Genomic DNA, 70,665 nt, shown 5'->3' with positions numbered 1-70,665 from the left:
AGGTTCAGCTCCTTCTCTGGGCTATTCTCTTTCTCTCTCCTGTTGATGGGCCCTGGGAAACAAATGGTCCCTCTTAAACTTTGTGATGTAGATTCCTGTTTGCCTACCCCAATGTCCATTCTCTCTCTCTTCCTCAGTAAAAAGGTCCTTGGTTTTACGCAGGGTGGCAATGTTACTGTGATTTTACTCAGGCCGAGTGAAGAGGTCTAAAGTCCAGTGCAGCTGAATAGAATGATGTAACTAAGATCTGGCCTATGGGCTGTAAATGGAAGTGTTGTGAGGTACTTCCAGAAAGGGTGGGCCCTTCTCCTCTTTCCCCTTATTCATTTTTGAGAGTAGTGAGCAAGAGAGTGAGTAGGGGAGGGGCAGAGAGAGAAGGAGATAGAGAATCCCAAGCAGGCTCCGCGTGGTCAGCGCAGAGTCCTATGTGGGACTTGAACTCACTACTGTGAGATCACGACCTGAGCCGAAATCAAGAATCGGACGCTTAACTGACTGAGCCACCCAGGCGCCCCCTTCCCCCTTCCTCTTTTGTAGTGGCTCGTAGGTGGATGTGATGGGTAACATTAAGAATGAAGGAGGAGTGGGGCACCTGGGTGGCTCAGTCGGTTGGGCGTCCGACTTTGGCTCAGGTCATGATCTCACGGTTCGTGGGTTCGAGCCCCGCATCGGGCTCTGTGCTGACAGCTCGGAGCCTGGAGCCTGCTTCAGATTCTGTGCCTCCCTCTCTCTCTGCCCCAACCCACTCGCATTCTGTCTCTGTCTCTCTCAAAAATAAATAAACATTAAAAAAATTAAAAAAAAAAAAAGATACGGATAATACAGTATGATAAGGACTGGGATAGAGATACTCCCAGGGTGCTATGGTTCCGCCTTTGGGAAGAGAGGGGAGATCGTAAAAAAGTGGAGACTGACACAGGCCTAATGAGAGGTTCTGATCAAAAGAATGACTCCTGGGAAGACAACTTACTTTGGTTGGGTTGGCAATGGCCCGTTTGCCCTTCTCTTCTAGCAGGGGTCCCAGTTCAGCCAGCTCCACTGTGTCCGTTTCCCTGTTACTGGCAGGAGCCCCATTGCCCTGTGCCACCACAGATCCTTTGTGAGAAGACATCTGGCTGGTACCTCAATCCCCTGCAGCTTCAGCTTGGGGATAGGTTGGGGTCTCTCAGCCCCAGGGGGCAGAGATCTCCCTGTGGTGGTAAACACTAAAAGCAAACACAAACATGAAGGGTATTGAGAATTGATTCCTCTTACAGTTTCATATCCGCGAGTCGACACTGAGTAAGACACAGCTAATCAACGCACATCCTGTCTCCAATTCTGAAGGCCAGTTAACTGCTAAATTCAAATCCATTCCTTGTTCTCCCTCTTTAATATTAGTCTTTACTCAGAACTTCACTAATCTGACAGATAAGGTTGAAAATGTAACATCTGGTTGCTTGTCTTCAAAGGATCTGTGGTTATGGTACCAAACTGTCACCAGGAAAATCAGCTACTCACCTGCAACCCCCTCTCACAAGTGTGGAGCCCATTTAGTGAGGAGAGTCTAGCCTACCATTCCCAAAGCAATTCTGCCCAAGAAACACTTGGTTCTGAGAATGAGGAGCAAAAATATGAAGCCAGCCCCTTGAACAACACGGGTTTGAACTGCATGGGTCCACTTATATGCAGATTTTCCTCAGTACATATATGTACAGTAATGTGAATGTAAATATATTTTCTCTTCCTCATGATTGTCTTAATATCATTTTCTTTTTTCCGGCTTACTATATTGCAAGAATACAGCATATACTACATATAACATACAAAATATGTGTTAATCAACTGTTTATATTATTGGTAAGACTTCTGGTCAACAGTAGGCTATTAGTAGTTAACTTCTGGGGAAGTCAAAAGTTATTATGTGGATTTTCAACTGTGCAGGGGTCAGTGCCCCTAACCTCTGTGTTGTTCAAGGGTCATCTATACTTCAAGACCACCCGAGCCGTAGAAATAAATTAAATGCCAACTGAACTCAGTTGGGCTTTATCTACAAATGCTCTGACAAATGTGCCTTGCATGCAGAAGGAACTTGGTTGAGAGCTAGATGCCCGGGGGTTAATTTCTCTGCGATGTCTAATTCCATTGTAGGATTATAGCCTGGGTTCAACATTTGTATAACAAGGTTTCATCACAATCTCTCCTTAAAGCAAGCAATAACTTACCTGGAAGCAGGAAGTTGAAGACAAGGAGGCAGCCCCAGCCTTGCCCTTTGCCACACACATACCAAACAACCGGCTCAGCAAGAGCTTGTCCCCACCACCACTGCTCATCATCTAAGCGCCACTCAAATTAGTCTTTCAGAAACTAGAGACAGGCACACAAATCCTTAACCAGAGAAACCTAGAACTCAGTTTTCTAGGAAAAACTTCAAACACTTGAGGTTCTCCTGAGTTGGACTTCAGGGAGTAGTCTTTCAATCAGGCCTCAGGGAGATGAAAATATGAAAATGATATCGAAAAAGAGAGGAAAAGTGCCCAAAGATGTCCGTCATCTTGTAAATTACTAGTCGAACCCCTCCCCCCACAACAAAGGAGTTTATTACTCCTAGCAATAGTAATGACCAGCATATTCGCATTTTTATGCACTGGTTATCCAAACCCAATAACCACAGGGCCAAACAATACCTGCACAGGGAGTGGGCTGCACTACCAGAGAGGAAATTTAAGCTTAGGGAATCCAACCCTTTTATAGTAGGCAGTAATCACCACTGCTTGTGAGAGACATTGTATCTATCTCCCACCACTGTTCACTATATAAACATCTTTGATATCTTTTTTTGTTTCAAGTTTTTATTTAAATCCCGTGTGTGTGTGTGTGTGTGTGTGTGTGTGTGTGTGTGTGGTGTGTGTTTTTAAACATCTTTGATATCTGTACCAGTTCTCTTTTCATCCAAGACCGATTACAGTTCCTTCTCGGGGATTACAATTGGATATATGTAGTCAGATGAGGGCAGTCCTCAGGTTTCAAAAGTCATGCTATGCTCAACTCACAAGCACAGCTGACAGCAACAGGCAAATCGAGTTCAAGAGAGCAAACAGTAACTCACTGTACAGCAGACCTTTATATGGTGTCAACACATAGACAGTTTTTCTTCCATGAAATGCGCAAGATTCTGACAAGACAGACGCCAGCCCGCAGCCATAGCGAACAACTGAGCCCAAGGTGAACAGGAAACTGAAGGCCCCTGAAAACCTCAGGAAATAGGCAATCCACATAAGAAACACTGGGAAATCTTTTTCAATAGGTTGACCGCAAAACATATTTCGTCAGAGTGAATAAACAGCTTTCCTCAGAAATAATTTATGCAAGAGGAAAAAAAAAAGTTTTGGGCCCTTTGGAGAGGTCTGAATAGGGGAATACACTTAGCTTAAAACACTGCTGCCAGCACTTTAGAGACAGGCCACAAGGCGAAAGAAAGAAAGAAAGAAAGAAAGAAAGAAAGAAAGAAAGAAAGAAAGAAAGAAAGAAAGAAAAAGAAAGAAAGAAAGAAAGAAAGAAAGAAAGAAAGAAAGAAAGAAAGAAAGAAAGAAAATACTCAGGTTCTGTGATATGTACCCTTGATTTTGGTCAGACCCTATACAGTATTTCAAAATGAATGAATGAATAGGGCAGCATTCTGGTCGGCAAGCATATGACTTATTAGCTTCTTGTCATTAGCTAAGGGTTTATGTACTTTTTCTTGTGCTTGTGGGGCTTTCTCCTTTTCCTCAGAGTAAGCCAATACATTCACTGAATATTTAACAAATATATTTAGCACTAGCACCCTAACGTATTCTAAGGTACTGTGCAAAATACCCAGTTGAACAAGTGTCTTCAAAGAGCCTTTAACCAGATGGCACAAGGTCATTTGTGACATGTACAAAATCAGCGATACAATTTCACTGTTCCAGGAGGGCAGTGGAGGGAGAGAACACATAACCTAGGATGGCCACACACTAAATTCAGTTATTTCAAATGCTGTGTAACTATTTCACTTGAGGCAATGAGAATAATATAGGCAAAGGTTTAAGTTGCGCAGGTAGGGTGAGAGACCCAATGCAGAATCCAGCTTGATACTCATTTCCTCATTTGATCTGCAAAGTTTTTATACCCTCAAGTCTAATGTTCTCCTAGGATGATCTCTGTCTCTTGGCCATCATTAGTCTTCTCGCTTTCAGCCCAAATCACTCTCTGTTAATTCTTCTGATTTCCCTCTAGCTCCTCTATCACTAGCTCCTACACCTCCCCTCAGCGTGGTCTTCTAGGCCCAGAGTCACTAAACGTAACAGACATCCTAGTTAACTCACAAACCATCCTAGTTAACTCACAAACCGGCAACTCATCACACAAGATACGGCATCATGCATCATGTAAAGTACATACAATGGAGGTCAATGGAGATCACATCATCATAGTGAGCAAAGTCCATTGTCCGGTTTGGTCTTCTAAACTGTAGCAACACAGAGACAGGAAAGGGAGAGATAGGGATCGGAGGTCTGGCAAGAGAGGAGAGCAAATAACACGAGGACCTGGAAATACAACTTCTGATAGGGTGACCACTCATGAACAAGCGGGGATGGTTACAAGCAAGTGTTTTTGTCTCTATTGTATAAAACCAGCATAAACCCTTAAGGTCTTAGGACTGATTCTGAGAACACTCATGTGCATCAAATATACTTCAGCTTTCTGCCAGCTTTCTACATCCTTATGTATTTTAGAGGAAATACATTTCCCCTCAAACTCGCCACACCCAATATAGCAAATTATAACTGGGCCTAACTCCACTGAGTGCATTTTTGATGGGATTTCTTCAATTCAAGCTAATAAAATCTTTACCACTAAGCTTTCCAACTGGATAAACCTATGATATTAGAGAATAAAGCTGTGGAGGCAGGGAGGTGTTTGTGCTCCTATAAATAAGATAATCCTGTGCCACACTTGGGAAAGAACTGATTCTTAATCACCGGCCAGTTCTAGCTACAGTTTGTGTCCCTCACAGTTTCTGGAGACATTTATTCTGTGAGCCAGTTCTGTGAACCAGTTTCCCTCCTTCCCTGGAGTCAAAGGCATAAAGCTTCTTCTGGAAATTTTTAATCTAGAGTCCCCGGACCCTTAGAAATTCTGTGGCTAGGCATGGGTAGGCTCTATCTACGTCTGCCCGACTCTACTGTTCTAAAGCAAGATTACTCTAGCAGTAAAGTCAAAGAACACAGCCATCTTCTCGATGCACGCCTCTGTTAGAGGTGGTTTCACAACCGTTGGGGGAAAAGTGAGTCAAGGCCAAGGCCTATGTTTGAAAATCACCAGATTGCAGTAATGGTGCCGTGGCTTTCTCACGGGAGGCTAAGTGTCACTGACTTAGAGTCTGAAGTGGAACATCACAATCTAACTTCCTTTGTAGCTGTTCTCCAGCTAGCCCAACAGAAGGAGTCTTTTTGATCCCAAACAGAGACAGAGAACCTTTTTCAAATGCCACGACAAAAAAAAAAAAAAAAAAAAAAAAAAGCACACAGGCTTATGGAGTTGTATGCCAGTCCCTGTTTTTAATACCTGGCTTTTAGATACATGGTCGATACAGTTATACATCACAGCAGTCACTTTACAAGGTGTATCTCGGAAGCCCCAACCTAGATGCATGCCTAAAAGTCAATCAGTCGGAACTGGTTTGCCTACAGGGCACGTTCAAGGATCCTTTCAATCTAAGATAACTACAAACTTTACAAACATTAATCATGCCAACGTTTCTGAACAGGAGAAGGGGATTAACTCTGAGCACAGTGAGAGGAGCAAAATCCGGTGGGCAACATTAGAGATGAACGGACATTAAGGGAAAAATGTAATGACTCTGATGAGTATCCGTACTAGGAAAAAAACAAACAAACAAAAACAAACACCATAATTAATAAAGCTTCTGGGTTTAAGGGTGACTGTTTAGTTCACCAGTGTGATTACAGGTAGATGGGACAGGATAATATAGCAAGAGTGTTAAAGAGTTTCAGTGTGGCTTTATAGCATAGGAGTCAAAGGAAATTTCCTAGGCAAACAGAGAACGAACTTAACTGGCCTAGAAAGAAGCACAAACTCTATCCTTTCTCCATCTGACAATATCTATTGATTATTTACAATGTACATGGCACTGTGGCTACAGAGATAAGGCAAAGGAGCATTAGAGGCCTAGCATGGTTGCTGACCTCTATTTTAAGAGGGGGCAATAATTTTTGTTTTCTACCAACATCCCTACAAGGCCAAACGTCAGTAAATGCTGGAGGAGAAGTTCAGAAGAAAAGTTCAAATTTAGTTGGAACGATCAGGAAAGGTTTTGTGGAAGATTTTAAGGAAGTATCTTGATAGGTAAAGATGGGACTAGTGGCCATTCCAGAAGCACACCTGGTATGAACCAAAGCAGGCTCGAAAGAACATAGTGCCCAGGGCAGTGAATAATCCATTTTTCTATAAGGGAATCTTCCAAAGGCAAAATGAGGCCAGACTGAAAAAACTGAAGATAGCCTAAAAGCCTACTTAAGGTGGTGCACTTTACCCATTCGCAATGGTGAGCCTAGTGATCCTTTCCTACTTGTAGGCAGAGTGGTCATTTATTTTTTAAATCCCTTCAGAATCATGTAAATTTTTTGGCCACTGAGAACAGAAGGCTTTCAGATTCTACTCTGCAAGTAGGTATATTCTGTGGAGGTCTACCTTAAAACCAAAGCTTTGAAGACCTAAAATCTCAAACATGAGATGGCATACATCGATGTGAGATTTCTGAGGTAATAAAATTCCGTTTTCCCCCAGTTTGGATTTTGCTCACATTTCAGCTTTTAGGATTACCTTAAATAAAGGTAAATTGTCCACTAATCTCCCTTTCTCTCCCAAGTCGAGGTGGGGACACTGTTACGGTTCGATCTGCCAAGGACTTGTGGTCGAGGACCCTGGGGGCTGCCCCTGCCACCAAAGGCTGAGAGAGGTGGTTCTGCGACCCGAGCCCGCACCCCCCACTCCCCACTTGCCTGGCGCAGCGGCCTTGGGAGCCGGCTTAGCTCTGGCCTGGCCCGTCTCGATACAGGGCCGGAATCCAGACGTCTCGACCTCCCACCGGGGCTGGGAAGACTCGGCACTCACCGGGACTGTGGCAGTCGGGAGAAAGTCGGAGGACGAGCAGCCCACCCGCCCTTAAATTGTAGTGGAGGCCGCCTCGGAGGCGGCGCGAAGTGGGAGGGGCCGGAAATGTTTACAACCCCGACCGCAGAGTAGCCGGGAGGCGCGGCCGGCTCCTGGGTGGGGGTCTCGAGACCCTTGGGGCGTCTGGGCAAGTCAGTCCCAAGGGCTGTCCCAGCCTCAGGCCTGCGCCGAGGCTCCCGGGGGTTCCTGAGCTGCGGCCGGTCCCCGCACACCCGCTCGCCGCAGCAGCCGGGGGGAACTTACGGCCGGCAGGCGGGCTCTGCTGGGGGCCGCGATCCCCGGCGCTACATCCCGCGGCGCTGGAGGCGGCCTGCGGCCGAGCGGCCCCGGATCTTCAGCGCCTTCCCAGCGCCGGAAGGGGCGCGCGACCACTCGGCGTCACCTCCGTGGCCGCGTCACCTCCTCTCGGGTGCTCCCTCCTCCTCCTGACAGGCATTCCTCCCGCTTTTCCAATCACAGGCCCGGTCCCCTCGGCCACGCCTCCCGCCCGCGGGGTGCCGCCCCATCCGACCTGGCCCCGCCCCCTACGCGGCAGGCCCCACCTGCGAGGCCCTGTTTCCCGCGGCAGGCCCCGCCCCCTCGCTCCGCTCCAATCATGAACTCCTCCTCTAAAAGGACCACACCTCCAAGTCACTAACTGGAGCACGTGATAGAGAAGGAATTTCAGGGAATTAGACCGAGCCCTGCGAAGGAATGCCAAATTCCCTACCGTGCACCTTGTTCACTAAATTGGGAAAGTCCCTCCATTTCATCTGTTACCGATGCCAGTCATTTTATCTCCGAAAACACTTAATTCCTTCTTCAATCTCATGGTCCCTCCCTCCAATCCACAAATATTTATTGAAGCGCTTATCATGTGCTAGCACTGGGCTAGACTTAATTTTGGTTAGTTATTTCTGTTTGGAAACAGCGGAATTGTTTCTAAATAGTCTTGCTTGACGGCTCCCTGCTCCAGCTCCGTGTTCTCATATCGCAGCCAGAGTGGTGGCGCCAGAATGCATGTCGGGAGACTATTGGATGGTGCAGCCCTCATCTGAATCACAGAACGCAGAAACTTTGACGAGCTGTAAGTCAGTTCTTTCAATTCTCCCAAGGATAGTACATAGCTGGTGCTATTCTAGATGCTAAGAGAGAAGGTAATTTATTATAACCTTACATGGATGCCTAAAGCCAGTGGGATGAAATCTTTCGGTGCTGGTAAAAGCATGGGCTCAGGAGTCGGATAGAACCAAGTTTCGGGCCCTGACCAGCTTATGATCTTTAGAATGTTACTGAACCCCTCCAAATAAGAATGATCTCATCTGGAAAATGGCAATAAAATAGTGCTATTTCAGGGGCGCCTGGCTGGCTCAGTCAGTGGAGCACACAACTCTTGATCTCTGGGTTGTGAGTTCAAGCCCCACATTGGCTGTAGAGATTACTTAAAAAAAAAAAAAAATCTTAAAAACATAGTGCTATGTCACTGGCTCTTGGATAGGATTAAACAAGATAATTTATGGAGGCTCTTAGTGTGATTCCTGGCAAAAGGTGAATGCTTCATAAATGTTAGCTATGTGTTGCCCACTGTATGATACCTCAGAAACTTCCATTGTTCACAGGATTTTTTTAAGTTTATTTATTTTTGAGGGAGAGAGAATCCAAAGCAGGCTCCATGCTCTCAGCGCAGAGTCTGACAAGGGGCTTGATACCACCAATCATGAGACCAGGACCTGAGCTGAAGTCCAGAGCCAGCCGCCCCCACAGCATTGAGTTTTAAATCTCTTCCTGGTAGTGTTACAAAGGCCTTTCTCAGCTGGCTCTCACCTACTCTCAGAACTCTTCCTCCTCTATTTTCCTTCTGGCATTTAGGCCTCAAAGAACTTCTCCTAGTTCTCCAAATGTGAACTTCTCTTTCATTCCTCCAGCCTTTTTCAAATGCTGATCCTTCTGCTAGATTGCCCTTCCCCCCATTCTCTGCTGCAAGATCCAAGCAATTTACAATGCTCAGTTCTGGGTTTGGCTTTGGACTGAGACAATCCTAGGTTCACATTCTGGCTCTGCCAGCCACTGACCGACTTCATGACTTTTGGCAAATCCTTAATCTTAGACTCACAGGATTATCATAAGGATTAAATTATATAGACAAGTACTTTGCACAGTATCTGTTACATGGCTAACTCAAAAATGTCTCTCTTTCTTCTCTGAATCTTTTCCAAAACCTTCCCATCTGCACCTTGTATCTCTACTATGCTATTAATCACACTGCACACAGTGTTATAATTGTTTATCACTTGCCTATCTTACTCTAGACTGAGTTCTTTGGGGATCGAAGACCAGTGTTGGTCATAATTGTGTCCTCAGGAACAAGCACAGTGCTTAGAAGGTGGCAGGTCCTTAGAATACATCCTGTTTGTATGTCGAGTGAATGAGGCGGAAACCCACGTAAGACAAGAAATGGTGAGCTTCTGTGTGGGAAATGCTCTTTGCTGGACTGCTTCACTATTTGAGCCTAACAATCCCTGTGCAAGATCTTTCTTTTTGGAAGTGAGGTGGCCAGGTGTATCCCACAGAGAACAGTGGCATACACATACGAGTTGATCGAGAAATGTTTGATGGAATACTCGTAACAATTTATTGACAACTCTGCTATATGGAGGGGTGAATTCTGGGGGTCCCACAAGCCTTTCTTTTGGGGCCCCAGGGAAAGCAACACATAGTTCCATGCAGAGAAACAGTGCTGACCTTCCTCTTGAGGCCATTTCATTGTTCTATCCCAATGGGACTAACAAAGAAGATCTGAAGAAGCTGCCCTAGTCTAAACCTGGGAGAAGTGGGTGGATTGTCAGAGCAGAGGAGAAGGGCAGTTAGGACAGATGGGCCTGGGGGTGGCCAAGCCTATCCAGGCACCAACAAGTCTGGCTGGGGCTGGTGATATCAGGTTACTTTTTAAAGGGGAAAAGCTTCTCGTCCAAACAGAAAGACAATACTTTCATTTGTTTGCCAGGTACCCTGAAGGGTAAGTTTGGCGAAGGGAGGGCCAAGAGAAGGAAGGGAAAGAGTGGCCAAACCAAGGGACCACTGTGATCGTACCTGGGCTCAAAAAGCATCCCCTCTAACTTTGGTTCTCCTCCCTTAGAAGCCTCCCTTAGAAGCCTCCAGGGAGAAGTTGAGCTCCTGCCTCTGCTGAGACAGCTGTTAAGTGATCACTGAGTTTGTGGCCAGGTCAAATTTCAGCACATGGTACCACTGCTCAAAGGTTCTCTGGAAGACCTGGGAGGAATTCTGTGCTGGGAAATCCTTCCTCCCCAGATTCTCAGACATGAAAAGCCTTAGGAACAAGGACCCCAGACACAACAACCCCATAGGTTTAACACGGGGGCCTTAGCCCCATTTATTTGCATAGCCAGAGGTCTCTGCCACAAGCAGCAGTCTTAGACTGTGGGTAGCCATTTCCTTCCAGCCTGGGCAGGGGCTGGGAAAGACAGACACACAAATACATATTTCAGATTCCCTTCTCTGATGTCTGAAGAAATCATTTTCTCCTTTCCTGCAATCTTGAGGAGACCACCTCTGTGAGGCTGCTCAACTTGCGCTCACTAACACACACACAGAATCTGCTGTGGGTTAAGCACCGAATATTAAGTAAAACCCATTACATAGATTGTTCCTTTCATCACAGACACAGAGTGTGATGCTATCAAGGAACTAGTCAGTACAAGCAGCGAAGGTACATGCTTCCTTCTTTCTGACCCATGGAAGAGATGTCTCCACGGGCCTGACCTGGGCCTTCTATCACAGGGAGATTTGGGGGGCCCTTTCAGGGAACGACTCAGCTTTAGCCCTCTTCCATGGCTACAAGGATGTCATTCCTGCAGGTATCCTCCAGATTTCAGCTCCGGAGTAAGACAAAAAGGCTGACAGTGCCAGGAAAGGAATCTAGGGCTTATAGCACTTGAGTACTGGCTGAGGACAGTTGCAAGGAACAGGACCAGGGACACAGGCCCACGGAGCAGGAAGCTCAGTAGGTAAATCGCATCTTTTGTGAGTAGCCCAGTTTGTCCAAGTTGGGATGGCAGGCCAGCTGAACCATGGGGGGTGGCCCGCAGAGCAGCAGCAGCACGCCATCCCCTGGGGCGGGCAGGTGTTCCCGGATCATGTCAGCAGTCACAAACCCCTTGCTGTAGGCCCAATCTGCAGTACAGAGGAGAAGAGAGAGCAGACATTCCAGACCAGACCTGAGCTGACAAGGGGCGGAGTACCATGAGGCAGGGAGGAGGGGGGGCCCCGGAGAGCCTCCAGAGAAGGTCTCAAGTTGTAGCAGCAGCTAGACGCGGAGACTCAGCCTGCTTCAGCTTCACAGCCATGCCTGCCACCCACCCGGAAAACAGGAACCAGAAGGAAAGGGCCCAGGAGATCACCATGTCTGTTGCACTCACACTTGGGAGAGTGGCAGTACCAGGGAGGGTTTGTTTCATTGAAATCAGAACCCCCAGTGCAGGAAGGCCCTGATTTGGGGGTGTCCAGGAACGGGGAGGGTACCTTCTGGGGGGTGATCCAGAGTGAACCAGAGCTTAAAGCGACTGGGATATCGGGCCTGCAGTTCCTCCAGCTCCTCCCGCAAGATTATGTCCTTTTCAGTCTGAAATGAACAGGGAAGCAAAGGTTCTAGGAACCTCATGAGGCCCACGTACAAAAAGTTCGCCGCTCTGACAACTTTCCAACCGGGACAAAATTAGAGAGCCAAAGTTCTAGGGAATAATCAGGGCTTTTAGAGAGTTAACGTGAGGGGAAAGAGAGGCGAACAGCCTTTATTTACACAGTATGGAGGAATAAAGATGAAATATTTCACAAAGGAAACCCAAGGAGCAACTTTTTACGCTTAGGACTTGGTTCCTTAAATGTGTCCTTTTCATGTTTCCTTGGGGGCCAGGGAAGGAATTTGGCCCCATGCTCTGTCCTCCTTGCGGTAGTAGAGGGTCCTCTACCTTGCAGGGGGGACCTTGGACAAAGGCTACAACAGGCTCTGGACTAGCTCTGCCTGCCGGTGCCACATCTCTCAGGCTGCCTGCACAATAGCTTTAAAGACCCAGGCGTGAGAAAAGTAAACCAACCTGGTTGGCAAAAAGCAGAGAGCACTGGGTCGGATCTTCAGGGTCCTTCAGGATGGCCCGAATCAGCTGCAGCATTGGGGTGATTCCTGCAAAAAGGCAGCCCACCATGAGACAGGATGGCCGCAGACCCTCCCCTGTCCCAGCTCCTGAGCTGACCAACCTCTCATCTTAATTCTTTCTACCCATTTACCACGCCGCTCCATTTTTCCTTTAGTATCCCGATCCTCGAATCCTCTCCTGTGTCCTGGAGCACTGACATTCCTAGACAGAGATGCCCTTGACCCCATCCTCAACATCAAGTCTGGTAGGTGCACTGTGGTCATGCTCCATATTCGCATAAGATCATACAGTCAACAAATGGAGGGTTGATGGGGGGTGGGAGGGAGGGGAGAGTAGGTGATGGGCATTGAAGAGGGCATCTTTTGGGATGAGCACTGGGTGTTGTATGGAAACCAATTTGACAATAAATTTCATATATTAAAAAAAAAGATCATACGGTTGAAATCCTTCTAAGGAACCAATCTAAGACCCTTCCTCTGAAAGTCTGTTGGAGGCTTGGACTCAAATGTCACAGATAACTGTAAGTGCCTACTGATTCAGTGATGAGGGTTCTGGAACACTGGACTTGAGGGTTAAGTGCATGTGCTTTGGAAGTGGACAGAGTTAGAAACTAACCTTACCTCTGATCATTACTGTTTACCCTGTGGAAACCCTTCAACTTCTCGCAACCTCCGTTTTTTCCTCTGTAAAAGGGGAAGACTAATATCTACTTCATAGATACACACATAAAGTGACTAGCATAGTGTCTAATATTTAGAAATGTTCACTGTTTGTTCATTTTCTTCCTTCTTGCCTATCCTATTTCTAGCTGCTTCTCCATTCTCACCTAAAAATTATTAGATTCATTCTATTTGAGGTCTTAGGAGAACCCACATGATTTATTTCTCTCATTCTATTAGTTAAAAAAAAAAAATTCCTTATTTATTTATTTTTTTTGGTTTCTACTTGATTATGATTTTGTTTTTCAGATATCAGGGAGTTCTAAGCATCACCAGGAATCCCCCGACTAACAGCTTGGCTATGATTACCAAACCTTCTGAGGGTCACTTGGGCGTTTTCATGGCAACAACCAATAATGGTGGGAGAGAATGGCCCCTCAAGTGATATACACCTGTTCCGCCGGCAATCATTCCCAGTTTCTTCGCCACTTGGGGTTCTGGCGGAGATTTTTTGTTGGGCTGAATGCTAAAATTCCCTGAAAAGTCAAGTTAAGAGAGGGGTGGAAGAAAAAAGTCAATATGGGGGACTAAGAAAACAAATACAGAACTGAATATGTGTCCCAGGCCGGTTTAGCAGCTGCAGTGAAATCTGATCCTGGAGCTTGGGTGGAGGTTTGAGTTGAGCCAGCCTTGACAATGATACACTTGAGGGACAATGGGGCCAGGACTATCCGTCCCATATTATTAAGTACCAGTCAGTTTAGGGCCACACAATGAGTCATTAGCTGCCTCTGGCAGACCGTCACTCCCTGGTGAGGGAGACAGGCATGGGGCCAGGTGTGAATCTATTTTCCCAAGTGGCACAGAGCAGCTCCAGAGGCTTGCTAATGCACACAGCTGTTCCCATGGGCAGGGATGAAAGCTGTGTCTGGCTGTCTAAACTGCTCAACTTGAGAAGCGTTCGGGGGAGGGAAAGAGAGACCTAGGTTTGCTTTAGGCATCTTCACAGCAGTCATGGCTGGTGAGCTCCAGTGGGTAGGGAGCTGATCCCTGTGGCAAACGGAACTGAGAAATATGCCTTTCCAAAATAGCAGCGCTATGTTTAAAGGGCAGGTCTGGCCCTTACCCACATACTCACATGCATGCACACGCACGGCCACAGTGTGCCAAGTGGACTACGCGTACTGGAGAAGTGGGAGACAGGCTCAGGGAGAAGAGGGGCCCTTACCTTTCCCAGTGTAAGTGAGCAAACCACTTGGCCCTCGAAATTCCACCACATCCCCAATCTTCAGGCTGTTTAGGTACTGAGACATCTTCCCTCCCTCAGGAAATTTGGGGTGCACACCTTTCAGGTACACCTGGTAAGACAGAATGGAAAACACTTTATCTGGAATGTCACTGGCTTCTGAGCTGAAGCTAGCGCAGGAACTACGCATGTGCTATCGTCCCCAGTCCACATACTTTCTTCATATGCCCTAAGGACACATGTCTCCTGCTATCAAACAAATCTTGGAAGTTTACAAATTCCAGAAAGAGAGGGATAAGGAGCTCCTGGGGTTCCTTCCTACCCACTTACCTTGATGACAAGATCCACGTAGCCTTGGTCCTCGTCACTGGTGACAGGAGTATATGGCCTGATGACCAGGCTGCCATCGATCCGGGCAGAGAGGTAGACATGTTTGCCTGGGGACCATGTGTAGAGCTACATAAGGGCTGCTGGTGGACGTGTAGCCTTCCTGTCACCTTTCAAAATACTCAAGGAGTTTTGAGAACAAGGATGTCTTGCTTCCTAGAGTGGTTCCAATGAGATAGCAGGCAGGGAGGGCCCCTTAGGGCCCTCAGAAGCCCCCCATTGGAGAAACTCTTGTCAACCACTGCCAGGACCTTAGCAGTAGCAGGAGAATTGAGGGTCTGGGCAATGAGGAAAAAATAAATGTTTGCTCAGGGGGAAATACAAACAAATCCTGCAGGGAGGAGGAAGAACTAGTGAGTGTCAACGATGTCTGGGGGCACAGAAGCCACACCCTGGAGGGGCCCAGTGGTCAGTGATACCTCACCAATCCAAGCTGGGTAGGGAAGGGGAATCACCCTCTTAGGATACCAGGGAAAGGAGCCCACTCCACACTTTCCTTACCCACAGGCAGCCCCAGAACGTGGTGGGCGGTGGGCAGGGCAAAGCGGAACCTCTTGGTGTTGTGGCTCACAGTCTGGAGGATGGACGACACACACGTTTCACCAGGCAGGTCTGGTGCTGCAAAGTGCTTGGGGGCATCCCAACCACAGTGGATGGTCCCTCCTCTACCCGGGCTTTCCTCTACAACTTACCGTCTTGTCTAGCAGTCGCAGCAGGTACTTCTCATTGGGGTCCAGGAGAGTGACCTTTGGCCGGCGGGACTTTCGAACCAAGTACGAGCCCAGAGCCAGGCCAAGCACAGTCAGCAGCCCCACCCCCAGGGAGGCCAGCAGGACTGGGCTCTGTGGGTAGAGAAGGCAGCGTGACCATCATGCTGGGGAAGAACCCGGGGAGTGGGTGGTGACTGTCCCATACAACCAGCCGCCCCAGGGATGGCTTTCCCGAGCTCCAGCGCGAGAGCCTTTCACGGCCAGAAAGGTAACCGGGGAAGGGTCCCAAGTACTGTGCGGTACCGGGACCCCGGATTCCAGGGCAGGTGTAGAGCCCTGCGGAGCGGGGTGGGCGGCGAGAGCCCCAGGTCCGGAGCTGAGTGCCCAGAACGAGATGGGGCGGAGTCCCCTGGTGCAGGACGCGGAGCAAGGGTCTCACCGGTTGGAAGCCCATGACCGAGCACCTCGTCCTCCACCGCCAGGCCCGCGGACGGATCCCACAATGCGCCGCGGGGCGGGCAGGAGGCGGGGCGGGCAGGAGGCGGGGCGGGCAGGAGGCGGGGCGGGCAGGAGGCGGGGCGGGCAGGAGGCGGGGCGGGCAGGAGGCGGGGCGGGCAGGAGGCGGGGCCTGGCGAGGGTGGGGCTGGCGGGCTGAGTGGCTCTGCGCCCCACCCCTTTGCTCTCAGACTTGGTGGCTAAGGGCCCCAGGAACCTCCGGACTGATCCAAGATCCTTGAAGACCGCAGCTCCAGGCCTCCTTCCCGTCCCCAGCCTCCTATTCCCGCCACTTCGATCCGCTTACCCCGAACAAGAGGGGAGTCCTGTCAAATGTAGAACCACACCAAGTTGGGGGACTAGAAATCTGAGTCTGGAATACGAAACAGAAGGCTGTCTGACATTGAGCCAGTTGAGCAGGAAAGGCTGAAATTAATCATTTTAGAGTCACCTTAGTTTTTCAACAGGCTGAACTGCAACAGCATTGAACAGTCTGGCGGGGTCTTCTTTAGGAATGAGGAGTGTGGCATGGCAACTTCATTTCCCGGTCCCATTTGGTTTTGCATACAGCACCAGGTCTTCGGTACCACTCAGTAGCTTCCTATGGGTCCAAATCAAGCTTCTTGTCCTGATCTGGGTTCTCCTACCCTCAGGGTCAAAGACCTGGGCTTTGGAGGCAGACTGTACAGAATAAGAATCTCGCCTCCAGCACTTACTGGCTCTGTGACCTTAACTTTTCTGCAATTCCTCATCTATAAATGGATATATATTATCTTGTGTCTAGTCCATAGGGGTGTTGTGAGGCTTAAATGATATGTGTAATGTGCCTAGTGTACTGTCTGTCAGAGCAAAATACTCAATAGATGTCAGCGACTAAAATGGCTCAGAAGATAGCGCCAACAGTTAGGGTTTTAGAACTGAGCTCTGTTGGCAGCAAAATGGGACAAAGGGAGTCAGAAATAGACACTGACAGCCATTGAGGCTACACATTTGCCAAGATGGCTGTTCTTTCTCATACACAGCTTCCCAGCCAGATTGACATTTGTGTTTGATTTCTTCTGAGGTCTCTTGCCTTTGCTTACAGACATCTTTTTATATTTTTACATGGTCTTATACATCTGTGTGTTTGTGCCCTAATCTCCTTATAAATTCACTAGTCATATTGGACTAGGGACCACCCTAATGACCTCTTTAAAATTTTTTTTTTCAACGTTTTTTATTTATTTTTGGGACAGAGAGAGACAGAGCATGAACAGGGGAGGGGCAGAGAGAGAGGGAGACACAGAATCGGAAACAGGCTCCAGGCTCCGAGCCATCAGCCCAGAGCCTGACGCGGGGCTCGAACTCATGGACCGCGAGATCGTGACCTGGCTGAAGTCGGACGCTTAACCGACTGCGCCACCCAGGCGCCCCTCTAATGACCTCTTTAAAGACTCTGTCTCCAAGGGAGCCTGGGTGGCTCATTCAGTTGAATGTCCAACTCTTGATTTTGGTTCAGGTCATGATCCCAGGGTCATAGGATTGAGCCCCATGTTGGGATCCACGCTGAGCATGGAGCCTGCTTAAGATTCTCTCTCTCTCTCTCTCTCTCTCCCCCCTCCTTCTTCTCCTCCCTCTGCCCCTCTCCCCTGCTCACACTCTTTCTCTCTCTCTCAAAAAAAAAAAAAAAAAAAAAAGAGTTAAAGACTAACTCCAAATACAGTTACATTCTGAGGCTACGGGCTAGGATTTCAGTATATGAATTTGAGGGGGGAGATGTGACACAATTCAGGCCATAATGGAGGGGTGCTATTTTAAATGCTATTGTTCTTAAAGTTTTGATTTCTACTTGTACTTTATTATACAGCAATAGGTTGATTTCTCTATGTTGACCTTGTATTCTGTGATCTTGCTAAACTCATTCACTAGTTCTAAGAGGTTTATTTTGTTTGTTTTTGGTAGATTTCTTGGAATTTTCTATACAGACAATCATGTCATCTGTGAATAGGAATAGTTTTTTTCCTTTCCAGTCCATATGCCTTTTCTTTGACTTGCCTTATTGCACAAGCTAGTACTTCCAGTACGAGTACTGCCTCATTCCCATCTAAGGGAGAAAGCATTCAGTTTTTCACCAGGAAGTGTGATGTTAGCTATAAGTGTGTGTTTTGTAGCTGCCCTTTATCGGGTTGAGGAAGTTCCCTTCTATTCCTAGGTTTCTCAGAGTTTTTATGTTGCATGGATACTGAAGTCTATCAAATGTTTTATTCTGCATCAATTGTTATGATCTTCTTTACACTATAATATAGTGGATTATGTTTGTTGTTGTTGTTGTTGTTGTTGTTGTTAATACTGAGCCAGTGTTGCTTTCCTGGGAATAAGCCCCACTTGGTTCTGGTGTATCATTATTTTTACATATTACTGTATTTGATTAATATTTTGTTGATAGTTTTCACAACCATATTCTTGAGAGATAGTGCTCTATAGCTTTCTACTTTCTGTACTGTCTTTGTCTGGTTTACATTGTAAATGCATTGTTTGAATCAGGATCCAAATAAAGTCCGTCCATCGAGATTTGTTTGTCTCTTAGGTGTTTTTAAAGTATAGATTTCCCCTCCATCTCTCTCTTGCCTTTTTTTCTCCCTTACAAATTTTATTTACTGAAAAATTGAGAAGGCTGCACTCCTAACCACTACAATAAGCTGCTTGTAGAAATTATTTGGGGCCCAGTGTCCAAAGGGCACAGCAATTTATGTTTATAGATAGTCCTGGGTGAAGTAATTCCTAGGGGTCCTACTGATAAGTAGGAGTGTGGGTAGTTGTTATCAGGGAGTTCTGATTCTCCTCCTGAGATGGGGGGCTCTGTCTGGGTGGAAAACTATAGTTCAGGATGGTAGAGGGAGCATCTCTTACTTTTAGAGTGTAGATCAAAGAAGGATATATGAGCATTCAGTGTGGGTATTGAAGTCAGGAGGTCAGGCAATGGATTTCAACAGGGGTACTAACAAAAGTTTCTGAGGCAGGCAGGAGCAGCTGGATTATGAAATGAGGGGGAATCCAAGAAATAGAAAGTGGGAAAAACGATCACAGAACACATTTGCTGAGTGCTTATAATGTTTCAGGCACTATTTCAGGCACTGGGGATATAGAATTCAACAAGACACAGACCAGCTTTAGGGGAATTAATAATCTGGGCCTCCAATCCATTAAAAAAACCCAAAAACCCCATTCTTAGCTCCCCATTGTTCTTAGAATAAACATCAGACATAGCCTCCAGACTCCCTAAAAGTGGTCCCTCTCTAGCTTTTCTTCCTCACATGACGACAGACTCCATTTGCTTTCTTCCCTTCAGTGACCCTCTTTTCCATTTTCTTGAACAATCATGTTATTAGGGTCTTCGTAGTCTTTGCAAGTTCCAGTCCTTTTGCCTGGAACATTCGTCTCCCATCCTTCCACCCACCTTTCACCTAGGTTTTTCTAACTTATTCGGAGATTGTTATAGGCACAGTTCTAAGATGGCTCCCAAGATTATCCCTGATAACCCAATCTCATTAGACATCCTGACTCTGCACTGTTTTTTGTTAGCACTTATCACAATGGTTATGTCTGAACCATCTTGTAGTCAGTTATTTTCTGTTTCCTGCCTAAAATTTCAGCTCCGTGGGGTAGGGACCGACATATTTCCAGCACCTTACAAAGTGTTGTCATACATTAGGGGTTCAATAAATATTTGGGGATTATACACTGTTCTGATATTACAGACAGCACAAGAAAGGAAAATTGTTTACTCTGTATGAACATAAATATAAAATTCATGAATAAAATATTAGCAAATGATATCCAACAATTAATTAAAAAAATAAGCCACAATCATGTTGGGTTTACCTCAGGGATGGAAAGAGAGGAAATCTCTATATAAAATTCTTTGCATTAATGGATTCATGGAAAATGATCACATGATCATATCATTAGTTGCCAAAAAACATTTAATAAAGCTCAACCCCATAAGTTTTTTAAAATTATTTTTAAGGCTTTTGAAAACGTTTTACTTATTTATTTTGAGAGAGAGAGAATGAGAGAGAGGGAATGCGTGCATGAGTGCGTGTGGAGGAGCAGAGAGAAAGGGACAGAGAGAATCTCGAGCAGGCTGTGTGCTGCTTGTTTGGTCCCATGAACCGTGAGATCATGACCTTAGCCGAAATCAAGAGTTGGGCGCCCAACCAACTGAGTCACACAGGAACCCCCAAACCCATAATTCTTAGGAAGCTAGGAATAGATGAGAACTTTCTTAATTTGATAAAGATCATATACCAATAGTCTACTTCAAATATCATACTTTAGATACATTTCCTTTAGTCAGGAACAAAGCTAGAATATCTGTCATCAATGCTATTATTTAACGTGGTATTGGAAATCCTTGCCCAGCAGTTGGCAAACTTTTTCTGCTTGGGTTGAATAATAACTATTTTAGGACATACAGTCTGTGTTGCAATTATTCTACTGTGCTGTTGTAGCATGAAAGCAGTCATAGGTAATACATGAATGAATGAAAGTGACTATGTTCCATTAAAACTTTATTTATAAAAACTGGCTGGGGTGCCTGGGTGGTTCAGTCAGTTAAGTGTCTGACTCTTGATTTCAGCCCAGGTCGTGATCCCAGGGTCGTGGGATTGAGCCTTGTGTCGGGCTTTGTGCTGACTGAACGTGAAGCCTGCTTAAGAGTCTCTCTCTCTCTCTCTCTCTCTCTCTCTCTCTCTCTCTTTCTCCCTCTGCCCTTCTCCCCCCAGCTTGAGCACTCTCTCTCTCTCTCTCTCTCTCTCTCTCCCTAAATAACAAATAAATAAACAAAACAAAAAGAAAAACTTTATTTACAGAAACAGGTAATAGGAAATATTTGGCATGTAGGCCATAGTTTGCCAATCTCTGTTCCAGCCAGTGACAAGGTAAGAAGAATAAGTGAGGAATAAGAACTGAAAGTGACAAAATAGTCATTACTGGCATATAGTGCACGAGAGTTCAAGAGAATCAATGAGCTCACTATTATAAATAACAAGAAAATTCAAGATGATTTCTGGATACAAGATCAAACTAAAATATTAAATTGTCCACTACATTACAATTGATGAATATAAAATAAAATATTATAGTAATAGTTTAATATATTAATATCATTATAATATGTAATATATAATATTATATATTATATATAATATGTATATATGCATTATATTACATATAATAATATATATGTTATATAATATAGTATATATAACATATATAAAATATAATATATTATATAATATATCAATTATAATATATTATATTATATATTATATAATACTATAATATACTACATAGTATATATGTTATATATATTATATTATATATATTATATATATAATATATAACATATAATATATATTAATGATATATATATCATGATATATATAATATATAACATATAATATATATTAATGATATATATATCATGATATATATAATATATAACATATAATATATATTAATGATATATAATATTAAACATAATTATTATATTATTATAGTAATTATATTATAATACAATAATAGTAATATTATTATAATATTATAACAATATAATAATATACCATAATATATATTATATTATATATAATACCATTAATATATAACATATACTATATTAATATAACATTAATATATTAATATCAACAGAAAATATGGACTATGTAGGAATAAATGTAACGAAGGAGGTGCAAGGCCCTGATGAGAAAATTACCAAACTTCCTAAAAAGGCATATAAAAAATTCTTTCCCATTTCAGTGGAGGGCAGCTCCATCTTTCCAGTCATTTGGTCAAACACTTTGGAGTTATTCTTACTGTTTTCTCAAACCCTAAAACCAATCATTCAGGAAATTCTCTTGGATCAATTTTCAAAATACAGTAAAAACTTGGTTTGTGAGCATAATTCGTCCAGGAAACACGCTCCTAATCCAAAGCACTTGTGCATCAAAGTGAATTTTAAGAACCATTGGCTCAGTTGTGATCATGTGACCTTTGGCATCACGTACTACTCGTATGGCAAGGCATCGCTCAGTTTATTAAGTTAAAATTTATTAGAAATGTTTGCTCATCTTGCGGAACACTCGCAGAACAAGTCACTCGCAGTCCAAGGTTTTACTGTGCGTTAAAAATATGACCACTTCCACTGCCACCACTCTGGTCTAAACCATCTTGTGCCTGCAGAAGCATCCTAATGAACCCAGTCTCCACCCTTGTTTCTCTATAATCTATTTGCTACATAGCAGCCAGAGTAATTCTTTTACAACTTTGGTCAGATCATGTCACTCTTGTACTCAAACCCCCGCAATCTCTTCTGCCTCACACTTATTTATTCTGTTCATTGCCTCTCCCACTTTAGTATATGTGCCCCAAGGCGGGAGCCATCTTGGTCTGCTTACCGATGCATCCTGAGTGCCTACAACAGTGCAAGTAATACAAGAGATGACCGCTAGCTCCAGGGAAAACTTACACATGAAAGAAAATATAATCACGGATCGCTACGGTAAAATCAAGCCATCAAGCAATCCCTGAGCACAGTGTAGCTGCTAGGCTGTCTTGCCACACTTCCATAAATCCAGTTGCTAAGGAAACAAAGACGCCGTTATTACCCATGACACAGCAGGTTGCCTGGACTTCATGCTGCGATAATTCCCTTTGCTCCCTGCCCCCAGTTCTTCTTGGGAAGAACAGTGGATCTGTGTCACACCTGAGAAATGCTAATCTTAGGAAACTCTCAATCTTATAAGGGGACGCTAGCAAACCCGACCAAACTTTGCTTCTCAGGGAGAGGTTATCTTTATTATCCTGCTGAGGAAACATCTTCTCGGAGGACAGAAGGTCTCTGCAGTGTCTCTGGAGTACTACATCTCTAAATCTCTCCAGAGAGAGAGAGAGAGAGAGAGAGAGAGTTACTGTCTTTTAAAACAAATCTGCCCTCTGCGGTGGTGGAAGACACTAGCTCTAGGTTCTAAGCCTGTTTGCTGTACAAACATCCTTGAAAAGAGAGCCAGAGTTGTGTAGAAATGCCTTGGACAATTGCCTGCCACCGACTTGTTCAGCAGTGAATACTTGACAAAAGCATGAGAATGTGATCGTCAAGAAAACTCTATTGGAAGAATGGGGGAAGGAGAAGGGCCTATTTGTGGAGTAGCATAAAAGGGCTAATCCCTTGGCTATTATGGCAAGGAATTGTATACAAAACTAATCAAAGAATGGTAGTGTAAGTATATGGTGATATGGACTCAAACGAACACCCGAAGAACACTTAAGAGAGCTGAAAGTAGTTATGTCATGTTGCACTCGCTTGGTTTCCCTCCTACCTCTATAGCGACCCTTTCCCACTGACCCTTGGTGCCTCCCCTTCATCGACTCCATGTCTTCGTGTTGAAATGATCCAGGGCTCCGTCCTTGGAAACCTCGTGGCTTCATATGCTGACAGATTTCAAAATTTGCAACGAGGAGGTCATTAGCAATCTTGACAAAGAGCACTTTTGGTTGGGTGTAGGCACAAAATCCTGACTGGAGAGGGTTTGAGAAATTCATAAAGAATGGATATCCTCCCTTTGAGGATTCAGATCATCTTTCTATTACAAATCCCAAGTAAAACCTGATATTTAACAAAAGACACACAGTTCAAATGTAAAGAATCGTAAAAAGTTACAAGAAATCCTAGCAGAAATTCCTTAAAACTTCACACTCATAAATTTTGTTTTTTATAGACATTTTTCTAGATAGATTTTATGCATGCCGTGACTTACTTACTGAACTAGTGGTTTTGCCTTTCGTGGATAAAACATTTTTTGTTTGCTCCTTCTGCTATGTGATAATTCTATTTTCTCCTTACGTGATTTGGACAATTTCATCCAAAAATTTTGAAAAATTATTTAAAAGTTGTGACATCCTGTCATGTATGCTGCTGCTGATTCATTGAAAAGCTGGTTTCTCAACATCGGCACTATTGACATTTTGGGTGGGGTATGTCTGAGTGGTCGGGGCTGTTCTGTCTGTTGCAGTTTGTTTAGCAGCATCCTCGGCCTCTTTGTATGAGATGTCAGTCGCGTCCCCCGTTGTGACAACCGGAAATATCTCCAGACATTGCCAAATGTCCCCCCTTGGGGGGGGGTGAGGCCAAATCCCTCCAGGTGGAGGACCACTGTTGTAGAGAGGGTCAGAGAACAATGGAATTCAGGGAGGCTGGGAAGAAGGTACATATACAGTGAGGGTAGAGACAGATTGCAAGTGAAAAGATGGGGAAAAAAAAACTAAAAAAAAAAAAAAAGTTAGATGCTCAACTGACTGAGCCACCCAGGCACCCCTCTAGTGTAATTTTTTTAATGTCTATTTTTATTTTTGAGAGAGAGGGAGGGTGCAGGGCAGAGAGAGAGAGAGAGGAGGACAGAGGATCCGAAGTGGGTGCCGTGCTGACAGCAGAGAGCCTGGCACAGGGTCAAACTCATGAACTGAACCGTGAGATCATGACGTGAACCGAAGTTTGACACTTAACCAACTGAGCCACTCAGGCACCAACCCCCCTGCCCCCCGCCCCGCTGCCGTTCTAGTGTAATTTTTTTTTTTTTTTTTTTATTTATTTTTGGGACAGAGAGAGACAGAGCATGAACGGGGGAGGGGCAGAGAGAGAGGGAGACACAGAATCGGAAACAGGCTCCAGGCTCCGAGCCATCAGCCCAGAGCCTGACGCGGGGCTCGAACTCACAGACCGCGAGATCGTGACCTGGCTGAAGTCGGACGCTTAACCGACTGCGCCACCCAGGCGCCCCATCTAGTGTAATTTTTAATAGTATTTCCTTTCATTCTCAAAAGTGTCCCAGTTTGGATAATAAATTACATGCTCATCCTACTCTGAAGGAGCAGGCCTTGATCAATTTCGGCTTTATTTCTGGTTGGCCATGTTGATTCCATTCCCAAACCCCACCTTTCCAGAATTCCCACTGTAATAACTCTCCTCTTCCTCATGCTGAGTCCAGACTTTGATCTGCCTGATCAGGAGCCAAGACTCTTGAGAGGCTAGCACAAGCAGTCGTATACAACTCAACTCCTCCACAGAATCTTCTTCATAAAATACCCTCTGGTCTAAATTTCCTTCCACCAGTGGACCTAGAAGGGTATAGCGGGTGCAGCCTCTGGAATTCTCCAAGGGATCATAGCCCAGCTCCACTTGGCCCTGCTGTAGCCAATACAGCCCTTTTTTGTCAAAACCTGTCAGGACCTCTATCCGGATGACTTTTTGTGGCTTCTCCAAAATCACTGTCAGGTAGTTGCCTCTTACAGGATTGAGAGTAGAGTAGCACTCTTTGTTCAGAGTATAAGCATATTGTGGAATACCATTCATTTCTGCCATCATGTCAGTGAGGACGCTGGCAACGGGGTTGTCTGGTTCACCAAACACCTTCTCCTTCTCCACAGGAAAGCATGTGTCCTCAAACACAGGATACTTGCCTATGTGGAAGAAGACTGAGGGACTGAAACGAATTGGAACATTCTGGGCCAAGAGAAGGCAGAATTCAGAGAGAAACAAGTAAATGGGAATATCCTTATGGAAAAGGAGAAAGAGAGAGGCCAGGCGGGAGAGGTCACTGGTGTGGAAAACTTTCCCAGAGAGGCTTAGGCTGGAGAACTCCAGGATCGCCCAAGGTAGTTCTTTCCAGGCTGATAATGCCCAATAGATGGTAGAAATAAATTTGGAAGTGCAGTAAACATAATCTTCCATCATCAGAAAGTATTCAGAGAGGTTGATAGCAAAGTTCATGAGGAGGGCATAATGGACTTTCTGCCTGGAATAATGCGCTTCACAGCGTGAGGTACGACTAACATTATTCCGATCTCCTGGGAGAGGAGAGTCACCGAGACGACCGTGGATCACGAGCAGCTTCTGGGCCTCAATATGTGGCTTGAAGAGGTCTGAAATATTGGCAACTGTTCGTCTGAGCCATTCGGGGTCGGGATCTGACAGGTGGACCAGCACCACAATACAATTCAGCTCGTGTTCTGAGGAAGCTTGGAACAGGGACCGCAGAGTGTCCAAGAGGTAGCTCCCGTTAGGGTGTTGCTCTGAGGAAATCCCTATGGTCAGCAGTTCTAGGGGTGGAGGGAGACAAGGGAGACTTTAGCTCTTCAAGATGGGGGAAAGGTTCCTAGGACTTCCTCTCAGGTCTCCCCTTAATGCCACACCTGTGACAAATTCATATTTCCTTTCCTTGGGAGAGTGTGGTCCAGAGGTGAGGATAATCTCTGGTTAGAAGTTGCCAAGTGGTTTTATTTGATCACAACTTTAAAAGGCTATCGGTGGAAACTTTATGAAAAACAAGCTTCTCTCTGATGGGGGAGGCTGCCATGTACCAAAGGTAAACTTGCTGGCTTGGCCAGTTGGCCAGGCCTTGACCTCAGAGTTATCACAGCTACCTTGAATCAACCAGACCCCGATTGGAGGATCTCCAGGGACTCATGTAAACCCAAGGGTTCTGGCACCCTAGTGCGCAGCTAGTCAACATTCACCCTCCCCTTTCTCCCTCTGCTCAGTGCTTTTGACCATAGCTCCCTCCGGGTCCTCTCTCATCATGTCTTCCCCTCCCTGGGGAGCTATGAATGAGCTTCGCTATGGGGTGGCTCCTTAACGGGTCACTATGGACTTCTCAACTTGTTAGTCATTCAAGGGGGTGGCCAGTGGGAAGAAAGTACACTCAGAATTATGATCTACAGCACATTTCAGAGCTTGGTCCTCCCTCAGAGCAACCTGCTTTTCCATCAGACACGAGCTCACGTTCCCTTTTTACCCACCTTCCTTTTTCTTTTCTTTTCTCTTTTTTTTTTTAAAGTTTATTTATTTTGAGAGACAGACAGACAGATAGGGAGAGAGGGAGAGAGAGAGGCAGAGAGAGACAGAGAGACAGAGAGCATCCCAAGCAGGCTCTGCACTGTCAGTGCAGAGCCTGATGCAGGACTCAATCCCATGAACCGTGAGATCATGACCTGAGCCGAAATCAAGAGTTGGAAGCGCAACTGACTAAGCCACCCAGGTGCCCCTCCTCTCCCCTGCCCCCCCCGCCCCCCGCAATCTTCCTTTTTCTTATTGGAATACCTTGTCTGACTTTCTCCTAGTCTGACCACTCCCTCCCCTATACTCACTCTTCTCCTGGGGAGGGGATCCAGCCAGCAATTTGTACTTGGCCTGTTGGAGTAAAGGGGAGGCTTTCTGCATGTCCTTGAAGTTCTCTAGATGGTTTCTGCTCTCAGAGGTCATTTGGTCCTGCCTGAGCTGCCACAGTATTTTCTTCTTTTCCTCCTGCTGAGGATAAGATGAGCATCAGCCCTGATATTCATCCTTAGACTCCTGGAGACAAATAAGGGGCAGATCCCCCTTTTAGGACAGGCGGGGCAAGCCCCAGGATCTGGTCACCGGGAGCCCAAGTGTTAGGACTCAGCTGACTGTTATCCCCACCTCGCCATGAGAACACACAGGACTTTCCAGAAGGAGTGGTGGGCCCTGGAGTCAGATAGGAAGTAAGAATGCTTATAGGAAGATCATAGGCTTATGCAGAGTAAGGACTTGCCTGCCCTACCCTGCCCCACATCTAACTTCTCCTACCGTTATCAGGCTGGCAAAAAGTCCTCTAACTCGGCTTAGACTGTGGCAGGTGCTGAAGACCAATGCCTGGTCCTGTCCTTCACGAAGTTATCCACAGTGCCTCAATTCTAAAACTCTTTCTTTTACTCCACTCTGACCATGCACACATTTCTGAACCATTTCCCCACATCACTTATGTTTTCCTCTAGATGGTTTGAGGCATTAAGGAAAAATGTAGACTTCCAAAACCTGAGCATTTGGTTTTCTCTGCTTGCAGCTGTTGTACACGTGGGAGAAGTTATTTTAGGGCTTTGTGTCTCAATTGCTTCGTAAGAGAAATGGGACGAATAACATCTCTCACTCGAGACTCTGGTGAGGAAAGTGCCCAGCACCCAGGCAGTCCTCATCACATGCAGGTCCTGCCAGTCAGCCTGGTTTTCTAGAAGTATCTGTGCATTGCTCTCTCTGCACTTAAACTGCCCTCTCTTCCTCCTTGCCTTTATTCAAGTCTTCTCCATCTTTCAAGGCTGGCTCAATATTTATCTTTTCTCTGACACTCTCCTGATTCTTCAAGTGCCCTCTTCTTAGAACTTCTATGATGATAACTAGAGTATTTGGATAATTGGAAACCCATCCCCTCCTACTGAAGGATTGACAAACAGTCCAGTCTCAGCCTCTGGTTCTTACCAATGATAAGTTATATGTAAGATGCTCTTCATTATTCTCTTGGAGGAAGAAGCTCAGGAAGATTAAGGACACAACAACTATGATATATTTCCATAGGCAATGACGCATGGTGCTGGGGCCTGGAGGAGCTCTGCAAAGAAACGTGAGCGGGATATGACTCTTAAGTGCTTCCAGCTTACAGAAGCATAAGGATGTCCTCCTCCTACCAGGAAGCCTCCCACATCCTTTCCCCCTTCCCTCCGCCTGGACACCACTGCCGAATTATTTCCATAGTCTTTTCTCCACGCACTTCAACCCTCCCTCCTACTTGTAGCCATCTATGGAGAGACAAAGGTCAAGGAGTTTGATTCTCTTCCACTTCTACCATCTTCACCTCCTGTCTGGGTTTCCAGGTAAAATTGGAGTAGCTTCTTTTGTTTATCCACTCTTGGAGCAGAGACCCAACCACAGCGGACGTGTTGCCAAGAAGAGGAAATCAAGGGTTAGGCATTAATCATATTTTTCCCTAAACTCTGAATTCAAGTCAAAGACTCTACTTGGATGTTATTGATCAATAAATAACTGTTTATTATTGTCTTGTCTGTTAGCTCCCTGTTTACTTTTGTGCCTGATCATTTCCAGGATTACGTTAGGCAGATTATGATGTTTTGAATCAACTCAGAGGGACCAAGAGAAACTCTTGTTGGTATATCTCCCCCCCCCAACCTGGACTGGTAAGTAGGTTGCAAACTAAAAGTGACCAGAAATTTCTAATCACGTGAAAGTCTTTACCATGTTTGGAGTGCTATGTCCTTCGGAGTCTTTTTGTTTAACAGAAGATGAGGGCTGGCATTTCTCTGAAATCAAAGAGAAAAAACTTTAATATTTTTATGCATGCAGGATAGGGTCCCAGAGTGGCTCTTCTGAGGTAGCAGAAACTAGTCACCCCTCCCAGGAAACCCTGCTTGACAACCATTGTCCACCCTGAATGGGGGGGCTGGTTACCACTCCAGCCTCACATCGAGCACCTGTTTCTGGATAAGGTGAGGCTGAAGTTAAAAAAAATTTTTTTTAACATTTATTCATTTCAGAGAGACAGAGAGAGAGACAGAGCATGAGCAGGGGAGGGGCAGAGAGAGGGAGAGGGAGACACAGAATCAGAAGCAGGCTCCAGGCTCCGAGCTCTCAGCCCAGGGCCCAACGCGGGGCTTGAACTCATGAACCATGAGATCATGAACTGAGCCAAAGTCAGACACTTAGCCGACAGCCACCCAGGTGCCCCAAAATGCAACTGATTTTTGTGTGTTGACTTTGTATCCTGCTTTTTAACTGAAATAGTTTATTAGTTCCGACAGATTTTATTTGTGAGGAATCTTTAGTATTTTCTACCTGTAAGAAATATCACCTGCAAACAGAAAATTTTACTTCTCCCTTTCCAATTTTGGATGTCTTTTATTTCTTTCTCTTGCCTAAGTGCTCTTGCTAGAACTTCCAATAGTACGTTGAGTAGAAGTGATGAGGTGTAAGCATTTTTAGCTATAAACTTTCCCCTTAGAGTCACTTTCAATGTGTCCCATAAATTTTGGTATATTGTTTTTTTTAATTTTCATTCATTTAAATATTTTCTAATTTCCTTTGTGATTTCTTTTTTGATCCATTGATTAAAAGTGTGTTATTTAGGGGACCCTGGATGGCTCAGTCGGTTAAGCATGTGACTCTTGATTTCAGCTCAGGTCATGGTCTCGTGGTTCTTGGGATCAACCCCCTTGTTGGCCTTGTGCTGACAGCGCAGAGCCTGCTTGGGATTCTCTCTCTCCTTCTCTCTCTCTTTTTTTAAAAAAATTTTTTTCAATGTTTGTTTATTTTTGAGAGACAGACAGAGTGTGAGCGGGGGAGGGGCAGAGAGAGAAGGAGACACAGAATCCGAAGCAGGACCCAGGCTCTGAGCTGTCAGCACAGAGACAGATGTGGGGCTTGAACTCATGAACCATAAGATCATGACCTAAGCCGAGGTCGGACACTTAACTGACTGAGCCACCCAGGCACCCCTCTCTCTCCTCTCTTTGCCTTTCTCCCTCCTCACATGTGCTCTCTCTCAAAAAAAAAAAAAGTTTTTTTAAGTGTGTTATTTAATTCCCCCAATTTTGTGAAATGTCCAGTTTTCCTTTTATTATTGATTGCTAACTTTATCCTATTTTGGTAAAAGAACATACTTTGAATGATATCTATTTTTTTTTACAAAATGCATTGAAGCTTAATCTGTGGCCTGACATATGGTATATCCTGGAAAATGCCCCATGCACTTGAGAAGAATGTGTATTCTCTTGTTGGGTAAAGTGCTCTGAAATGCCTGCTAAATCTAGTTGGTTTATTGTGCAGTTTAAGTCCTCTATTTCCTTATTTATTTTATGTTTGGTTGTCCTGTTCATCATTGTCAGTAGGGTACTGAATTGTTTAAATATTATTGTATTTCTCCCTTTAATTCCATCAGTTTTTGCTGCTTATATTTTGAAGACTTGCTATTAGGTATGTAAATGTTCATAACTGTTGTATTTCTTTGCTGTGTTGAACACTTATTAACGAACACTTATAATGTCCTTCTTTGTCCCTTGTAAACTTTTTTGATTTAATGTCTATTTTGTTTGTTATTAGTTCAGCTACCCCTTCTCTTTTGCTTACTATATGCACGGAATTTTTTCCCCATCTTTTCACTTGCAATCTGTTAGTTTCTTTGGATTTAAAGTGAATCTCTCATAGATAGCACATAGTTGGATCTGATTTATAAGTCAATTCTGCCAATCTCTGGATTGGAGAGTTTAATCAGTTTGCATTTAAAGTAATTACTCCTAAGGAGACTCTTACTTCTGACATTTTACTGTGTGTTTTTCATAGTATTTTTGTCCCTTATTTCCTGTATTACCATCTACTTTTGTATCTAGTTGGATTTTTTTAAAGCAAAATGTTTTAATTATCTTCTCATTTCCTTTTGTGTATATTTGATACACAAATATCAAATATTGTGGTTGCCATGGGGGATTATACTTAACACCCTAAACTTATAACTCTTTAATTTGAATTTATACTCATTTAACTTCAGTAACACAGAAACTGCTCCTTTACAGTTCCACTCTCCCCGCTTTTGGTTGTTTTTGTCACAAAATTACATCTTTATACATTGTGTGCCGTGAACTAAGACTTTAAAAAAAATTTTTTTTTTTAATGTTTATTTATTTTTGAGACAGAGAGAGACACAGCATGAGCAGGGAAGGGGCAGAGAGAGCGAGGGAGACACAGAATGTGAAGCAGGCTCCAGGCTCTGAGCTGTCGGCACAGAGCCCGACGCGGGGCTCGAACTCACGAACCGTGAGATCATGACCTGAGCCGAAGTCGGCCGCTTAACCGACGGAGCCACCCAGGCGCCCCGAATACTTCTTTTTAGATGCGCTACTCTCTAATAGAAGTTAGCTACTTCTAGTTACCTACCAGTTATCTAGAAGATAAGATTTAGAGCTACAAACCAAAGTTAAAGTCATACTAGCTTTTACACCAATAGTTTTTCTTTAAATATATTAGTCTCTTAAGTCATGTAGAAGACAAAAAGTATAATCAAAAACCATTGTTACAATAATACTAGCTTTCATCATTGCCGGTATATTTACCTTTATTGAGATCTTTATTTCTCCATATGGCTTTGAGTTACTGTCTCATGTTCTTTCATTTCAGGCTCAATGCTTCCTTGAGCCTGAATTTTTCAATGCTTCAATTTCCTGTGGAGCAGGTCCACTGGTTATAGATTCCTTTGGCTTTTATCTAGTAATATCTTAATTCCTCCCTCCTTTTTGGACAGTTTTGCTGGATAATGGATTCTTCATTGACAATTGTTTTCCTTTTAGTACTTTGAACATGTTGGCCCACTGTCTTCTTGCCCCCAAAAGATTCTGATTAGAAAGGTGTTAATAATTTTATGGAGGATTGCATGTATGTGATGATTTGCTTCTCTCTTGCTGCTTTCAAGATTCTCTCTCTGGTTTCGACTTTTGAAAGTTTGATTATAATGTGTTTTGGTGTGAGTCTTTTTGAGTTCATCTTACTTGGAGTTTTGAACTTCTTGGATGTTTATAGCCATCAAACTTGAGATGATTTCAGCTATTATTTCTTCAAATATCCTCTCTGCTCTTTTCTGTCTCTTCTCCTTCTGAGTCTCCCACAGTGCTTATGTTGGTCTGCTTTCTGAGCTGAGATATCCATTTTCTGCCCTCAGACATCGACATGCCTGGTTCTCAGGCCTTTGGACTCAGACTGTGATTACATCATCAACTACTCTGGTTCCTGGGCCTTCGAGTTTGGACTGGAACCACACCACTAGCTTTCCTGACCCTCCAGTTTGTAGACAGCAAGTTGTTGAATTCTCAACCTCCACTCCATAACTGTGTGAGCTAATCTCTCATAATAATCTCTTTCTCTCTCTCTTCTCTCTCTCTCCCTCTCTCTCTCCCTCTCTCTCTATCATCTCCTATTGACTTTGTTTCTCTGGAGAACCCAGACTAACACAGGCACTTATTATGGATCTAAGGTTATTAATGTAATCAAGTCAGATCCAGGAGATAAACTCCCTTTCTGACTTGAGACTTCCATTCCCTCAAGGCTTTTGACAACACATACACACATTTTCATATATATAAAAGTTTCAACCACAACACGTGAAAGTCCTCACCTTTACTGGAGGTGTAGTTCTGAGGCTTTTTTGGGGGGGGGGGGTGGTGCAGAAGAACTCAGCTTCACAACTCCTGAGGCTTCAAGGTTTTCTCCAAAGTCAAGAAGAAAATACAATATTTGTGGGAGCTAGATGAGGCCAGAATGTGCATCCTCTAAGGCAAGGCAAAGTTGGTCACTGCTTCCAGGTGACACTCCACCTACAACTATTGTCCTCTCTGAATGGGACCTGTTTACCTCTCCAACTTCACACGAAACACCAGCTCCTTGGTAAGGGTTGCAGGGAAATGGTGAGGAAGTTTTGACATCAGTGTCCTGGGATTCTGACCTAGATCCAGGACTGTGGACTGGGCCACATTTTTCTCCAAATAGGAATCGTTTTATTGATATTGTCTCCAAATTCAAATCAATATATGTTTAATGTAAAACATTGGATCAATTACGAAAAAAAAGAATAAAAATTACTCAAAATCCCAATGGCAGGAGATAATCTTTGGCTAGCACCTGGTGAACATCTGTAATCAAAATGAGAAGAGCAGATTGGAATCTGGCTTTATGGCAACAGAGGTCAAGTCACTCGGAAGCTCCCCAAGAAAGTCTGTTGGGCAACATGACTTACCAAGTGTGGCAATCTCGTAGAGAGTTTAGGGAAGAAGTAAATCTATCTCCACAAATTTACCAATTTCAGTTTCCTTGGGTGATTTTCAATTCCCACTTATTCCAGACATGCTGTCTCTTTCCCTGAAAATCTCCTTCCACTTTATCTTGTCATCTTCCTTGTCATCATTAATAATTAATGTCCTAAGTCTGTCTTTCCAACCTCCAGCTCCCTCGCCCACCTCCCCCATTTTTGGACTGCTCTGAATAAAACATACACTTAGTCACTATCTAAGAAAAATTAATGGCAATAGAATACTATCACTTTTATAAGTCCAGGATTACAGTGTCCTCTTTTAAGAATATCTCTCCAAAAGAACTAGGTCTGCATTAAGAACCAGCTTTTATTTTGTGATAATGTTGCTTTGATAAAGCCATTTGCTTAAAAATGGGATTCCCTCTTTCCTTCCCCTCTTCTTTTTGATTCAGCATCCCCATTCTTCCTTCCTCTCTTCTTCTTTTTGATTCAGCATCCCCATTCTCTTGGGTTCTTAATCTATGTTATCCCCTTTATATTCTTTTGTTTCTTCTCCCTGTAGCCAAAGACCATTTTAAAGGAATGATGTTGAGGGGCACCTGGCTGGCTCAGTCTATACAGCATGCAACTCTTGATCTCAGGGTCATGTGCTTGAGCCACATGCTGGGTATATAGACTACTTAAAGAAAAAAAAAAGAAATAAAAGATTATGTTAAGAATAATGGGCATAAAGAGCCACAGGCAGAGTGTAATCTCAGCAGGAGGAGGCTGTGGCCAAGGCCTGCTGTGTAGGTACAGACTGGGCATGGCTGTGGCCTGGGCCCACAATGCAGGCTCATGGGTGGCACCCCTGGAAGCCTCTTCAACATGCCCTCAATGCTGGTGGGGCTTTATGGGGCCTAGCAAGGGCTCAGGCCAAGGGCAAGGTAGGAGACTGGTGGGTACCACTGTCTTCCTTAGAAGAAGCAAAACACATCTATCTGCTCTGTTGCAGGACTGATGCTGTGGTTGGATATTTAGAGGACATTATCATCGACAAAGAGTTCTAGGAGTCACAGGGAAATTCCATGGACAAATACTATCAGGAATTTGAATACAGGAATTATAAAATTGCTTATGCTGCTTATATTTTAACAAAACATATTTACTTAGTAGAAAAGCATACGAAAGAACAACTGCTGGAGCTTTCCTGGATTTAACTTGGTGACTTTCACATTACAGCCCACAAAGATGAAATGATTGGTAATGTATTTGACAGGCTGCTCCCGTTTATGGATTCTCTGTCTTTCAAATAAATGTTTCTGAACTACAAAGCAGAAAAGGGAGGTACACGAAACAACCAGTGGGTTAGTGGCTACTTCATGGTGAACATTATCTTTCTGTCATCCAGAGCACTGCAACACTAGCTTTCATCTCCAGCCAATGGGATTGCTTTGGACACTACAGCCCAATAGGTTGGGAGAAGATTAGGCTAACAATGACAGAAGAATAGGTCTTAGGAAACCTGAATTTGTTTGTGCCTGCTCATTAATGTTAAGTATCAATGAATAATAAAACAAATCCAGAAGATTTCATGTTATTAAGACAATACTCCCCAAATTGATAGGCAGATTTAATACAGTCCCCATCAAAATTCCAAGATAAAACAACTCTGTTTCTCCCTCTAGGCTACTCACAACATTTCACTTCTGACACCAGATATATGGGTTTTTCCACAACAAGCAATTTAACTCAATTCTGATACTATCTACTTGGAGTTAATATCAGATCCTACAGGTTAAGGGCTCAGTCCCACAAGACTGCTTCCCACTTCAGATGCCAACTGCAAGTTTGGGCCTCTGGTATTTCTGACCAATAGGCTATAAATTGGGGATTCTCACAATTCCATCTTTGGATTTGGTAATTTGCTAGAGTGGCTCACAGAATTCAGGGAAACACATTTGCCAGTTTCTTACATCATAAAGGATACAAATGAATACCCAGATGAAGAGGTACATAAGGCATGATCTGGAAGGGTCTCAAAGGTAGGAGCTTCAGTTCTTATAAAATTGGAGTGTGCCACTCTCCTGGCATGTGGATGTATTCACCAACGTGGAAGCTCTCCAAACCCCTTACTTTAGTGATTTTTATGGAGGCTTCATCATGTAGGCATGATCAATTATTAACTCCATCTCTAGCCCCACCTCCCTCCCTGGAGGATGGAGAGGGTGTAAGACTGAAAGTTCCAAGCTTCTAATCATGGCTTGGTCTTTCTGGTGACTAGCCCCCATCCAGGAGCCCATCAAGAGTTGGCTCATTAGAACAAAAGATACTCCTATCACTCAGGAGATTATAAATGTTTTGGGAGCTCTGTGTCAGGAATTGGGGGCATATCTATCTATATCTATATCTATATCTATATCTATATCTATATCTATATCTATATCTATATCTATCATATCTATTACTATATACCCATATCTATATCTATGTGATTTCACAATTCCAACTGTTTTTTTTCTTCTTCAAGAAATTGATGAGCTGATCCTAAAATTTACATGGAAATGTAAAGGACCCAGAATAGCCAAAACAATCTGGAAAAGACCCATAAAACACCATCAGACAAAGTTAGGGGACTCACATTTCCTGATTTTAAAATTTAACTACAAAGCTACAGTAATTAAGACAGTGTGATCGTGGCATTAATGACACACAGATCAATGGAATAGAAGAAAGTTCAGAAATTGCCAAGATAATAAAATGGGAGAAAGAATAGTTTTTTTTTCAACAAAGCGTGTTGAAACTGAATATCCACATGCAAAAGAATGAAGTTAGACTACTACTCCACAAAGACTGACTCAAAATAGATAAAGAACTAAATTTATAAGACTCTTGGAAGAAAACATAGATATAAATCTTCATAATCTTGTATTAGGCAATCGTGTCTGAGACATGACAACAAAAATATAAGCAATCAAAGAAAAGTAATGAATTGGACTTCTTCAAAATTAAAAACCTTTGTGCTTCAATGGATACTAAGGAGAAAGTGAAAAAGACAAGCCACAGAATGAGAGAATATCTGCAAATCATATATCTGATAAAGGACTAGTATCCAGCCTATATAAAAAATTGTTACAATAAAATGACAAACAACCCATTTATGAATGAGCAAAGTATTTGAATAGACATTTTACCAAAGTAGATATGCAAATGGCTAATAAGCACATGGAAATATGCTCAATATCATTAGTCAATAGGGAAATGAAAATCAAAACCACAATGACATACTATGTCATACCTACTAGAATGGCCATAATAAAAAAGACAGACAATGACAAGTGTTGGTGAGGATGTGGAGAAGTTGGAACCCTCATACATTGTTGGTGGGAATGTAAACTGGTACGACTGCTTTGGAAAACAGTTTTACAGTTCCTCAAAAAGTTAAACATGAAGTTAGTGTATGACATGGCAATTCCACTCCTAGGTGTGTACCTGAGAGAAATGGAAATATATGTCCACACAAAAATTTGTATGTGAATATTCACATAAGCATTATTCGAAATAGCCTAAAAGTGGAACCAATCCAAATGTCCATCAATTGATAAACAGATAAATAAAACATGATATTCCATACCATGGAATGATCGTCAGACATTAAAAGGAATGGAGTGCTTACACATGCTATAGCATGTATGAACCTTGAAAACATCATGCTAAGTGAAAGAAGGCAGACATAAAAGGCCACATATTGTATGATTTCATTTATATGAAACATCCAGAATAGCAGATCTATGGAGACAGAAAGTAGATTACACGTTGCTAGCAATTTGGGAGAGGGGGAATAGGGAAAATTGACAATGAAAACTGGGAGAAATAAGCCTGTAGTGGTCCCTCGGATCGATGTGATGCTTCAAACATAATATTGGAGGAAAACATTAACTAGAACTGTACAATAAACAATACAGCTCTAAGAAAAACCTCTATTGAAATGTCTCTCTGGGGAGGCGGTTGATTTATGTTGCTGAAGCCAAGCAGCTGGGAACGCCTGGCCCGCTCAGGGTGGACAGCCACCTGCTTCTTTTGCTGGTACTTCTCCGCTTTCTCAGAGACCATGACCACCTGCTATGGGTCTAATCAGATTCTTTGTGCTTGCTCAACCATAGATTACTCCTGCTACGTGCTTAAACAAGTTCTGTTTTCCTCCTAAGAATACTCTTTAAACAGTATAATAAATTGTGATGCCTACTGATGATTGATGTGGTTTTCTCAATTAATATGAGAATGAGGAGTTGCTCCGGGCGACCGTCTTTCCAAACTGTCGTCCCCTGCTCCCTTTCTCTTGCAGCTGACTTCTTTATACCTCATTCTTCTCCCAAACGCCGGGAAGAAAATGGCATAAGCCCACTGACCCAACCAAAGGAGGGACGTGGAGATTCGGCGCACAGTGAAGCAAGGCTTTGATCAACTTCCTTGCAAGAATGGGTGTCTGATGGACAGACACACTCAGGGCAGTTACAGCAGACAATTTATCTCCTAGTGTGCAAGTCCCTCCTCTGATTCCTCATTGGCTGAGTAATACAGAGGTTACAGCCTTACCCAGACATCGCCTATGCCCATGTAAGGCAAAAGAAGTTTGATTGGTACAAATGTACATTTTCTGAGGTGAGGCGGAAACTTTCAGTCCCTCCTTTGTTCTTTGGTGCATGCTCATTGCAAAGCCCATGAAAATAAGCCCGTGAAATGGAGAGGGGAGGAAGACCAGGAAGTGAAGTGTCTAAGAGTTTGGGACTCCATTATGGGGGGTGGTTCATATATATTTCCAACAGATTGTAAACCTACTGTTAACTAGACAGCGCAGCTTTTATTTGGTATTTCTGAAAACGAATCATCTCCCTTCTCACAAAACAGTTTCTTTTGGGGGTGATTAAAATGTTCTGGAATTAGATACTGGTGATGGTTGCACAACTTTGCGAATATGCTAAAAAATACTTACTGAATTGTACACTTTAAAAGGGTGATTTTTATGGTGTATGAATTATATCTAAATTTAAAAAAAAACCCTAAGGGCCTGAAAACAAAATTACCTGACTCTTCAGGGACTGCTGTTTCTTCTAAAATATATTCTTATATTCAGTAACTCTAGTATTCCTCCCAGAGTAAATACCTGTCCCAGGTGTTTCTGAGTCAAGCTACTCCAGAGTCAGTTGATGTTGAACATTCCACCTGGGACCCCCTTCCCTCAGCACACATACTGAACCCTCTCTTCCAAATACCAGAGACAGGATTTGCACAAATCTTTTGTGTGTTCACAGCTCTTTCACTTGGGCAAGCATTTCAGTTTTTCAGCCCCAGAGGCTCAGCTATGCGGTGATTTTGAGGGTTTGGGAGTGTTTCTCTAAGGTGTTACTCAAACTAGCTGCCCCTTCTTAAGTTTTATGAAGATCCTATTTTCTGCCCACCATTCTAAGAAAGTCACAGCTGGTTTTGGCTGTAGGAATCATTTGAAAGAGATGTTCTTTGCCTAAAAGATAGATGTAAAACTCAACTCCTAGGCTTATGTGTGCAGTCCTTTTTCCTAAAAGGACCATATCTTCTGCTGATCCTGATGTAGTTCCACTGTTTGTATGAGAAACCTCTTTCTTAAAAAAGCATTATTTTTGAAAAGTATTTTTGATAAATATTCACGTTAACTTAGTGGGTTTATTCTTGGAATTTTAAATGATCACTTACTTAAGGACAAAATATTACATATCGTGTGCTCTCTAGTTGTTAGTACTGTGAAGAAAAGGATAGTATATGTATTGGAGTTCCTAGTTTCCTGGGCACCCATAAATGGATGCTGCGTGCTGGAAGCAAACTAAACAGGCATCTTTTTCTTACGGCATGTTAGGTGTGTTTGTACAGGTTTGCTTAAAATCCTTTCTGTATAAATAAGTTCATTAGGTTTTCTTTTGGTGTAGGAGCAAGTTTGGTAAAAAGGCAACTGACTCCGTAAGCTACGAAATTCCACCTAAATCCTTCTTCCGTCAAAATCTGTTCTCCCATCATGCTATTCTCCAGTCTTGCTTGGCATGAGTAAGAGGAGGTAGCAAACAGCTTTTCTAGCTGCCTATTTGGCTTTGGTTTAGTAAAATGTTTGCTATAATGTTACCAGAAATATATATGTCAAACCTTTGAGGCTAGACCAGGCAATCCCAGTGAGCTCAGGTCACCGGAGGTGGATGAACCCAGGGGTGGAGAGCTGCTGGCACCAGAAAACCACAGGCAATTGCACCCACCTCACAAAACAACTGCTTTAGTCATACTACCTAGTCTGCCACCCATCTCACCCCAGGACAAACAGCATTAGGGGGAGACATTCCTCCAATTGTAATTCATTAATCCCCAGGGATTTAGAAGAAGGTATAGAGAAGCAAGTTCCAGAATTTAGTTCCTACTTGCTTTGCTCATTCTCACAGGCATGGTGTTTTTGAACTATCCTGACCTTACCTTTGAAAATACCAGAATGTATACATAGAGAACCCTTGGACTGCTTGAATGATAGGGGGAAGGTTAAGGGTAAAAGGAAGGAAAAACACATCCTTTAATGTAAAACATCCTTTTGAGAGCACTTGTTATGGAATTGGGTGGGGAATGAGCAGAAGAAAGAATCCCATACTCAAGGAGTTATAGTTGGAGGTCATAGGACATGGATGATGAACAAGACCTAGTAATCCAGCTGTCCATTCTCAGGCTCTCCATGTTCATTTCCCATCCCACACCCCGACTCGCATTACTGAACCAAGAAGAATTTATGCAGTTGTCCAGTGTTGGAGCAGTAACTGGAGAAGAGTGCCTTTCTGCTATGGGTAGAGTAGGAGTTAATGACAGAGTTTCCCCTCCAGGTGATGGTGACTCTTGGGGAGGCAGAGTTGAGCTACAAAGTTTAGCTATCCCTCTCCCCGTGTGATTTTCTCTCCTGTGCCAGTCCTAGAGGAGACAGAATTTGGGGCTTCCACTGGGGCTTCATCCAGACAAATGAAAGCAAGATGAAACGGAATAAAATCCAATAGGGCTTGAAAGTCAAAGTTGGTTGCCCCTGCCAGGGAACACCCTTCTGACAGTCATTGCTCTGAATGGGGGTGGGGGATGAGTAGAACCTTCACCTCTATTCCAAGGGTGGGGGTTACTTGAAGGAAGGAAGCTCTGATATCTAGCATGTACACACTTTGGTGAATATGTGGGTTTGTTTGCTCAGCAGCCAGTTCAATGTTTTTCTAAATATGCTTCCTTGTTCTGCAGAGGCTGGCAAGCTAAAACCTACATTTCTCAGATTCCTTAGTAGGTAATGTTCCAATATGATTTAGATTTAGATTTAGATTTAGATTTCTGTATTTAGATGGACATGTATGAGATCTCACTGAGGTGAAAAAAAGTTACATTTATAAAATGAGGATGATAATAACACCTACTTCATTGGGTTTGATGTCCTATAGCTATATGGATAAACATATATGTATATGTATAAACTATATGGCATATGATACATAGAGAATATAGTATATATGTTTATATATATACTACATATAAAAAATTATATATATAGCCATTGTATAATGATATACTATATTTTATATATAGAGTATAATAGAGTGTCTGGCTCATGCTAAGCAGTATATGTATGTTAGCTATGAATATATTAATATTTTAAAAGATCTCCAAGTGATTCTAAAATGTAGCCAAGGTTAGGAACCACTAATTTAAGACCTTATAACCATGGTAAGAAATTTGGGCTTAAATTTAATGTAATCGGAAAATACGGAAGGGCTTTACGCAAGGAAATCATATGATTTTACTTATATTTTTAAAAACTGCTCAGGCTTCAGTATAGAGAGAGAATTTGAGAGTGGGCAAACAGCAGAAGGAAGAAAAGACTTACGTATTACAGGTGTTCAGGTAAGAGAAGATGGTAGTTTTATAATGGAAACAGAAATATAGTTGGGTTTGTAATATTTTGGAAATTGATTTGACCAGCAGTACTGATGGATTGAATGTGGGTACGAGAGGGTGATGTGGCATGCCCAAGTCGAGTCCAAAGGAAATGAATCAGAATCTCTGGGGCATCACTGACAGCATCTCAGTCTGTCAGACATACTAGCAATACCATTGGGTCTGCTGGATCATAAGGCCCAAGTGGCAGCGTAGTTGGCTCTATAAGCTTACTGGTTACAAAACTGTTTATTGCTCTAGGTCCTACTCAAAGCTAGCAGTGGTACCATTGCTTTTCCCATTGAACAGATGAAAGGGTAATCAGATGAGGTTAAATAATCTGCCCTCAATCACACAGCTGGGATAGTAGGAGAGCAGATATATGAACCCAGGGGATGCCAGAGTCTGTCCTTTTAACCACTGTGCTGTACTACTTATTATAAACAAATGTCCTGTTTAGTTTGGTGCTAGTTGAGTTGACTAATGTTATTTTCAAGGAGGTTTTTTTTTAATTTTTTTTTAACGTTTTATTTATTTTTGAGACAGGGAGAGACAGAGCATCAACAGGGGAGGGTCAGAGAGAGGGAGACACAGAGTCTGAAACAGGCTCCAGGCTCTGAGCTGTCAGCACAGAGCTCGACGCAGGGCTCGAACTCACGGACCGCGAGATCATGACCTGAGCCGAAGTCGGCCGCTTAACCGACTGAGCCACCCAGGCGCCCCTCAAGGAGTTTTAACTAGTGTGCATACTCTGATGCTTGGCACTGTCGGCTGCCCCTTCTTTCCTAGAATGCTTAGACTCCCTTTGCTTTGGTGAGATGGCACTCTTCTGGTTCTCATATCTTCACTTTCCTTTTTGGTTCCCTCTCCTTCCTTCCATCTGCTCTTTACGTAACAGTTTCCTCAGGGACGGTCATTGTTAGGCCTCTGCATTTCTCACTGCACACTCTCTAGGCCTCATCTCCCACCATACTATGGCTAGCACTTTTGTTCCCATACCACTGTATTTACACACACACACACACACACACACACAGTGTCTTTACACGTGCTGTAATGAAGAGAAGATCCAAAATAAATGAAACAGGGGGGAGAAAGTACAATAGAGAAAATGAACAAAGTTAAAGGTTGGTACTTTTAAAAAGCAGTAACATTGATAAACCTCTAGGCAAGACTGATCAGGAAAAAAGTATAAACAAATCTCCACAGATATTAAACTACTAGCAAGATAATAAACCATAAATTTGACAATATTTTAGATGAAATGGACAAAATTCTCAAAAAACAACTTATAAAAATTAACACAGGAAGAAAGAAAGCCCTACTGGTTCTTGATCTACTAATGAAATTGAATTCATGATTCATTTCCCCCACACAAAAAAGTACAGGCCCAGATACCTTCATGGGTGAATTCTCCTAAATATTAAGGTGAATTCTCCTTAAATAAATTCTCTCAAAAACTAGAGGAGGTACTACTTCCCAACTGGTTTTTATGAGGCCAGCATATTTTAATACCAAAATCTAACAAAGATATCATAAAAGGGAAAATTACAACCAATCTCATGAGAATGTAGATGTAAAAATCCTAAGCAAATATTAGCAAACTGAATCCAGCAATATATAAAGAGTATAATACATCATAACTAGATGATAAATTTTCCAGGAGTTATCATCTTGATAGATGAAGAAAAACCACTGGGTAAAATTCAACATTCACTCATGGTAAAAACTCTTAGCAAGTAGGAATAGTGGGGAGATTACCTTAATCTAATTGGACTATTTACTCCTCTTCCCCAAAATTCTTAATGGCGAATTATTATTTACTTATATTTATTTATTTTTAAAGTGTACAACATTTTGATTTGATACACATATGCATTGTGAAAAGATTCCCATCATCAAGTTAATTAACACATTAATCACCTCGCACATTTACCTTTGTGTGTGTGTGAGAACACTTAAGTTCTACTCTTTTAGCAAACTTCAGTTACACAATACAGTATTATCAACTGTAGTTACCATGTTATACATTATAGCTTCAGACCTTATTCATCTTTATATTTATTTTATTTTTGAGAGACAGAGAGAGAGAGAGAATGGAGGAGGGGCAGAGAGAGAGGGAGACAGGATCTGAAGTAGGCTCCCCTGCTGCCACCACAGAGCCCTACCTGGGGCTTGAACCCATGAACTTCGAGATCATGACCTGAGCTGAAGCTGGATATTTAATTGACTGAGCCACTCAGGCACCTCATTCATCTTTTTTTTCCCTTTTCTTTAGAGAGAGAAAGAGAGTACAAGCAGGGGAGAGGGGCAGAGGAAGAGAGAGAACATTTTAAGCAGGCTCCACACTCAGTGGAGCCTCACGGGGCTCAATCCCATGACCCTGAACCAAAATGAAGAGTAGGATGCCTAGCTGACTCAGCTACCCAGGTGCCCCAAGACCTTATTTGTACTCTTTTTTTTTTTTATCAGCCCCACCCTTTTCCCCCACCCCTTAAGACCCTGGCAACCACCATTCTACTCTATTTCTATGAATTTGCCATTAAAAAAAAAAAAAGATTTCGCATGTAAGTAATTATTTGTCTTTCTCAGTCTGGCTTATTTCACTTAGGGTAATGTCCTCTAGGTTTATCCATTTTATTGCAAATGGCAGGATTTCCTTCATTTTTCAGGCTGAATAATATCTTGTGTGTGTGTGTGTGTATGTGTGTGTGTGTGTGTGTGTGTGTGTGTGTGTGTGTGTATGTGATGGTAAATTATTGAAAGCTTTCCCACCTCTGAGAATGAGAATAAACAAGGATGCCCTCTGTCATAACTTCTATTCAACATTGTAATGAAGGTCCAGCCAGTTCAATAAGGGGAAAAAGTAAGAAAAGGCATATGGCTTGGAAAGAAAGAGATAAAATTTTAATGTGATTATATAAAAAAAATAACAAAGAATTTACAAACTGTTAGAATTAATATGTGAATTTAGCAAGGTCACTGAATACAAGGTCTATATATAAATACCAACTGTATTTTCTATATACTAAACACAAATAATCAGAAAATAAAGATTCCAAATGATATTATTTATAATAGCATCAGAAAATATCAATCCTATGCAAAAAGTCTCAACAAAATACTAGCAAATTTAATTCAACACTATATTCAAACAATTATTCACCATGATCAAATGGGATTTATTCCTGGGCTGCAGGACTGGTTCACTATTCACAAATCAATAAATGTGATATATCACATTAATAAAAGAAAGGATAAGAACCATATGATCCTCTCAACAGATGTAGAAAAATCATTTGACAAAATCCAGCATCCTTTCTTGATAAAAGCCCTTAAGAAAGTAGGGATAGAAGGAACGTTCCTCAACATCATAAAGGCCATATATGAAAAACCCACAGTTAATATCCTCAATGGGGAAAAACTGAGAGCTTTCCCCCTAAGATCCAGAACATGACAGGGATGTCCACTCTCATTACTGTTGTTCAACATAGTACTGGAAGTTCTAGCCTCAGCAATCATACAACAAAAAGAATTAAAAGGCATACAAACTAGCAAAAAGTCAAATTTTCATTCTTCACAGATGACATGATAGTCTACCTGTAAAACCTGAAAGACTCCACCAAAAAAAGCTGTTAGAACTAATACGTGAATTCAGCAAAGTCACAGGATATAAGATCAATGTGCAGAAATTGGTTGCATTTCTATACATCAATAATGAAACAGCAGAAAATCAAGGAATTGATCCCATTTACAATGGCACCAAAAACTGTAAGATACCTAGGAATAAATCTAACCAAAGAGGTAAAAGATCTGTACTCTGAAAACTACAGAAAGCCTATGAAAGAGATTGAAGACAACACAAAGAAAAGGAAAAACATTCTATGCTCATGGATAACAAATATTGTTAAAATGTCTATACTACCCAAAACAATCTACACATTCAATGGTATCCCTATCAAAATAACACCAGCATTCTTCACAGAACTAGAACAAACAATCCTAAAATCTGTATGGAACCACCAAAGACCCCGAATAGCCAAAAGCAATCCTGAAAAAGAAAACCAAAGCTGGAGGCATCACAATTCCAGACTTCAAGCTGTATTACAAAGCTGTAATCATCAAGACAGTATGGTACTGGCACAAAAACAGACACATAGATCAATGGAGCAGAATAGAGAACCCAGAAAGGGACCCACAACTATATGGCCAACTAATCTTTGACAAAGGAAAGAGTATCCAATGGAAAAAAAAGACAGTCTTTTCAGCAAATGGTGCTGGGAAAAGAGCAACATGCAGAAGAATGAAACTGAACCACTTTCTTACATCACACACAAAAATAAATATAAATGGATGAATGACCTAAATGTGAGACAGGAGACCATCAAAATCCTAGAGGAGAACACAGATAGCAACCTCTTTGACCTCAGCCACAGCAACTTCTTACTAGACATGCCTCCAGAGGCAATGGAAATAATAATAAAAATGAACTATTGGGACTTCATCAAAATAAAAAGCTTCTGCACAGTGAAGGAAACAATCAACAAAACTAGAAGGCAACCGACACAATGGGAGAAGATCTTTGCAAATGACATATCAGATAAAGGGTTAGTACCAAAACCTATAGGAACTTAACCAAACTCAACACCCAAAAAACAATCCAGTTAACAAATGGGTGGAAGACAAGAATAGACACTTTTCCAAAGAAGACATCCAGATGGCTAACAGACACATGAAGACATGCTCAACATCACTCATCATCAGAGAAATACAAATCAAACCATAATGAGATACCATCTCATACCAGCCAGAATGACTAAAATTAACAACTCAGGAAACAACAGATGTGGACGAGGATACAGAGAACGGGAAACTCTTTTGCACTGTTGGTGGGAATGCAAACTGGTGCAGCCACTCTGGAAAACAGTATGGAGGTTCCTCAAAAAATTAAAAATAGAATTGCCCTACAACCCAGCAACTGCACGACTAGGTACTTATCCAAAGGATGCAAAAATGCGGATTCAAAGGGGCACATGCATACCACTGTTATAGCAGCACTATCAACAATAGCCAAATTATGGAAAGAGCCCAAATATCCATCGACTGATGAATGGGTAAAGAAGATGTGGTATATATATACAATGGAATACGACTTAACGATCAGAAAGAATGAAATCTTGCCATTTGCAACAACGTGGATGGAACTAAAGTGTATTATGCTAAGAGAAATAAGTCAGTCAGAGAAAGAGAAATATCATATGATTTCACACACATGGGGTATTTAAGAAACAAAACAGATGAACATAGGGGAGAGGAAGGAAAAATAAGAGAAAAACAGAGAGGGAAGCAAGCCCTAAGAGACTCTTAAAGACAGAGAACAAAAGATTTGACTTTGATTCAGTAGAGTCAGTGAAGAGATCCACTCTCACCCTTGTGAAACCTTTTTGGTGTACAATTTTATAAATGTTAACACATGCATAGCTATATGACAACCACCATAATCAACATACAGAACAGTCCCAGCCTTCTACTAAAATTCTTTTGTGGTATCCTTTTATTATCACCCCCCCCCCCATTCCTAATCCCTGGCAACCCCTCCTTAACTGTTCTCCATCACTGTATTTTTTGAGATTTCCATAGAAAAGGAATCATATTAGCTTTTTGAGACTTCTTTCATTCAGCATATCTTTGAGATTCATTTGTATACAGGGGTTTGTACGAACACAGATATTAATTTCTCTTGGGTAAATATCCAGGAATATGATTTCTGAATAATATGGTAAGTGTATGTTTAAGTTTACAAGAAAATGCTGAATTGAGGCTAAATTGTACCATTTTGCATCCCTACTAGCAATGTATGAAAGTTCCAGCTGTTCTGCATCCTTGTCGGCACTTGGTATTGCCAGTATTTTTAGTTTTGGCCATTCTAACAGTTGTATAATTGTATCTCGTTATGATTTTAATTTAAATTTCTCTAATGGCATCTTTTGAAAATCTTTTCATGTGTTTACCTGCTGTCTGCATACCCTTTTTGTTAAAGTGTCTTCGTCCATTTAAAAAACTGGGTTGTTTGTATTATTCCTGTTAAGTCTTGAGAGTTCTTTAAAGGACTTCATTCAAGTCCTTGGTCAGATATGTGCTTTACAAATATTTTCTCCCAATCTAAAGCTTGTCTTCTCATTCTTTTAACAGTGCCTTTTGCAGAGCAAAAATTCTCATTTTGAAAACCAAGTTGAAGACCAATTTATCAATTTTTGTTTTGTGGCTTGTGGTTTTGGTGTCATATTTAAGAACTCTTGGCCTATCCCCAGGTCTTAAAGGCTTTCTCCCATGTTCTCTTCTAAGTAGTTTCTAGTCTTACATTTTACATTCATATATGATAGTTTTGAGTCAATTTTTATATAAAGTATGAGGTTTAGATCAATGCTTATTTTGGGGCACCTGGGTGGCTGACTTCAGCTTAGGTCATGATCTCTAACCTCATGAATTCAAGCCCCATGTCAGGCTCTATGCTGACAGCTCGGAGCCTAGAGCCTACTTCCAATTCTGTGTCTCCCTCTCTCTCTGCCCCTCTCCTGCCTGCACTCTGTCTCTCTCTCAAAAATAAATAAGCATTAAAAAATATTTGATCGATGCTTATTTTTTGCCTACTGATGTTGTTTTAACACCTTTGTCAACAAGACTACCTTTTTTCCATTGAAATTGCTTTTGCACCTCTGTAAAAAATCAATGGGCCACATTTGTGTGAGATTATTTCAGGACGTTCTCTTCTGGTTCATTAATCGATGTGTCTATACCTTTGCCAGTATCACACTATCTTGATTACTGTAATTCTATAGCAAATCTTATCATTAGGGGTAATGGTTAATTTTCTGTATCAACTTGGCTAGGCTGTGGTACCCAGGCATTTAATGAAACACTAATGTTTAAAAGAAATAAGTTTGCAGACTTAAAGTTCAAAGCATAAAGTCAAAGATAGCCAATAAACTGAATGAATAGAAGCATTGACTCCTGAGAAAAGGTGAACAATTCAGCAATCGATTAAAGGAGGGCTTTATTTTATTTTTTTAATATGAAATTTATTGTCAAATTGGTTTCCATACAACACCCAGTGCTCATCCCAACAGGTGCTAAAGGAGGGCTTTAAATGAGTATGATCAAGATCCCTCAAGGAGATAAATAAAAGAATACTATCCTTAAAGCTAGAACAAAAGGCTATAAAACAAAAGAGTCAGATATTAATTAGGATTGTGTAGCTATGAAAAAGAACTAACTAGGGGTGCCTGGATGGCTCAGTAAGTTAAGCGTCCCACTCTTGATCTTGGGTCAGGTCATGATCTCACATTCGTGGGATTGAGCCCCATGTCGGGCTTTGTGCTGACAGTGTGGAGCCTCCTGGGGATTCTCTCTCTCCCTCTCTCTGACCCCTCCCCTGCTTGCGCTCCCTCTCTCAAAAATAAATAGATTTTTAAAAAGAACTAATCATAAATTAAAACTAAAAATACATTTACTGAAATATACAAAAATAAGAAGCCTTAGTCAGGGATATTTCTTAATGGAGTTACTTCTGATGGCTCTTGGTGTTCTAGCTTCTGAGATAAATTCTGTGGTTCTGGCCTCAAGCGCAAAGATACTGGAGAAGCAGGCCCAGAGACCACTTTATGACTGTACCTTATGTTGGAAGTATCTTGTTAGGCTGAGCTCGGTCAAACTAGATCAAGATTGGAGCAAAGGAGTGAGATAGTCTTTGCTACAGATAAATACCAGATAAACCCCTTCTCTTTCTTTCTTTTTTTAATTATTTTTTTAATGTTTATTTTTGAGGGGGGGGAGGAGGAGGGGCAAAGAGAGGGAGGCAAAGAATCTGAAGTAGGATCCAGGCTCTGAGCTGTCAGCACAGAGCTCAATGCGGGGCTCTAACTCATAGACCTGAGCCAAAGTTGGATGCTTAACTAACTGAGCCACCCAGGCGTCCCACCCCTTTTCTTTCTTATCTACTGGTCTTTGGATTCCGTAAGCAAAGAATAGGTACTGAACTGCTGTTCTTATCCAGTATTCTCTGGAAATTATTGGACAGCCTTGATTATCCAGAGGCTTGCTACCCAGGACCACTGATAACTTGTCCAGCTTCATATAGACGTCTTGGAAGGACAGAAAGTTGTTCAAGAATTCTCCCTTTAGAACTTCCACTATGAATTTCTCAAGATTATCTCAGAGGTGCTGTGGCCCAGATCAGGGAATCATGAGAGGTTAAATGGGCATATAAGTCAAGATGTCATATAAACAGATGACAACTATTCTATGAGGCTATGAGAAACCCATTCATTATTCCAAGGAAGAATACAAGGTCATCTGTCATAAGAGCCCAACATACTCTTTGGGCTAATGCCAAAAGATGGACATTCATTAAAATCTAAGGTTTATGGAGATGGCCCAGAATGTTGGTCATCTGTTTAAGTTGTTTGCCATCCTGTTGAAGCTGCAGCCATCTTAAAAATGGGATGTTTTTCTTGTTCACAAAATGTGCTGCCCTCCCTCCCCCAGGGGGAGCCAGTGGCTTGCTGAATCTGCACTGCAAGTTGGTACAGGTAGGTTTCAGGCTTAGAGAACAAAGCAATCAGGGTTCTTTAGTTAAAAACAAAAAGAACCAACTCAAAGTAGCTTAAGATCTCAGGGGGTGTCTTGGGGTGCCTGGGTGGCTCAGTCGGTTGAGTGTCTGGCTTCGGCTCAGGTCATGATCTCATGGTCCGTGAGTTCGAGCCCCGCGTCGGGCTCTGTGCTGACAGCTTGGAGCCCGGAGCCTGCTTCTTGTTCTGTGTCTCCCTCTCTCTGCTCCTCCCCTTCTTATGCTCTGCCTTTCTCGCTCTCTCTCAAAAATAAATAAACATTAAAGAAATTGTTTTTAAGATCTCAGGGGTGTCTCATGAAAACAAGGAAAGGAATGCACCTGGATCTCAAGAGGAATTGTAATGACACAGAAAACCTAGTTTGAGTCAGAAGTCAGGAGAAATACCATCTTCACCTCATGTGCTGTGTTTCTTGGGGAGTATGCTTCTGTCTTTCTTGCCAGATATGCTTTCCTATACAAACCTTATCCACTTGACCAGGAAGCAGTCCATTAGAACCAGGTAAATCCGGTCATACTTAAGACATCAGGATCAGTTTCTTTTACGTCAGGTGAAGAAACATCTCCTGGTATGTGATTTATTTATCCAGGCTTCTGATAACAAGGTAGGATAGGGAGGTTGTTTTTGATTTGCACAGTATGTAAGCTGATGTGTGAGGTAAAGTAGAAGGTTTAGGTATTTTAGGTAATAATATGGTTGTCAGTTGGAGCCAGAGTCCGAAGGTCTAGGGGGAAATGTGGCCAGCATTTCAAAGTTCTTCCACATGCACAGTTGGGAGCTGTCAACTCGTCCCATGTGGCTAAGACTTGGTCCTCAAAGCCATTTCATGTAGCTCAGTTTATGTTAGCATTCACTGAGAGGTAGAACAACCGCGTACCCAGGTGCCCAGGTGCTCTTCTTTTCTTCTTCTCTTTCTCCTTCTTCTTCTCTTCTCCTTCTTCTCTTCTTCTTTTTTTGCATAACACAGAGCTCCTATGTTATCCAGAAGAAAGGAACAGAACAGGTGTCCCCTAACAGAGGACACAGTATAAAGGTCTCTAAGGTTAGACTTGAGTCTAGCCCTCAAAGCTGACTGAGTCACGAAGCACGGGCTTATGAGGCTAAGGAAGTTCTACCCCCTAACTTATTATGGTCTGTCCTTTGGACATGATGGTTGATCAAACCTCTTCAATTAATATCAATTCCTTCTTATCTGGTCCCATTTCAAACTAAACCATGGCTTCCCCTTGTCAGTTAACAACCTGATTCCCAAACTTTGTAGGGCTAGTAACAATTTACAAAAGCAAATCAGTGCACCTACTTGGACTGATACCCATCCTAAACAGAGCATATTAAGAGAATACTGGTTAAAGGAGAAGAACAAACAGCTTTTTCATTGAAAGCGGCCAGATAGCGAGAGAACTAAGTATGTGACGTGTCATGGAATAGAGGGTTTCAAGGAGGATAGGATCTCAATAGAAATACTAGAATGAGAATTCAGAAAATGCAGTTAGGAGGTCATTGGTGACCCTAGAGAGCAACCTTTCAATAAACAAATGAGTTTTGAAGCCAGAGTTCAAAGACACCAGAAATGACCAGGTGCTGAAGAAACAAAGGTCACGGGTAAAAGCTCTATTGGGAGGGATATGGGGATATGTGTTTGGCATATATGTTTTTGAAAAACATCCTATTTTTAAGTAATCTCCACACCCAACATAGGGCTCAAACTCAAAACCCGGAGATCAAGACTCATACGTTGTACTGGCTAAGCCAGCTGGATACCCTGGCTTAGATGTTTTCAAGACAGAAAAGACTCGTGCGTGATTGGAACCTTGGAGAAAGGAGCTTATAGATAGGAAAAATATATTCATTTCTATAATTGCTGATATGTTTAGTTTAGCAGAATTAGTTTTCGAGTTTTGTTGTCCGTAAAATGGTGATCCTGTAATGAAGCTCTATTGCCCCCATGTGGTGTAGGCTGCCCAGCAACTTCATTCTAAACTAGGAATTGACAAACTTGCTGTAAACAGTAACTATTTTAGTTTTGAGGGAAAGTAACCACAGATAATACATAAACCAACAGGTGTGACCATGTTCCACTAAAACTTTAAGTAATTTGCTCAAGGTTGAGGGGATCAGAATATGGCACCCCCAGATATGCCACTTTGGCATAAAGATTAAGCTGAGAGCATCTGAGATTCAACAGATGCAAAACAAAAAAAAAAAAAAAAAAAAAAAAAGGCTTAGAGCTTTCATTTTCTGACTAAAAGTAACAACTTCTGGGAAATAAGACTACCATAAATTCTCCCCGAGGGCAGATCTACTCCCAGAAGGAAGAATGAGAATAAAATCTACCTCAAATCCCTTATTTAGGGAAATGTTATGGCCCTGAAGAAGATGAAAACACCACTCATACCAAGATAGAGAAGCATTATCACAAACTTTTAATTTCCTGTTTGTTCTCCCGAAAATAATTTCTTTCCAAAAAGTCATTTGTTTTCCTGTTAGTGCCTTTCTCTTCCTCTCCTCTACCTAGTAAGGTGGTATACAGATAGGAAATCCTATCTTCTTTGAGTTATCACTGACGTCTCCCACGTGTGTGCATGCGGCACATGTAAATAAAGTGTTTTTCCCCCTCCTGTTCATTTGTCTTTTGTCAGTTTAATTTGCAAGACTCCAGCAACAGAATATAAGATGGCAGAAGAAAAGTGTTTTTCTTCACCTCCAAGGTCAGGTAGCTATTAAGTGGAGGAAAAGGGATTTAAACCCAGATATCTGCTTCTAGAAACGGAGCTCCCCCTTACTAAGCTACTTTTTATATTATTATTTTTAACTGAGACTCCATCTTAACATAACTATTTTTACCATACACTTATTTTATTTTTAAATGTTTATTTATTTTGAGAGAGAGAGAGAGAGAGAGAGAGAGACAGAAAGAGAGGGAGAGAGAGGATCACAAGCAGGCTCCACACTGTCAGCACAGAGCCCAACTTAGGGTTTGAACTCGGGAACTGTGAGATCATGACTTGAGCTGATATTGAGTCAGGTAGGGGCCCCTACCGTACACTATATTTTAAATAAGGCATATAAAAAGTTAGTCATAGGCACTTTTCTCCAGATTTAATTAATGTACTTTTTTGAGTGCTACTGAATCTTACTTTGAATCAGGTTCTTCACACACCTTGTCTACAGCTTGGGCACATGATAGAAATTCATGAAGTACCTTTTGGTTTGTTTTCTCTCTTATAGATTTTCCCCCTTTTAGCCACAGTTTGACTCCACGTCTGTTTAGGCTATTAATATTATTCAAAGCCAAAGTTTTCATATGATTTTCTTCATTTTAGAGGTAGTATAGTGCAGTGGTTTTACGTATGAGCTTTGAAGACAGTCCTCAGTCTGAATTCTGGCACTTGTCACTGCATGGTAAGTACTCAGTAAACATCAGCTAGTCTATTCAATCAACTAGAATGTATGCCCTGGCTCAATTTCCCCATGTTTTCTCTCCTCATGCAGAAGCAAAAAGGACCTTAGTCATCTTAGGTCCCTTTAAATAACCACCACCACCACCACCACCACAATTTTAACTATCATCACCATAATAGTAGCTGACCTTTACTGAGTGATTACTATGTATTATTTATTATTTTTTCCAAAATTTTCTTTAAATTCAAGTTAGTTAATATACAGTGCAATATTAGCTTCAGGAGTAGAATTCAATGATTCATCACTTACGTACAACACCCAGCGCTCATTATAACAAGTGTCCTCCTTAATGCCCATCACCCATCTAGTCAATCCAGCAACCCTCAGTTCGTTCTCTCTAGTTAAGAGCCTCTTATGGTTTGCCTCCCTCTCTGTTTCTGTCTTATTTTATTTTCCCTTCCCTTCTCCTTTATCGGTTTTTTTTCTTAAATTCCACATATGAGTGAAATCATATGGTATCTTATCTTTTTCTGACTTATTTCACTTAGCATAATACACTCTAGTTCCATCCACATCATTGTAAATGGCAAGATTTCATTCTTTTTGATGGCTGAGTAATATTCCATTGTGATTAAATACTTTCCATGAATTAATTTTATTATTTCAATAACCCTATTAAGCAGGTATTATCATTATCTTTATAGACAGGAAACTGAAGTCCAGGGAGATTAAATAACTTTTCCAAGGTCACGTGGATAATAAGTGGCAGAGATATTTTTTTGAACCCAGGTAAGTCTGACTTCAGAATCCATACTCTTTATTACTTTTCTCTTTTGCTTTATACTGTCTCCAACAGAAAATTTTACTGTTATGTATTTCTTCAAATTAGAAGGAATAATTTTCCAATGTCTCCAAAGCAATGGTTACTAGGCTTTAGGGTTTCACATGCTATTAAAATTTTAAAGATTCTGATAAACAGCATACATTTGCCACATTTAAGTTTTGACAAGAAAGGACCTCAAAACAAAACAAACCAAACCACCACCACTATCATTTACTATTAGCTTAAAATAAAGGATGATTTAATACCAAAAAAGTAGGATAGATATAACCTAGAACTTCCACTTTGGTGAGAACAAAGATTTTAGGACAATATTCTCCTTCCTTCTTAATACCAGGTTAATAGCTACATGCTGCTTGCATTTAGATACAACAACTCTTTTAGTAACTTTTACAACTTGTCTTTCTAGAAAGAACCTGTGTCTTTGGATCTGGAAGCTAAGAGTGCCATTAATTAAAAATTGTTGCTTTTTAATAGAAAGTGGAATAAAAGATCTATAGGTGTTTTGTTCCACTAAAGTGGCCATAGGACTTAACAGTCTGAGTGGCCTTACTTCTACTCTTGAAATTTCAAAAGATGAAATAAACAGTTTTGGGATTAGACTTCTTTCATTCCGAAGCATTAGAGGAGTAATCATACTGTTGAAAATGAGAACACCTCAGTTAAAACCTTATTTTTTTGCACCTTTGATTTCCTCCAGAATCCCAATGCCCAAGTGTTTTCAACAAAGTGTCAATCATTAGAAATCAACATGAACGTTGGTCTTGTTAATTTTTTTTATGATTACACTCTGCTGGCTGCATTTTGAACTTGACGACAAACATGAATTGTGTACACATGTAAAAATTTGGAACAATTCTTTTACGTAACAGTCTATTAGACCCTTGTTTTATGTTATACTTTAGATAAATTAAGTTTGAATAGCTCAATTATAATCAAGTATATTCAGCTTCAATTATAACTTCTAATTGATTCAAGCCTATTAGCACAATGTTAATAAAAGGCCAGTGGTTTGCTCCTAATGAACTTTTATGTATTACGTAATCACATTAAAAACCGTAGTCTCCTAAATACCTTAGGGTGGCATTCGCTAGTGGGTCCTGCAGTTTGGATGTCAAGACCAGTACCAGCATCTTTTGGGAGCTGCAAGGAAGCCAGAAGGACAAAGAACATAACTCAGAACCCTAACTTCTTATTCGTACTAGCGCTTAGTCCAGGGTCCTGCTGTAACCTTCACTCGGTGACTTTTTTCTCTATCAATACAAAGACAATTTTCTCTCCTCATCGATCCTTCTAGTATTTTGTTTGGGGGACGGTGGTACATTGAAAAACTTTTAAGAACCTCCTTCTCCATTTTGAGAGTTCAGAACTTTATAACTTTTGGATAAGCAATCAGAGTGAAGACTCTTAAAGACCCAGGTTGGACTAGCAAGCACAAAGCTGACCACGTACGGATATTTGGGTCTGAAGTGAGCCTGGAGTGTGGACACAGGCGGTAGCAGAAAAATCGTGGATACCAGGGTGTAAACGCAGTTCTAGTCCACGCCGGCGTGGGTTCCAGGTCTGCGACACCAATTACCTCTCAAGAGGTGCGGCGAAACCCCACACAGCCCAGAACAACGGCAACCCAGACTCAGGTCGATTCGGTACGGAACCCAGACGCAGGTGATCCGTGGGCGCTGGATGATGACGTACTCCTCAGACCAGGCCGTGATTGGTTTCCGAATGGGGCGTCGACCGCCAACGCGACGCGGAGCCCTGGCCTAAGTCCTCGCGAGAGCGGCGGACTCCGGTGCGGGATGGCCGCTGAGCCGGGCGGAGCTGGCTCGCGGCTCCCGGAGCCGGCTCTCCGGCCCGAGGCATGGCCCGGGGTCCCGGCCCGCTAGGCCGGCCTCGCCCCGATACGGTCGCCATGCCCAAGAGAGGGAAGCGCCTCAAGTTCCGGGCCCACGACGCCTGCTCTGGACGAGGTGGGCGAGGGGGTGGGGGCGTTGAAAGGCTCATTGCTGGCGGCAGGGAGGGGGGCTGGACGGCGCCGGGGCGAGCGCTCGCTTGCCTGTAATGGGAGAGCGGCTGGGGCCGGGGACCTGCAGTGAGCAGGAGGTCTAGGCGGGGAGGACGCTGACGAGAGAAGGCCTCCTCCTTTGAGGGTTGATGCTGTATTTCAGTGACCGTGGCGGATTATGCCAACTCGGATCCGGCGGTCGTGAGGTCTGGACGGGTCAAGAAAGCCGTCGCCAATGCTGTTCAGCAGGAAGGTAGGCTGCCAACAAGTCTTTTCAGACTCAGGCCGTGAAGACAGAACTAGGTGTTTCATTTTCCTGGGATCCTGCCTCAGTGTTTTTCTTGCAATCCTTTGGGCATGTTCCCATAAACGTGTTTGCCGTCCTGAGTAGTCATTTATGTATTCGGAGGAGGGGAAAGGGAGGATTAGCCAAGAGCAGTAGCAGTTTCTGTAGCAGAAATATTTTATTTCTGTTTTTGCATCCAAAAAAAAAAAATATATATATATATATCTTTGTGTACTTTTCTGTAATTTTCACTGCCTCCTTCTTGGTTATTCGTCTTTTTCCTGTGGTTCATATGTACTCTCAGTTATTCTGCAGTTGGCTTCTTTGTGTGATAACCTTGAAGTGTGCTTTTCCTTTTCTCATGCTTCTCTTACAAGCCTTTAACTCACAGGTCCCTGCGACTTGTGCTTTTCTGGCACCCACTGACTCTAGCTTAGTAACAGGGTTAAATTGGATTCATTTTCTCTCATTGCTTCTTAGAATTTATGCAAACGAGAATAGCATTAACCTTTTGTTCTTATCCTACAGGGTTTATAGTGGAAGAATAATAATGCACTCCCTTTTTCTTCAGGTCTGAAGTTGACACTTTTAAGGAGTCAATCTCTGCAACTTTGGAGTCAGTTTGCTCATTTGCTTTCCAGTTTTTTTGTATTTAAATGCTAAAATTTCTTTCTTGTTGGTTCTCAGCTTTCTTCAGCAGGCTCTCTCACACTATTGCTCCCCCCTCCCCCCTTTTTCTTTTCCTCTTGGATGCTGATATCCTGCCTAAGTCGTGTCATTTGTATTTCTGGATGGGACTCTGCCATCTCATTCTCCCCTTATTTTCTTCTAGTAAAATCTCTTTGTGGCTTGGAAGCCTCCCAGGTTCCTGCAGTGGAAGCTCTTTCTGGGGTTGGTGAGCCCTGTGACATCATTGACAGCAGTGATGAGATGGATGCTCAGGAGGAGAGCATCCATGAGAGAACCGTCTCCAGAAAAAAAAAGAGCAAGAGGCACAAAGGTATAGGGCTTGTTCCCTTTTGGTTTAGTCCTGTCTGTCATGATCACTTGAAGCTGTTCGCTTTTTCAGTAGGACAAGAGGTGAAGCCAGTGGAGAACCAGGGTTTGGATCTTAGTAGTGGGACAGGTTTAATATACTAGTGCTTTCTACTTTTGTCTAAATTTGAGAGGAAAGGAGATTGGTAAGAGTCAATCTTACAATCTGGAGTTGTAAATTCGACTGTACTAGCCATTCATTGAGAACATGTCATTGGTAGGTAAAAACCCGTATGGTGACATGAACACAAAAAGCCTTTGCATTTCTGGATTTCTGAACAGGTGAGGAAGCAAAGATGTGACCAAAAACGTTTTCCTAAATATGTGGATTGTATATAACCAGTTTCATTTCAGCTGAGGTTAGATATTACTATGGACTTTTAAGTGCTCTGCAATTGTTAATGTCTGCTTATGCCTAATAGATACTGTGGGAAATAGAAAATTATGTGATTTTATACTTTAGTGCCAATAAAACTCACACAAATGAAACAAAGAAAAATAAACTAACAGTATATAATGTGCCAGACTGTCGTGCGGTGGTTTGCTCTAGACTTAATGAATCAGACATTCCTGGGGTAGCACCCAGAATAGCTATTCCTAAAGCTAAAGTGGTTCCAGTGATCAGCTAGAGTTAGGGGAAGCTAATGTATAAATGATATGTGTTTTTGGTGTCAGATGTGCCAGAACTTTGATCTGTACTTGAGAGTCAGATAACAGATATTTGTATTTATTAAAATATATTGGAACAATCAATAATTAGTGGACTGACATCGCTTTGCAATTATGCCAGTTATTGTCAGTGATACCACTGTTTTCCAGAAGGCCAAAGTTAATACTGACATTCCTCACATTTCTTTGTTCCTTAATTTTTGGCTTGAAATCCCTACTCATCATCACCATGCTTTTAGAGGTTTATCTTGCTTTGCTTTGTTTCTGGGCACACTCCAGAGAACAGCTTACAGACTTTTAAAATCTCTTTAATGACATAAAATTCACTCCTTTAATGTGTACAATTCAATGGCTTTAGTATGTTTACAGAGTTGTGCAGCCATGAACATGATCTGAGTTGAGAACATTTCTATCACCCCAAACCTCTTAGCATTATTCCTCATTTCCTCCTAATCCTCCTGGTCCCCCTAGCCTACCCTCAACCACTGATTTACCTTCTGTCTCTATAGATTTGCCTGTTCTGGACATTTCATATAAATGGAATCATACAATATGTGGTCTTTTGTGTCTAGCTGTTTTCATTTAGCATGTTTTCAAGTTCATCCATTTTGTAGGATATAACAGTACTTCAGTTTATTTGGCTATTTTTTAAAAAAACATTAAAAAAGTTTTTTTTTTTTTTTTAGTGTTTATTTTTGAGAGAGAGAGACACACAGTGTGTGAGCAGGGTAGGGGTAGAGAGAGAGGGAAACACAGAACCTGAGGCAGGCTCCAGGCTTTGAGCTGTTAGCACAGAGCCTGACGCGGGGCTTGAACCCACGGAATGCAAGATCATGACCTGAGCTGAAGTCGCGGATGCTTAACCAACTGAGCCACCCAGGCGCCCCTATTGACTATTTTGAATAATGCTGCTGTGAATGCTCTTGTACAAGTTTTTGTATGGATGTATATTTTCATTTCTGTTGGGTAGGAGTGAAAGTGCTGAATCACATGGTAACTCTGGTTTAACTTTTTGAGTAATTGCCAGTGTGTTTTTTGTAGTTTCCATTTTACATTCCCACCAGTAATGTAAAGAGTTCCAGTTTCTCTACATTCTCACCAACACTTGTTATTGTCTGACTTTTTAAATTAAAGCCATCATAGTGGATGTCAGGTTTATGTCATGGTTTAGATTTGTGTTTCTCTGATGGCTAATGATGTTGAGCATCTTTTCATGTGTGCTTATTGCCCATTTGTATGTCTTCTTTAGAGAAATGTCTACTCAAATCCTTTGCCCATTTAAAAAAAATTTTTTTTAACATTTATTCATTTTTGAGACAGAGACAGAACGCAAGTGGGGGTGGGGCAGAGAGAAAGGGAGACACAGAATCCGAAGCAGGCTCCAGGCTCTGAGCTGTCATCACAGCCTGATGTGGGGCTCGAACTCACAGACCATGAGATCATGACCTGAACTGAAGGTGGATGCTTAACCAACAGCCACCCAGGCACCCTATCCTTTGCCCATTTTTAAGTTGGGTTATCTTTTTATTACTGAGTTGTGAGAATTCTTTGTGTATTCAGGATACAAGTCACTTACCAGATACATAATTTGTGGCTTTCAGGTTTAACTATAATTCATCTTTTAGTTCTCTGCTCTGCTTTACTTTCATTAGGTTCCTTCATTCTAGTCAGACTGGTCTTTTTTTTTTTTTTTTTTTTTACCTTCTCTTTTTAGCTTCTTTTTAATGAAACAAATACAGAAGAAGAGAAAATAGTATAATGAGTCCCATATAGCTGTTACCCAGCATTAACACTTATCAGCTTATGGCCATTTTTGTTTCAACCACTACTCCCCCACCTCAACACACACACTGGATTATTCTGAAACAATTTCCGGGCATCCTGTTATTATCTGTAAATATTTTGGTAGTTCCCTCCAAAAGACAAATACTCTTTAACAACAACAACACAATTAATCCTGTCTAAAAAGGTTAATAGTAATTTCTTAATAGTATCAGAATCTTGTTAGGCTTGTCTCTTTATTGCTGTCACATGTGTTTTGTTTTTCTAGGTCTCTGGGCTTTATGTTTACTGTTTATTTCACTTGGAATACTTTTAAGCTATATCTATCAAAGTTCTTTATGTCCTTCATGGCTTATCTCCAAGAGGCTTTCTTTTACTGATTCCATTTCCTGCATCTTGAAATTTCTTAATCATGATGTTTCAAACACTGACAGTTCTTCAGTAGTTACCAAGTTTTGTCCCTAAAGATGAACATTTTTAAACAGCACTCTGCTTTGTAAAGCTCCTTATGGGACTCAGTGGGAGAAATTCTGATAGTCCTTTTCATTCTTCTTTAGGGAGAGATTTAATGTGGGAGAAGGTGGGGCCCAAACATGGCACACTTAACCTTAAATGGTTACCAGAAATTATAAGGAAGAATTGCAACCAGAGAAGAGGATGTTGTTTTGGAGGCATTGGTCCGTGTAACGAAGAATCTAATGCAACAACCTGATTGAGTCATATAGCTGCAGGAAGCTGTTAGCTAAAAAAGTAGAGGCAGCTTTGGGGAGGTAGTGTAGGGTCGTTTTGCCCACGAAAGAGAAAGAAGAAAAGTTCTCTTTGGATAGTTGTGTGACTAGGTCTGAATTACAGGTTAGGGTTAGGGTTTGTCCAGGTGCAGATATCTTTATAGAGTGTGAGTTTTTGTTTGAACTTGAGACATCAGATGGACCTCAGAGTTAAGAGAATGAACCCTGATGAAGTCTGAAGGAGGAGGAGGTGGGGATACGTTGTCACAGGGCATCTTTGAATACTGAATGCTCCTGGCCAGGATCATAGGTCAAACTGGCAATGAAACAAGGAACTGGAAGGAAAGAAACATGTCTACAGGCATTTATTGAGTGATGAAGATATGCTGTAACTTACCTGCTGTTTTATTTAGTTTGCACTTTGAGGCTTCATCATACCATTTTAAAATCAGTTTTTTTTTTTTTTTTTTTTTTTTAGAATGACTGAATTGAAGAAAATGTTTAGTGGATGGGGACTGTGAGGGAAATCAAGGGCAGAATATTTTGTTTTGTTTTTTTAAGTAGGCTTCATGCCTAGTGGTGGAGCCCAACATGAGGCCTGAACTCATTACCCTGATATCAAGACCCGAGCTGAGATCAAGAATCTTTTTTTTTAATAACATTTTTTTAAAGTTTATTTTTGAGAGAGAGAGAGAACGAGAGAGAGAGAATGAGAGAGAGAGGACATGAGCAGGAGAGGGGCAGAGAGAGAGGGAGACAGAATCCGAAACAAGCTCTAGGCTGTCAGCACAGAGCATGATGCGGGACTTGAACTTGGGAACTGTGAGATCATGACCTGAGCCGAAGTTGGATGCTCAACCGACTGAGCCACTCAGGCACCCCTGAGATCAAGAATCTGATTCTCAACCGACTGAGCCACCCAGAGGCAGAGTTCGTGGTGCAAAGCTAGAATTTGGAGTAAAACCTGGGTTCTGTTTACCTTAACCTAGTGCCAAGGTTGTGTCTTATTACTAATAAAATGGGCACAGTAATATTTTCCTTATTTCTGTTGAAGAATTATTGGAGTGGAATGGTATAATGTATGCAGAAGTACTTTGGCAAACTTCAAAATAGTGTTTGAATAGTTGTTAAATAAAAGCCTTTTAAGAATATGACCTAGTCACTTGGGCAACAGGAAGCAAGTTTCTAGCAGCTAGAATAAGCAGGAAATGATGAGCCTGACAGGCTTTCTTGGACCTGTTTAAAACTGTTTTTTTAACAGTGCAAGCCCTGGGAGAATTGAAATCATTGGGGATCTTTAGGTATGTGTGTAATAGAAGGTCAAAGGTTATATTCTCTTTTCTGTTTCAGAAGACCTGGACGGGGCTGGAGGAGAAGAGTATCCCATGGATATTTGGCTATTGCTGGCCTCCTATATCCGTCCTGAGGACATTGTGAATTTTTCCCTGATTTGTAAGAATGCCTGGACTGTCACTTGCACTGCTGCCTTTTGGACCAGGTTGTACCGAAGGTGCGACCGCAGGGAGCTCACTCTATTGTCTTTGTAGCTGATTTCATTGCTGATTATGATTTGGAGCTACTCCCTGGCTGGTGACTGTTTTCACTTTCTCTGCTCCATGCCGGGCATGAGCCTAGCTTTGGACTCCTTGAACCCCTCTTTTTTTTTTTTTTTTTTTTTTTTTTAATATGAAATTTATTGTCAAATTGGTTTGCATACAACACCCAGTGCTCATCCCAAATTGAGCCCCTCTTTAATTTAAAATTGGTGTTATTAATTCATCCAGGTAATTGTCTTCCCTGTGGTTGCCCCCTCCCCCATCCAGTATCCACTTTCGACAAAAAGTCTTGCTTCGGGTCTCACAAAGAGTGGTCTTTGACTTTTCTTCATAAGTTTATTTTAACTAGAATTTTCAAAAGCTACAGATGTCTATCTGCTTACCTTTCTAACTGGGTTCATTGTTTCTTAGTTTGCTAATTATCATGAAGTATCGTAGAGTTTTTGTACTCCTGTTGCCCGGTGTATAGTTGTAGAGGTGAGAGTGAGGAGCAAGTGAATGATATAATTAGTAAGACGGCTAGCTTTTGCTACCAGATGCAGAAATGTAACGAAGATTATAAACTCTCAGTAAGGATGTTATGGGGAGAGATGTTGAGGTGGAAGTATGTAGAGAACTTGTTGAGACATGAAACACATGAGTGGACTGCGGGATTACAAGATTGTGTGAATTGGTTTTTGCATAGCAAAGAAGTAAAAATAGCTAAGAAATGAAGAAGTGGTGGTGGTGTGTGTGTGTGTGTGTACACGTGTGTGCATGGGAGAACACTGGGGACAAGCTAACTACTGGCCAGTAGAATCATACAGTTAGGTTCATATGGAGAGTAGGAATCCTAGGGGACCCAGAGCAGGAGAGATAGGTCACATATTGGTAGGAGTAATGTGTCATGTTTCAGGCACTACACGCTGGATGCCTCTCTGCCTTTGCGCCTGCGACCAGAGTCCATGGAGAAGCTGCGCTGTCTCCGGGCATGTGTGATCCGATCTCTGTACCATATGTATGAGCCATTTGCTGCTCGAATCTCCAAGAATCCAGCCATTCCAGAAAGCACTCCCAGCACATTAAAGAATTCCAAAGTAAGTGAGAATTATTGTTGGCGCCTAACTAGTGGACTCTTGTATGGTGGGCCTATTGATATGGCTTATCTCCAGCTTTCCTGATGGGGAGGGCTAGGGCTATAGGTTCCAGGCTGCTAGGGGACTAATGGAAGCTTTCAGGACTCAAGGGTTTCACTTCTCTAAGACATTCCTGCTCTGCTGGGCTGGCTTTTCTTACCTTTACCTTAAAGCTTTCTTGTGCTTCTAGCATATTCTTTATTCTCTTTACTTTATTCTCATGCATTGTACATTGGATCACTTGAGATGGTTTTGATGGTTTGGGTTAGGAAGAGCACAACTCAAACGGTAGATGTAAACTGTAATTCTTATAAGGCGCTTTAAATCACGATGCAAAGATATAACACGAACACCTTAGTAATTTTCTTTTCTGAATGTGACCTTGATGTCTAGGCTTCTTGTTTCTTGTTGACCTCGTTAAAAGGTTTTGGTACAGACTTTAGCCTATGCTAAGTGCCCACTGTTGCCAAGCTCTGGGCTAGGTCATTTCAGAGAGTATAAGGTACTCGCGCTCGTAGATTTTAGCTCTCTCAAATTCTTGTTGTGTCCTAGGCTATTTCTTATATCTTGGGATTTCCCCAGTAGTTTTTATTCATACATTGTACTCAAGTATCTGGCATTCTTCTGATTTGTAAATAGGTCTATTAGCCTTTGGGCCTTTCTCTCCTTTTCGCCATATTGAAATATCCAGCGAACCCACTTTTGCCGAGCTAGACCAGTACAACAGACACGATCACTTAGGCAAGTTGATGCCTCAGCCTGTTTCTCCTTCAACTAATACCGTTGTCTACATTCTGTCTCTTATGAGTTGTGGGTAAATTTTATTACTCTATTCCTACCCCAGCTCTGGTGTTCTGTAGCACTTTCCGTTCTCTTCTATTTTGTTGCTGTGCTTTGGGTGTTCTGATTCTTCTCGCCTAGTTTAGCTCCAGTGTGATACTATTCTACCTGCTACATGTTGGTTGAAAGGGTACTGTTGGTTTCAGGATTATCGAGGTTCCTTCCAGGATTGCAGACTGAGATGATCAGGGTTATGGGCTGAGCTCAATTTAATACCACACTCGCTGGTGGCTTTAGGGCAAGTGTAGAATGCGGGGCGAGTAGAATTTCACCCAGCAGCTGCTTCCGCTAGTAATATGAGTGGACGGTATATCATCTCACACTTGCAGTTTGCCTCCCCCAGAAACATTTGATAGTATCAGCCCAAGTATGAGGAGGTGGGGATCATCCCAAAGCTACACATCATGCCAGGTGTGAGTCATTTGCTGGGAGTAGAGCAGCACTGGGCGAACTCCTCATGCCTGACACATCCTAGCGGCTCCAGTGCACAATGCAAGTGCTACTGCCTAAATCGAAAATACCTCTGGCTTCATAGTCTTATCACTTATGTTAATTTTTTAAAAGTAGATTATAAAAAGCCAAGGTGGTGAAACCTAAGGTCTTATTCCAGATAGTAAGCCCAGGCCTCTTGGCTGCTTCTTTCGTGCCTTGTTGTTAGAGATCTCTTAAGAGGATGTGGGACCTGCAGTGGCAGGTGTCCCATGCATGGCCTTGCCACTTGTATAACCACAATCGCATGGCATTCAGGGAGTTGGCAGCATGCCTAAAGGAAGTTGTCCCACGTTCCTGGACTCCAGCTTTTCGTATTTGATTCTCCCTCTCTCTCTTTTCAATAGCATAGCTTGTATGGGACACTGGAGCCGTTGTGATGGCAGCAGAAGTGTCTGCCCCTTAAAGCCAAGCCCATTATTTTTGATGGAACAGCAGGACGTACAGGGCATGTCTGAAGGGCAGGACAGCTGGCACGGCGGACGACCCACCCCTTATCCCCTGGGAGGTACTTAACTTCTTGTGTTAACCCTAGCTGTAGCCTGACTTTCACTGAGGGGCTTACTTGAGACTGAATTCAGCCCAGCTCTGTAGTTTTCACATCGGCTGTCTGCTCCCAGAAGGTCCTGAGTGGCTTGCTCCTGTTACAGGACCGGCCATCTCTGCCTGCCTTATGGCTTTGTTATCATCTTGCCTGGTGGCTACTGGCTGCCCTTATATTTTCATATAGAGGAGTGGCTTGCTGAATCAGAGAATGTCCCAGTCTCTAGAGACCATGTTTCTGTCTTTAAAGATGAGAACAGTGGGGGTTGACCTCAACAGCATCTGAGGTTGACTTATATTGGTCCCTCTTCTCTTTACTGAATAACCCTGGGACTGTGTCTTTTCATGTTGCACCAGTGTCAAATTGGCGGGGAGGGGTCTCTATCTGTGCCAAAGTAAAATCTCAGCATTGGGACTGTGGCTGGCTTTAGAGCTGTCAAACAGGTTTTTGCTGGTTATTTTTTGTGACCTTATTTTGATTTTTTTCCTTTTCTGTCTTATATTTATTTATTTTTGGTTTACTTTATTTTTCTTTTTCTTACAGTGCTTACTTTTCTGGTGCAGAAAGATTGTTGGGAACAGACAGGAACCAATGTGGGAATTCAACTTTAAGTTCAAAAAACAGGTATGTAGTCGTATCTTCTTGTTTTTCAGGCACTATGCTGTTCTAATAAATTTCACTAGGCATAAAATTGCCTTATTAAAATCAAATAGTACACATCAAAACTTACAGAAATGCCATGAGAAGAAAAGGAAGGACGAATTACCCCATACGAAAGAGACCCCGTGGTACAATAGTGTAATGCAAAGTGGGCACTGAATCGGGGAACAAAGAGCTATAAAAGACACATGGGGACAATTCAAGAAATTTGAGGATGCTGTGAATATGAGATGATAGGAAATTATTGTTAATTTCTTAGGTATGACGGTGACACTCTGGTTATGTGTCTTCATCCATGCTGAATAAGGTGGTGCATCAGTGCTGCTTTCAGATGGCTTTGCCCCTTCTGCCCCCAACGTGCGTGTGATTTGTATATGTGTGTATACATAACATGAGAGAGAGGTGGGAGGAGAGAAGATGGAATATCTAATGATAGAGGGTATACAGGAGTTTATTGCACTCTTTTATTACCTTTTCTGTATAGTTGATGACTTTCTAAACATGGGAAAAAGGGGAAAACTTGTTATAACAATGTACTGGGGTTGTTTGCCTATCACTTTTTGTTTTTCAAAGCAAATGTATTTGTAAACAACAGTGATTTGTATGGTTTTACACCTGAGGCCGTGTGGGGAGGCCCTGAGGAAAGGGGCTGCCAAGAGGCTATGTATAAGAAGAGGAGATAGTATTCTACTCTGTCTCTGCCTTTTGCTTGGACTGTACCTGAGATCTTGGCCTCTGTGAGGGTCTGCTTTGCTTGTCTTTACTTCTTGTCCTCAGCAGGCTCATTTCTTCCTTTTGTCTCCCCTACTTAGTATCTTATGAGGAGATGCATTATAAATGCGATTAGTTATCCTGCACTTGATGGTAGGTGAGTTACAGATAGGTTTATAATGAAAGTAAATCATATTTTTCCATTTGATTGTTTTTTTTTTTAAACGTGGTTTTAGGGAAGAATTTTGGCTCTAATCATTTGATGTTAATAAGAGGTCCTCAATCTGTGATACCCATTAGATGTTGATAGAAGGTCCACCATGGGATCTTTCTGGGAAGGAGCTGCAGGGCAGTCTCAGCAGTGTTCCAGCTGAGACCGGAATTAACTGCAGAAAGATGAATGCTGAGATTTCCTTTAGTTCTGAGACTCACGACTCTTTTATTTATGGTGACTGGAATTAGACGGCCACTTCTGCTTCTGTCCCATTTGTGCAGCAGATGTTCTTTGGAGTCCAACAAGTCACAAGGAGTTTGCAATCTTTCAAACATTGGAGAGCTTCTGATAGAGCTATAAGTTTCTATTTCTTGCCAGAAGGCCGGAAATCCCGCCTAAATGAAGCATATACCCATTGCCACATTGCTTATCCTAATGTGTTTCCTCTTCTTTCAAAAGGCAGGTTTTCCTTGATCTGTATAGAAACCAATATGTCTATAAAGAGAGGAGGTGACAGAAGAGCGATCTTATCCTTTTGTTGAGCCATAGGACTTTCACGGGTGGAGTGTTAGAGCCATGAACATTTCCTCTAAGCTATGAGAGTAATTCTCAGTTCTCTTCAGTCCCCTAGATTAAAGAGCAATTGTATGGGAGGGTTGCAGCCTCCCGTTCAGTACGAAGATGTTCATACCAACCCAGACCAGGACTGCTGCCTACTACAGGTCACTACCCTCAACTTCATCTTTATTCCAATTGTCATGGGAATGATATTTACCCTGGTAAGTGGGGACAGCGTGTCATTTTTAGCTCTTTTACATACTCTCACTATACGGAGGGCTGGACAGAAATTTATAAATTTAATCATCGAGGAAGAAATCTTTGAAGAATAATTTTTTTTTTTTTTTTAAATTCTGAAAGCAGATTTATATATTAGGAACAGATTTATGGAGGAGTTAATCATATCTGAGAATATCTTATCTCATGTCTTTTTTGCATCTTTGTATAGTTATCATTAATATTGGAGAAACATCATCCTTTCAGGGATAATATGGAGGCTTATATATGAGCACTGTATGTCAGGACCTTGAGGCGTGCTTGTGGTGTCATAAATGGAATACTAAAATGTAGGGTGACCACTCGGTCCCCTGTGTGATGGTGACTATTCAAGCCTTAGCCAAGAATTAGATTAGTAAACAACAAATATGTCTCTGGCCTATTTTCCAAGTTTTTAAAAATTTTGACTGGATTGGGAACTTGAGAGTTCATGTGATTTATCTTTGCCGTCCTTTAGGCTTATGTTCAGAGCTGCGTGGGGTTCCAACCTCCACACTGAAAATAGTTTTATTCTTTTTTTAATGGTAAAATAAATAATGCATACTTCATGGAAAGAACTTAAATAATACATAAATACATCGAGAAAGGAAAGGTGACCTAGATGTTGACTGTCCTATAACTATTAACTTTTTGGGAGTTGTTCTTTATTGTGTCCATTATTATGTACATGCATACGTCCACTCTCTTAAATAATTTTGTATAATTGAGATTCTATCATACATGCTGTGTTGGTTGTTAGGCACCTCTCCCCTCCCTCAAGGTTAAGTCACATTAATGACCTAGTTATATATTCAGATTCCCTGTACTTCATGCTCCTACAGTTCTGTACAGACCAACATATTTAGAGATTGTGTGGTTCATTTTACCAAACATGTGATCAGATGTATGTTTCATGCATCTTGTTTGACTTGCTCAAAATATCTCATCAGGATGCCTTCAAGTCATTTCGTATAGCTCCCACCCAGCTTTTAAAAATTGACTTCAGTGGTAGTCTGTGTGTGTGTATCCTGGTTTACTCAGCTATTTGAGAGGCTTTCTTTAGCAGAGTTTAAATATGAAGAAATTTCATTTTGTGGCCCAGCCAGTGTAAATTTTGTCTAGACTGTCTTATTTCAGAGTAAGCCGTAGGAAAACAAGGTTGTTGGATTTGGGGACTGAATTTGCTTTTTCTCTGCTAGTTTACTATCAATGTGAGCACGGACATGCGGCATCATCGCGTGAGACTGGTGTTCCAGGACTCTCCTGTCCGTGGCGGCCGGAAACTGCGCAGCGAACAGGGCGTGCAAATCATCCTGGACCCAGTGCACAGCGTTCGACTCTTTGACTGGTGGCATCCTCAGTACCCATTCTCCCTGAGAGCATAGTTACTGCTTCTCGTCGCTGAGGGCAGCCCTGAGCTGGGCCAGTCCATTAGTAATCAGATTCCGGTTTGGAAGGGGCGTCCGGATTGTATATCTGGTCAGTAACGCACGTGCTCTTCCAGTTCCCCGGGCTCCTGGTAGGGGAAGGAGAAGGATTGAATCGAGAGGAAAAACAACTATGATTTATAAACATATTTTAATGTAAAAAATGTGCATTTGAAAGGAGAAACCTGGCCCCATTTTCTGTGTTAAACCCCATTTGGTGCTATTGAGTTTGTTGTTCTTTATTCTTTTATCCCAGCAAAAATGGATGATCTTGCTCTAGGGAAAAATTAAACTCTTGAATCTCCAAACAAGGAAGTTTCAGCCTTCCCTTGTGATCAGAGAGGAGCCTTAGAGGCCTAAAATTGTTGCTACTATTGCTTCCCATTAAGCTCCCCCTCAAATTCAAGTGAATATTTTCTCTTCTCCCTTTACCCTCCTCCAGAAATAAAGCAGGTGACAGGGTTTTCAGAATCTTAGAAGATTGACTTGTGTATCTTTCTTTAAAAATCACTTTTGGATATTTGCATAAATATTTTTTTGCCAATTTGGATTTTTGCACGAGGCTTGATAGTGGTGGTGATGATGACTTTGTGCCCTTGATACTCTACTAGGAACTTTACACGATAACACTAATTCTCATGATCCTGCAAGGTAGGTGATACTGGTCCCATTCTGTGGTTGAGAAAACTGAATCCGTGACTTACCCAAGGCCATGCAGCCAATAAATGGTGGAGGATTCTGACCCAGGTCTTTTTGCTGTCCCACAGTTAAAAAGTTCGTTTCATTCCCTCTGGTAGATGGTGGCAAAAGGGAGGAGGCAGATTGTACATAGATAAGAAAGTAAGAGGATAAGTAAAAATTTGATTGTGGTATACCTTATCCGTAATCAGCCTAAAAGGTATATATGAAAGAGTCTTTGGAATATGTGTTTCTTTTCTTTTCTTTTCTTTTCTTTTCTTTTCTTTTCTTTTCTTTTCTTTTCTTTTCTTTTCTCTTTTTTTAATGTTTATTCATTTTTGAGAGACAGAGACAGAGCATGAGCGGGGAAGGGGCAGAGAGAGAGGGAGACACAGAATCCAAAGCAGGCTCCAGGCTCTGAGCTGTCAGCACAGAGCCTGACGCGGGGCTCGAACTCACGGACTGTGAAATCGTGACCTGAGCCGAAGTCGGACGCTCAACCGACTGAGCCACCCAGGCGCCCCTGGAATATGTGTTTCTAAGTAAATTGCAAAACAGACCAAGAAAGGCAGAAGAATAATGATATTTTCATTGAATTGTTAGGCATTTATTATGCTGAAGGTCATTTAAAAAAAAATGCATTCTGTGTTGAAACCAGCCTCCTGAACTATAAGCACTTTGTGATCTGCCTCTGCCCTGGCCTGCCCTATGCTGCCTATCATTCTGTGTGCCTACAGGAGACTGGCCTTACATCCCTGCAGAAATGCTAATGTCCTGTTAGAGGACTTGGTGTAGCTGGTGTACTCTGAGAAGAGGTTC

The 70,665-nt window shown here is 42.2% G+C and overlaps 4 protein-coding genes across 12 annotated transcripts in view; 1 reads left to right on the top strand and 3 right to left on the bottom strand.

Moving 5' to 3' along the window:
* ADIPOR1 (adiponectin receptor 1) overlaps window positions 1-7,609 on the bottom strand; it is a 14,396-nt gene extending 6,787 nt beyond the window's left edge. Inside the window, exons 1-3 of one of the 3 annotated variants that reach the window (XM_019431917.2) lie at window positions 7,444-7,609; window positions 4,405-4,471; window positions 971-1,205 (exon numbers count right to left, since the gene is read on the bottom strand). In XM_019431917.2, coding sequence (XP_019287462.1) covers window positions 971-1,111 — 141 coding nt within the window. In that variant the 5' untranslated portion in view covers window positions 1,112-1,205; window positions 4,405-4,471; window positions 7,444-7,609. The other 2 variants (XM_019431899.2, XM_019431908.2) reach the window with 2 other exon arrangements.
* A 2,932-nt stretch (window positions 7,610-10,541) lies between these two features.
* On the bottom strand, window positions 10,542-15,906 carry LOC109256535 (NADH-cytochrome b5 reductase 1). Its single transcript, XM_019431927.1, has 9 exons — window positions 15,792-15,906; window positions 15,335-15,484; window positions 15,144-15,216; window positions 14,586-14,692; window positions 14,238-14,367; window positions 13,462-13,545; window positions 12,291-12,376; window positions 11,719-11,818; window positions 10,542-11,370 (listed from the first exon to the last, which is right to left on the bottom strand). The coding sequence occupies exons 1-9, from the start codon at window positions 15,804-15,806 to the stop codon at window positions 11,198-11,200; spliced, it is 918 nt and encodes a 305-aa protein (XP_019287472.1). The 5' UTR covers window positions 15,807-15,906; the 3' UTR covers window positions 10,542-11,197.
* An 8,837-nt stretch (window positions 15,907-24,743) lies between these two features.
* LOC109256540 (alpha-1,3-mannosyl-glycoprotein 4-beta-N-acetylglucosaminyltransferase-like protein MGAT4E) lies at window positions 24,744-55,985 on the bottom strand. 5 transcript variants are annotated; one of them, XM_019431960.2, is made up of 6 exons: window positions 55,874-55,985; window positions 55,369-55,437; window positions 28,923-28,987; window positions 28,152-28,281; window positions 27,026-27,185; window positions 24,744-25,978 (listed from the first exon to the last, which is right to left on the bottom strand). In XM_019431960.2, exons 4-6 carry the CDS (start codon window positions 28,257-28,259, stop codon window positions 24,774-24,776), a joined length of 1,473 nt encoding a protein of 490 aa, XP_019287505.2. In that variant the 5' UTR covers window positions 28,260-28,281; window positions 28,923-28,987; window positions 55,369-55,437; window positions 55,874-55,985; the 3' UTR covers window positions 24,744-24,773. The 5 variants fall into 5 exon arrangements, with proteins under 5 accessions (XP_019287505.2, XP_019287481.2, XP_019287516.2 ...); XM_019431936.2 differs by having other exon boundaries at window positions 55,747-55,961; XM_019431971.2 differs by having other exon boundaries at window positions 55,812-55,961.
* Window positions 55,986-56,056: 71 nt separating this feature from the next.
* Window positions 56,057-69,647, top strand: TMEM183A (transmembrane protein 183A). Of its 3 annotated transcripts, none has more exons than XM_053909044.1 (8): window positions 56,057-56,264; window positions 56,463-56,552; window positions 57,418-57,585; window positions 62,153-62,309; window positions 63,251-63,431; window positions 65,887-65,967; window positions 67,552-67,707; window positions 68,941-69,647. In XM_053909044.1, the coding sequence occupies exons 1-8, from the start codon at window positions 56,156-56,158 to the stop codon at window positions 69,124-69,126; spliced, it is 1,128 nt and encodes a 375-aa protein (XP_053765019.1). In that variant the 5' UTR covers window positions 56,057-56,155; the 3' UTR covers window positions 69,127-69,647. The 3 variants fall into 3 exon arrangements, with proteins under 3 accessions (XP_053765019.1, XP_053765018.1, XP_053765020.1); XM_053909043.1 differs by having other exon boundaries at window positions 56,058-56,264; window positions 62,150-62,309; XM_053909045.1 differs by lacking the exon at window positions 57,418-57,585 and having other exon boundaries at window positions 56,058-56,264; window positions 62,150-62,309.
* Window positions 69,648-70,665: the final 1,018 nt, after the last annotated feature.

The sequence above is a fragment of the Panthera pardus genome, unplaced genomic scaffold (genome assembly GCF_024362965.1).
Source record: "Panthera pardus isolate Hobbes unplaced genomic scaffold, ASM2436296v1 HiC_scaffold_21, whole genome shotgun sequence".
NCBI classification, from domain to species: Eukaryota; Metazoa; Chordata; class Mammalia; order Carnivora; family Felidae; genus Panthera; species Panthera pardus.
This window is presented reverse-complemented; position numbering and strand designations above follow the sequence as displayed.

Coding starts and splice junctions, on each gene's coding strand:
- LOC109256535 (XM_019431927.1), bottom strand. Junction 15,217..15,334: donor TGCGACTGCTAGACAAGACG/GTAAGTTGTAGA, acceptor TCCATCCTCCAG/ACTGTGAGCCACAACACCAA. Junction 12,377..13,461: donor AATGATTGCCGGCGGAACAG/GTGTATATCACT, acceptor GCCTTTTTGCAG/GAATCACCCCAATGCTGCAG.
- LOC109256540 (XM_019431960.2), bottom strand. CDS start 28,259: ATGCGTCATTGCCTATGGAAATATATCATAGTTGTTGTGTCCTTAATC. Junction 27,186..28,151: donor TTACATATAACTTATCATTG/GTAAGAACCAGA, acceptor TCTTATCCTCAG/CAGGAGGAAAAGAAGAAAAT. Junction 25,979..27,025: donor ATCCCCTCCCCAGGAGAAGA/GTGAGTATAGGG, acceptor CTCCACCCCTAG/AACTGCTGACCATAGGGATT.
- TMEM183A (XM_053909043.1), top strand. CDS start 56,156: ATGGCCCGGGGTCCCGGCCCGCTAGGCCGGCCTCGCCCCGATACGGTC. Junction 57,586..62,149: donor AAAGAGCAAGAGGCACAAAG/GTATAGGGCTTG, acceptor TTTCTGTTTCAG/AAGACCTGGACGGGGCTGGA. Junction 63,432..65,886: donor GCACATTAAAGAATTCCAAA/GTAAGTGAGAAT, acceptor TTTTTCTTACAG/TGCTTACTTTTCTGGTGCAG.